This window comes from Enoplosus armatus, chromosome 17 (assembly GCF_043641665.1).
Source record: "Enoplosus armatus isolate fEnoArm2 chromosome 17, fEnoArm2.hap1, whole genome shotgun sequence".
In the NCBI taxonomy this organism is placed as follows: Eukaryota; Metazoa; Chordata; class Actinopteri; order Centrarchiformes; family Enoplosidae; genus Enoplosus; species Enoplosus armatus.
Window position 1 is genome coordinate 19,602,205 of NC_092196.1, and position 69,570 is coordinate 19,671,774.

At 41.7% G+C, this 69,570-nt stretch overlaps 5 protein-coding genes across 9 annotated transcripts; 2 read left to right on the forward strand and 3 right to left on the reverse strand.

The window, feature by feature from the left end:
- Window positions 1-3,923: 3,923 nt before the first annotated feature.
- LOC139300293 (myosin-1B-like) lies at window positions 3,924-16,526 on the reverse strand. 2 transcript variants are annotated; one of them, XM_070923333.1, is made up of 38 exons: window positions 16,323-16,526; window positions 16,094-16,237; window positions 15,845-16,001; window positions 15,575-15,602; window positions 15,374-15,488; window positions 15,180-15,272; window positions 14,941-15,004; window positions 14,754-14,852; window positions 14,564-14,667; window positions 14,299-14,437; window positions 14,062-14,180; window positions 13,833-13,982; window positions 13,578-13,748; window positions 13,186-13,492; window positions 13,023-13,096; window positions 12,480-12,567; window positions 12,046-12,163; window positions 11,789-11,912; window positions 11,352-11,488; window positions 10,764-11,019; window positions 9,694-9,936; window positions 9,423-9,599; window positions 9,144-9,289; window positions 8,182-8,272; window positions 7,698-8,087; window positions 7,486-7,612; window positions 7,270-7,388; window positions 6,651-6,847; window positions 6,389-6,572; window positions 6,150-6,315; window positions 5,946-6,070; window positions 5,555-5,863; window positions 5,267-5,470; window positions 4,840-4,965; window positions 4,553-4,723; window positions 4,375-4,479; window positions 4,162-4,257; window positions 3,924-4,067 (listed from the first exon to the last, which is right to left on the reverse strand). In XM_070923333.1, exons 1-38 carry the CDS (start codon window positions 16,521-16,523, stop codon window positions 3,924-3,926), a joined length of 5,808 nt encoding a protein of 1,935 aa, XP_070779434.1. In that variant the 5' UTR covers window positions 16,524-16,526. The 2 variants fall into 2 exon arrangements, with proteins under 2 accessions (XP_070779434.1, XP_070779435.1); XM_070923334.1 differs by having other exon boundaries at window positions 16,317-16,514.
- A 4,843-nt stretch (window positions 16,527-21,369) lies between these two features.
- Window positions 21,370-24,691, reverse strand: sco1 (synthesis of cytochrome C oxidase 1). The gene is made up of 7 exons (XM_070923454.1): window positions 24,505-24,691; window positions 23,852-23,971; window positions 23,179-23,269; window positions 22,865-23,062; window positions 22,683-22,775; window positions 21,744-21,859; window positions 21,370-21,639 (listed from the first exon to the last, which is right to left on the reverse strand). The coding sequence occupies exons 1-7, from the start codon at window positions 24,670-24,672 to the stop codon at window positions 21,499-21,501; spliced, it is 927 nt and encodes a 308-aa protein (XP_070779555.1). The 5' UTR covers window positions 24,673-24,691; the 3' UTR covers window positions 21,370-21,498.
- A 381-nt stretch (window positions 24,692-25,072) lies between these two features.
- tmem220 (transmembrane protein 220) lies at window positions 25,073-26,581 on the reverse strand. The gene is made up of 6 exons (XM_070923904.1): window positions 26,473-26,581; window positions 26,356-26,385; window positions 26,222-26,282; window positions 25,845-25,968; window positions 25,395-25,454; window positions 25,073-25,276 (listed from the first exon to the last, which is right to left on the reverse strand). Exons 1-6 carry the CDS (start codon window positions 26,569-26,571, stop codon window positions 25,144-25,146), a joined length of 507 nt encoding a protein of 168 aa, XP_070780005.1. The 5' UTR covers window positions 26,572-26,581; the 3' UTR covers window positions 25,073-25,143.
- A 1,411-nt stretch (window positions 26,582-27,992) lies between these two features.
- map2k4a (mitogen-activated protein kinase kinase 4a) lies at window positions 27,993-38,752 on the forward strand. Of its 4 annotated transcripts, XM_070924009.1 has the most exons (13): window positions 27,993-28,406; window positions 29,247-29,282; window positions 30,273-30,305; window positions 32,358-32,460; window positions 32,551-32,725; window positions 32,825-32,944; window positions 33,039-33,158; window positions 33,250-33,301; window positions 33,387-33,514; window positions 37,012-37,089; window positions 37,451-37,599; window positions 37,808-37,853; window positions 37,968-38,752. In XM_070924009.1, the coding sequence occupies exons 1-13, from the start codon at window positions 28,256-28,258 to the stop codon at window positions 38,079-38,081; spliced, it is 1,305 nt and encodes a 434-aa protein (XP_070780110.1). In that variant the 5' UTR covers window positions 27,993-28,255; the 3' UTR covers window positions 38,082-38,752. The 4 variants fall into 4 exon arrangements, with proteins under 4 accessions (XP_070780110.1, XP_070780111.1, XP_070780112.1 ...); XM_070924010.1 differs by lacking the exon at window positions 30,273-30,305; XM_070924011.1 differs by lacking the exon at window positions 29,247-29,282.
- Window positions 38,753-39,707: 955 nt separating this feature from the next.
- elac2 (elaC ribonuclease Z 2) lies at window positions 39,708-49,257 on the forward strand. Its single transcript, XM_070923302.1, has 24 exons — window positions 39,708-40,048; window positions 40,396-40,446; window positions 40,537-40,607; window positions 40,990-41,054; window positions 41,142-41,199; window positions 41,276-41,344; window positions 41,432-41,560; window positions 42,244-42,299; window positions 42,384-42,442; window positions 42,719-42,791; window positions 42,871-42,983; window positions 43,070-43,168; window positions 43,261-43,399; window positions 44,137-44,222; window positions 44,515-44,636; window positions 44,824-44,920; window positions 45,638-45,776; window positions 45,897-45,935; window positions 46,037-46,146; window positions 46,891-46,990; window positions 47,093-47,213; window positions 47,675-47,753; window positions 48,077-48,221; window positions 48,844-49,257. Exons 1-24 carry the CDS (start codon window positions 39,708-39,710, stop codon window positions 49,093-49,095), a joined length of 2,613 nt encoding a protein of 870 aa, XP_070779403.1. The 3' UTR covers window positions 49,096-49,257.
- The last annotated feature ends 20,313 nt before the right edge of the window (window positions 49,258-69,570 follow it).

Below are 69,570 nucleotides of genomic sequence, written 5' to 3' on the forward strand. Positions count from 1 at the left end.
AATGGTCCTTTTTTAGGTTTTTACTCTACAACACATGCACATTTTCAATGTGTCCAACTTTTTACTGTCTAATTAGGGATAATAATGAAACATTTATTTCTTATAGGTTCTCAAGGTTTAGCACAATTCATGTATGTATAGAACCATGACGTTATAAATTGGACATTTTACATTACATTTACACTAGTTCTGCTTCCAGCATCATTGTCTAAACTCTCTCTGACTCAACATGTCATTCTTAATCTGAATCATAATTTAAAAACAGATTATCTTCCTCTTCCTCAAATAAAGTCAATAACTTAAAATCACTGCTGGTGCTGCTGTGAAAGTGTAACGGTTGCAATTGGGAAGTTAGGCTGCTGAAGTGGCAGATACCAATACATTACATCAAAAGAAGAGTCAATCCCTTAATCAACATGATCCCTGTTATCCAGTGATATCACCCAATAAGGTGTACAATACTATAAAATATAACAAATAAGGTAATACATATACACAACCTGCCTATTTAATATCTTAATTTTCTTTACCAAAAACATGTACCATAAAGAAAACACAGATAAGGCTCAGAATTGTCCCAGAGCAGTTGCATTTATTCTATTCTTCAAATCTTTTTAGTCTTCAAATCTTTTCAGTATTCAACAATCACTTTTAATCTTGAATCGTGGCCAGTAAAAACGTTCAGTCTTGTCCTACAAACACAATTCAAATAGTATCAGAAAACTTGAACCTGTTCTGCAAATGAATCCACTTCTATCTATTGTTTTACTGCTCAAACAATAATTGCTTCTAGCTTCATAGAGTCATGGGAATTAAATTAGAGAAATCGTGGCGCATCATCAGCATAACAATTAGATAACAAAAATGTGCAGGTTAGTTGAGACTTTTACGCAGAGAACACAAATGTGCCCAGAATCGAGCCCTGTGGCACACCACCAATTAAAGAGGCAGATGAAGAAACAGTTACGTAAAGAGACACTGAACTTAACATTAATGAGAATATATTTTAATGTTTTTGGACAAAGACTAAATCGTGGTGGCATTAATTTACTACAAATACATATCTGCTGCTTTTGAATTCAAATGGTGTTATTGTTATTCATTCGTCTGCAACATATCTCATGCCAAGGTTAGCGATAGCCGGCCACCTTGAGGGAAGTTGTCTGCTTTGTCTGCCTTGTTTACAAGTTAACACATAACGGCGTCCGGTGTGTGCTGTACTGTGTGAACATCGCAAGCGGGTAGCAACACATGACGACCACTTTGTACCACATTTAGAATAAGCATGGGAGAGTTGTCTGTAACTTGAGCTCTCATCATATTAGGGGGAGTAGTGTGTGGAAGCAAGTGTGAACAGCAGCTTGTCGTCTTGAAAATGCTTCACATCATCTCTTAATGTCAACCAGTGAGGCAGAAAGTGTATGTTTATAGGCTCTGAGCAATGAAACCAAAGCTTAAAATCCTTAATGGTTAATGGTTTACTTAACGTAAGAAGTGGGACCATTTTCTCAGCCAATAAATCGACATTTAATCCTTTACACACGGATATGTAGAAGAACAGATATAAGTTGTAAAACCTCAATTTTATGCCTTTTTAGCTGATTATTAATAATTTCACAGACCATACATAAAACATAAAAAAACATTTAGATAATACTAAATCTAAAGGGCACAGGGAAAACACATCTACACACAACATATGTTCTTGTTTCTTCTTCAGCTCTCTTGTCCATTTGAACTAATGAGCTAGTTTAATAAATTTATCTTATAAATAGATATATAGGTATCTTAACTACATGAATTCCATCAGAGTCAGAGGCTGCAGAGATATTAAGATGTCGGAGCATCATTCTACCTTCTGAGCGTCCTCTGTTTGTGTACTTATACTTGTTCTGTGTGTAACACCACAGACTGAGTGAAAGTATTGACGAGGCGGTGGACTGTTGGTCCCGGCCTGTCACCCGTCCTCCTCTTTGTACTTTCTCGTCACTTGGAGGTTACCTCCAGCACTTGTGCGTAACCCTCCTCTGCTGAAAGTCACACATGCACCACAGTAACTCTAACCCTGCTTCACAGGGATTTCTACAAATGTCATGAACATACCAGCTGCTGCTGATCACTGCACCGCTGACAGGAGTGAAAAAGGTGGATTTTGAAGTGGTCTATTTTAACTCACAGGCTTTTCTACAATGCCCATATGTCAGGTCTGTTATTCAGGGTTTTATCTGATCTCTTGGTGTTCAGCTGTAGCTGTGAGCCGATGCTAATGTGATTTTTCCAGTTGAATGGGTGTGTTACTGCAGTGTTAATGAGCTGATTTTCATTGTTATTTTTAGTTAAAATCAACAGTGTGGGAGGTGCATCTGGGTGTAACGATGCTGGTTTAATACATTTATTTTTCCTCATTTGATCGATTTTGACTGGTTGTGTCTGTATTCGTATTACTAACTAATATAACTTAACCCTTCTGGTAAGCAACTCTATATTTTGTTGTCAATCTTATCAGATTTCAGTTTCTGAAACAGCTGCGCAAACTCAAACATCTGCTTTTCGTTTTTTGTCGTGGGAAACAAACTTCAGATTCTTTGGATTTTATTGGTTCAAGAGACTAAACAAAGCGTAAGGAATAAAGTTGAACAGGGCAAAGTGTCTCCATCTTTTGGTGATATATTTTTATTGCATGCAACAAGACAAGACAATTAGGGAGTTATTTTTGTAACGGACTAATGAGGAAGAAATACTGCAAATTAAAGATTATTTTAAGCCTTTTACAATAAAAACTGTGATCGTTTTTTTAACAATGTCACTGTCTGTATTTCCTTTCTTTTATTGATTAAATAATTAACTTATTTTACTAAATAAATGGAGATCTGGTGAGTTTTGGGATTATTTATTATTTTATCACTGACTGACTTAAAGATGCTTTTGATTATGTGACGGTGTTAATTCATTACAGATTTATTAATATTATTTATTTACCATAAAGCTTAGATACATTTAAAAGACTTTCCTAAATGCATTTTTCTGTGCTAAGAATGAGGTTTTAGTTCGGGTCAGTGCATAAATAACTGCTGTGTAGACACTATTCCTGGAACATGTTTACTTAGCTCTGTGTCGACTGATCCCAGGCTTAACAACACAGAATGGGGACCAGATGCCGTTTATACAGTGAGCAAGAACCTTTTGAACATTTAAACATTTTTTCAAACAGTCTATCTTTACATATAGATGGTGGCAAAGCTTAATAATTGTTAGCCACGCTAGCGGAATGGCTCTATGGACGGCAATGTGTCTACTGGTCCACCATTTTGGTCCAGACTGAAATATCTCAACAACTATTGGATGGACTGTAATGACATTTTGTACAATCATTCATGATCCCCAGAGGATGAATCCTAATGACTTTGGTGATCCTCTGACTTTTATTCTGGCGCCACCAGAGTTTTAATTTGTCCAATATTTTGGTTTATGACTACACACGCGAATGCTAGCACGCTAACATGCTAAACTAAGATGGTGAACACCACCGTGTCATATCATGACCTCTGTGAGTAACACCGGTGGAGTGCCCCTTTAAGGTGATCACATGACTTCATTGAGCATCACATCAGCTGCTTAGATGACATTTTAGTTTACTGGAAGGTCAGTTCATTACATTTTTACTGTCATCCAACGATCAAATAATGTTGAAACTCACAGATCTGATCCAAAGAAAACCATGTATCTGGTCTATTATTTGGTTATTTCACTTTTGTTTTTACATACAAGGACTAAGTGTTGATAATATTCTACTTCTTGAGCTAAATAAACAATTTAAAACACATCGGATTAGCCACAAAATGCATTTCCACAAAGCTGAAGAAACTTTTTGGAGATACAAGCTTTTCACAGCAACAATTGGTATCTTGAACCAGTGTAGATTTCTATTCTCCTTTACCAGCAACATCACGGCTCTTTGCTCGTAATTTATTCAACTGGGATTCTGCGATATCGGCGCGTTCTTCGGCCTCCTCCAGTTCATGCTGCACCTTCCGAGATTTAGCCAAATGGATGCTGGTTTGTTCCTCCTGAGTGTCACAGAAAACAATATAGTAAAGGAGACGTTTTTTAAGGTACACATCAAGCTAACATTTCACACAGTATGCATGTATTTTTACTCACCGCCTCCTCACACTGACGCTTGAATGATTTCACTTTCAGTTGCAGTTTGTTGACCAAATCCTGGAGTCTTGCCGCATTCTTCTTCTCCTCCTCACCCTGAAACATTTGAGGGATTACTCTCACATCTCATTTTTGCATATTTCCTATTCAGACTCAAGCAGTCAAATCTCAACTAGTGAAATTCACAGTTATATAATGGGATATACCTTTTACCTGATAAGTGAGCTCTTTAATTTTCCTCTCATATTTCCGCACACCTTTCATGGCCTCGCCGCTGCGTTTCTGCTCTGCATCCAATTCATTTTCCAGCTCACGGACCTTAAAAAGACAGTTACTTTAAATCACTTTTCGTTCTCTTTTCCTCCACACAAGTGTTTTGTTTGATTCATACCCTGGTTTCCAGTTTCTGCAGCTCTTTCTTTCCTCCTTTCAGAGCCATCTGTTCGGCTTCATCCAGGCGCTGCTGCAGGTCTTTCACTGTGACCTCCAGGTTCTTCTTCATCCTCTCCAGGTGAGCGCTGGTGTCCTGCTCTTTCTTCAGCTCCTCAGCCATCATGGCAGCCTGTATGCAAATGTGAACTCACTGTGAAATTGACTCTGCACGACCAAACTCAAAAGTGCAGCGGTTCCCCCGTTGAAATGACTCTCTGCAGTAAATTGGATAAAGGCGAGACTCACATCCATGATGGCTTTTTTGGCTTTCTCATCCGCATTCGTCGCCTCCTGGACAGTGTCCTCCATCTCCGACTGCAGCTGAGCTAAATCACACTCCATCTTCTTTTTAGTGTTTAAGAGGCTGGTGTTCTGCACGCATAAAATCCATATTAAAGCCAGTCAAGACATTTTTTGATGGACATTATTGTCTTTATAAACCCAGAACATCGTGAGCAAGTGAACCACTTGGTCCGTTACAGTTATTTACCTATTTATTCTTCTTTTAACTACTTAATTGCAGAACTTTGGAAAATTAATGGTCTAAATTAGCCATTATTTCACCTTTGACACCTTTTCCTGTCCTGTCCTGTCCTTTACTATTGTGTCCTGCCCTGTCCGGCTCATACTGTCCAGTCCAGTTCAGTTTTGTGTGTCCATGTCGTCTCCTGACCTGAGAGTGCAGCAGCTGAATCCTCTCACTGACGTCGATCAGTTCCTGCTCGGCCAGCTTGCGACTTCTCTCAGATTGCTCCAGCGCCACCGTCATCTCCTCATTCTCAGCCACCATCAGATTGTTGCGGCGTTCTGCAATAGCTAGTTGTTCTTTTAAGTCCTCCTGACTGTGGAGCGCTTCGTCCAGATGGACCTGGGTGTCCTGGGACAGAAGGCAAAGGCTGTGAGCCCAGTATATTGGTCTAATACTTGTGTAAACATTTGTATGACCAGTGCGTTAACAAACCTTCAACTGAGTCTGCAGGTTCCTCAGCTGTTTGGTGGCCTCGGATGCCTGGCGGTTGGCGTGACCCAGCTGGATCTCCATCTCGTTCAGATCTCCCTCCATCTTTTTTTTTGTGCGGATAGCGTCGTTTCTGCTGCGCATCTCTGCGTCCAGCGTGTTCTGCAGAGTGTCCACGGTTCTCTGATGGTTCCTCTTTAGTTGGTCGATTTCTTCATCTTTCTCCACCAACTTTCTGTCCACTTCGGACTTGATCTGGTTCAGCTCCAGTTGAAGGTGCAGGATTTTGGTCTCCTCGTGTTCCAGGGAAGACTACAGAAGTACAGATCACTTGAGGTTGTAGCTATTTTCACAAAAATTGCAGTATGATGTCATTCAAGGATGTAATACGAACCTCAACTTCCTCAAGAGCTGCCTGGGTGTCTCTCTTCTCCTGTTCGGTTTGCTTTGCAGCTTTCTCCAGCTCATGGATAGTTTTAGCAGATTGTCCGACTTGCTCTGAGATATCTGTGATCTCCTCTGAAAATGTAAAGAACATGTAAAAAACAAACTCCTTTTCACAACCAAATGGATGATTTGTTTCTAGCAGAACACTTACGCTGAAGATTTTTATTCTCTCTTTTCATGTTCTCCAGATGATCCAGAGCCTCTTCGTATGAATTCTTCAGCTTGAAGAGTTCTGTACTTAGCACTCTAGACTCTCTCTGCGAAACCTCCAGATCTGATTGACTCTCCTCATATTTCTGTTTCCATTCAGCCAGAACCTAACAGGGGAGGAAACAGCATGTGTCATTAATGAGGACTTGAGGACATGCTTCTGAAGAAAGAACGACATACCTTGTCAAAGTTCCTCTGTTTTTTGTCCAAGGTGGCATTGGCTGCATTTGACCTTTCCAGCTCAACCATGAGGTCCTCGACCTCGGCCTGCAGCCTCTGCTTGGTTTTCTCCAGAGATGCACATTTGACGTTTGCTGTCTCGGTCATTTCCTCAGAGTCCTGCAGCCGCTGGGCCAGCTTCTTCCTTTGAACCAAAGATAAATTGTGTGTCAGATTAAAGTGTCAGAAACCCAACAGCACTGACCTGAAAACTCGTACTTACTTTGCCTCCTCGAGCTCTTCAGTGCGTTGGATGGCGTCTGTCTCATACTTGGTTCTCCACTGAGCCACGTCGCTGTTGGCCTTGGACAGGCAGCGTTGCAGCTCAGCTTTGGTCTCCTGTTCCTCCTCGTACTGCTCTCTAAGCAGCTCGCAGTCGTGACGAGATGACTGCAAACCGTGAGCCAGGGCGCTCTTTGTCTGAAAAACCAAGAACATATACAACAGTGGTTTGTTGCCTGAATTAAAACTGCTCTATCAGGATGTAAAAATGCAGTTAAAAGGTAGCCAGTGGAGCTATTAACCACTAGTGTGGGTCCCCATTTAGTTTGCAAGCATATGAGCATGCGATCCTGCCACCAGTTAGACGCATATATGTTAGGCCTTTTCTTTTATTAATTGATTAATCATTTGGTCTATCAAATCCTCACTTTGGAGAAGCTGAAATCAAGGAATGAAAAAATTATGCAGATTCATTTTTACCCACTAACATGACCTCACAGGATTTCTATTAACTGTAACTGGCTGCGATTTCAATCTGCTACTCTGCAAAGTTCCCTGGTGCAGGTTTGATCGTCGCTGTGCCTGTAATAGACTGTATATCTTAATTATGTCTTTCAGACCTTTATTTCCTCATCCAGAAGTCTCTTCAACTCTTCGATTTGTTGACTCCCCACAGATTTCACTCTGTTCAACTGGGACAAGGTGGTCTCTTTCTCGTCCAGAAGACGTGTAAGCTCACCTATTTAGGGCCAAAAGGACACAAACGAACTTATCTGTCCACCTTTATCACTTTTTTGTATCTTTTTGATAGCCTAATCTGACATCTAGAAACGTACCATTTTCTGTTTGTAGACGAGCACTGAGCGCACTATAATCACTCACAGACCTCTGGGCTTCATCTGCTTTGGTCTTGTATTCATTCATTTGGTCTTCAGAGCTCCTGCACAGTTTCTCCAGATTAGCCTGAAACATTGAGCATCGGTTATCGCGAGGAAGGTCGTTCAAAACATCATTCAACGCGCATGCTTCTCTGCAGACCGTCTCTTACTTTGCTTCTCAGAACACTCTCCATGTTGCTCGCCATGTCGTCGATCTCCATCTTCAGCTCACCCTTCTCTTTCTCCAGCTTCTGCTTGACTCTTTGGATGTTGTCTATCTGATCACTGAGTTCGGCAACACTGTCGGCCTGCTTCTTGCGTAAAGTTGCAGCGATGGATTCGTGCTGCAGGGTGGACTCTTCCAGGTCCCTACGCAGCCTCTGAAACTCGGCCTCGCGCTTCTTGTTCAGCTCAGCCTGAGCGACGGTGGCTCCTCCGGCCTCCTCCAGCCTCTCGCTGATCTCCTCCAGCTCCCTGGACAGATCGGACCTCTGCTTCTCCACTTTGGCTCGAGCCGAGCGTTCAGCCTCGATTTCCTCCTCTAGCTCTTCAATGCGAGCCTACAGTGAAATTGTATTAACTTGTAAAAATGTGGGTCCTTAGGATATTAAAGAAAATGCTTTGAATTATGTCGACTGTGGTTCTAAATCATACCTGAAGCTCTTTAATCATCTTCTGTAGTTGAGTGCTGAGCGCTTGCTCGTCTTCAATTTTGCACTGCAGGTGGTTGATTTCAAAGTCCTTTCTGAAAAGAGTTTTGAAAAGAGAGAGGATTTCTTTTCTTATCAGCACAGAAAACATTCACTCTGGTGAGTAATGTGTCTCTGCAATAAATGACTTAAAATGCTCGTTTTTAGTGATAGGATTACACTTTACGCTTATTCACTTTCTTGCTGAGAGTTAGATGAGACGATTGATATCACTCTCATGTCTGTTCGTTCAATATGTAGATCGTGTCAGCAGCCAGTTAGCTTAGCACAAAGACTGGAAACAGGGGGAAACAGTTAGCCAGTCCAAAGGTAACAAAATCCGCCTACCAACACCTCTACAGCTCACTAACATGTTAATGGTTTGTTTAATCCTCACGAAAACTGAAGAGTAAAAACAACAACTATGTGCCGGACTATCTTCTTGTCATGTCCGTGAGGTTGCCAGGCAACCATCAGAGACTCCAGGAAGTTCCTGGCCAAGAAATAGGAGGTTCTGGTAGGCACATTTTGTTGCTGTTGGATTGTGCAGGCTAGCTGTTTCCCCCCGCTTCCAGGCTTTACCTAAGCTAAGCTAAGCTAAGCTAACTGGCTGCTGGCTGTGGATTCATATCTTTATATACATTAGAGTGATATCAATCGTCTCCAGAAACCGAAGAAGTGTATTTCTAAAATATCAAACTACTCCTTTAAGTGGGTTTATGTAAATGTATCTTATCATCATCATCATCATCATATAATATATGATAATCTGTATAATTTCCCCCCGGGGATCAATAAAGTATTTCTGATGATCATTATTGTTGATATATTTCAGTATTATGAGTACAGCCCTCACATACGAAGCCCTAACTGTACCGTCTCTGTGTTTCAGGAGATAAGTCGCCGAATAATCTAACAACAACTCACTTTTTCAGCCTCTCTTCCATTTGCTGTCTCTCATTCTCCAGGTCCATGATGGTTTCCTGGGACAGCTTCAGATCCCCCTCCAGTTTTCTTCTGGATCTCTCCAAGTCTGCACGCACCTTCTTTTCCTGCTCCAGTGAGCCCTCCAGCTGCAAGAGACGTTCATCCGAGATCAAGCCAGGAACCAGACCAGGACAATGATGCATATCAAGATAGATACTTCTGATTAAATTACCTTGACGATCCGATTAAAAGAGAACGATTTTGTGGTTCCGCACTTACGTCATCAACCTGTTGCTCCAACTTGATTTTGGTCTTCATCAGAGAGTTTCCTTTATCCTCCTCAGCCTGGAGGTCATCTAACGTCTGCTGGTGAACCTCCTGCAAAGCTTTGATCTCCCTCGAGGACTTCATCAGATTTTCCTCAAGAGTACTAAGCTCCTCTACCAAATTCTTAACCTAAAGAGAGAAGCATTTCTTAAGTTAGTGTGTTCATATACTCAAACCAAAACCTGTTTAAAAGGCATGATGTGATGAAAATCCTCAGAGGCACCTTATTTTCTGTGGCATATTTCTCCTTCTCCACTTTGGCGATGGTCAGTTCCAGGTCGTCGATGTCTCTTTTGAGCTCCGAACATTCGTCCTCCAGCTTCCTCTTCTTAGCGGTGATTTCGGCGTTGATCTCCTCCTCTTCCTCCATCCTCTCGGAGAACTCTTTGACTTTGGCCTCCAGGTGGATCTTGCTCTTTATCAAGCCTTCACACCTCTCCTCGGCATCGCACAGGTTCTCCCTCTCCTGAAGAGCAGGGACAGCAGTTATTTTTAATAGACATCTGCACATTTTGGCTTATTGTGTACTGCTGATAGTTTTCTCCATGAGGTTAACGTTTTTTAGGGAAATACCTCAACAACTATGGGACGTCTTGGTAAAATGGTAAACGTTTATTAGCATGTTAGAATCGTCTTTGTGAGCATGTTAGCATGCTGATGTTAGCAACCACTATCCCTACAGCCTCACAGAACCGTTAGCATGGCTGTGGACTATTTTAATAGACATTTACTCATTTGACGTTTTGTTTATTGTGAATACTTTCAATAAGTATGAGAATACGTTTTTTCTTCTTCGTCTTCGTATATTTCTCCTACTTTTGAACTCCATGGTGCTGCAGGGAATTTAGTTTGCAGCGTGTTGAAAACTTGCCAACTGCTATACATTGCATGTATCTGGATATATTTTAGAAAGTTATTTATTTTTTACATCTTTTTATGATTGTTTGGTGTGTATTGCGAATATTTTTTACTTTGGGCATAATTATTAATACCTATTATATTTGTCTCTGAATATGTTCTAGTGTTAACATCAACATTTGCGTTTGGTTTAATACCTCCGCCTTCTCTGCTCCTATCCCTATTATATTTTTACTGTGTTGAATTTTGCTCCTGCCATGTCTAATTCCCCTGCAGGGATCAATGACACTCCCTCTTATCTTACATTACTATTGATTACGCAGTAGTGAATTTTGAAAAAAAGAAAGTGTTTTCTCTCCTAATCTCTTCATCGGCAGAATGAAATCAATACAAACACACCACTTTGTTCTACTCGGGGGTTCAGTGTTTACATACTGCTTGGATTTGAAGGTAAAGGTCGTTTTTCTCCTGGACGAGCATGACCATTTTCTCCTCCAGCTCTTTCCTCCTGGCCTCCGACTTTGCAAGCTCCTCTTTGAGTCGCGAGAACTCCTCTTTCATGGTCTGCATCTCCTTCTCGGCCTCCGCACTTCGTAACAGAGGCTTTATCTTGAAGAAGAGCCTCATCCAAGGCCAGTTCTTCACGTTCATGAATGAACGGATGTTGTACTGGATGATGAAAATGGACTCTCTGTAGGGTGAAAAAGACTTTGTATAACAACCTGTTAATCGGTTAATGATGTCAGCAGCGTTCATCCTCTGGAGAACATGACTGTAAAGTGGTGGACCGACAGACCAAGTGCTGAATATTTTCCACTTCTGTTAACCATCAAATTAAATGAATATGAGATAAAAATTCTGCTATATTACTGTGACGTGACCCAGTTGTAAAATACCTATTGTAATAATTCCTAAATTCTCCTGATATTTCTCATGTTATTCCCCCAATTTCCCAGAACTGTCTTGTGTAGTCATTAAACTAAAGTGGCTAAAGTATATGAAAGAAATTGATTTGTCAGAGACCTTTTCTTCGACATCTCCTTCAGCCTCAGTCTGGTGACGTAACCTCTGGCCACGGCCTGGATACGAGTCATCAGCACAGCCAGCCGTTCATCCCTCATCTCCTCCAGGAGACCCAGGAGGCCGGCTTTGAAGAACACCTGCGTGTTGGGAAGATTAAACATGTCGATGGAAGTTAGTTTAGTATCATTTGGGATAGATTAAACACTAGTTCCTGATTCTCTTGGAGTGAAATAGATACTGTAGCAGCTGATATACGGAGGACAATTTCTGGATCCATCGGACCTTTAAATGAATGAAATGTGATGAATCTACGTGTCAGTTTATGGAAGAATTCAATTTGTAATGTCATGGTGTATGATTTGACTGTTTTAGCTGGACTGTCTAACATTTAAGAAACTGTAGCCCTAATAATGAGTTCACATATAGAAAATAAATACCTTTGTGTATCCAAATCTATACTGGGCATGGTCCACATCAATGGAGGAGAGCAGTTTCTCTGACGCCTTCTTGCTGTCAATAAACTGCCCCTCAGGGATCGCACTGGCGTTCAGGATCCGGTATCTGCCGCAGAGTCAGAGGAGGTTCAGACTTACAGTAGGTGACTTTCAGTGTTTTCTCGTGTGTGTGTGTGTGTGTGTGTGTGTGTGTGTGTGTGTAATCCTCCCAGACAACAGAAGCAGGTGTGGCGTATCACCTCTGCCTGAAATCTCCATAGAGGATCCTGCTGGGGAATCCCTTTCTGCAAATCCTGATACCTTCCAGCACGCCGTTACAGCGCAGCTGGTGAAGGACCAGATGGTGGTCCATGGACCCTACGTGGACAACACATCTTGTGTTAAAGGAATAGTTCAACATTTTGGGGAAACACAAGTATTCACTTTCTTTACAAGAGTTAGATGAGAAGATAGACATTACTCTCAAGCCTGAACGGTGAATATTTAGCTGAAGCAGCAGCTGGTTAGATTAGCTTAGCATAAAGACAGGGGGAAACAGCTAGCCTGGCTCTGTACCTGAATCTCTAAAGCTCACAAATTAACACACTATATCTCCTTTGTTTAATTAAAAACAGACGTGAGAGCGGAGATCTTCTCTTCCTCTCTCTTAAACTTCAGAAAGATTTCTTCGTACCTGGCGTCTTGGTTTCATTGGGGATGATGCATCTTACAAAGTGTGGATGTGTGGATCTGAGGTTGGCCATCAGTTTATTCAGGTTTTCCTGCAGGAGATAAACACATTATGGTCTCTTAATATTAACAATTAGTCTTGGTCTTAACTTACAGGCATATATGTGTGTTTATATGTTTATATGTTTGGTAGTGGGCTGATGCATGACAGTAGCTGAGGTTAGGAGTGAAATATACAGTTGTTCGGGAGTGAAGGTACTATGGATACAGAGGTCATGTCCTCTATTTCTTTCTTTAAACTGAAGTGCAGTTTCTATTTACAGTTTATAAGATAAAGTTACAGATGGCGGGATTTTAAAAGACTTTTATCAATATGAAAAGAAACAGTTTTTTACACAACTAAACATTTTTACAAAACATATAAACATATGAGTAAATTAAAAATGGAAAAATATCTAAATTAACAGTAAATTTTACAACATTTTCTGGTCTCTTCAGAACTGTTTATTAGTAGGGAGGTGCTTGATCAGTGCATCAGTGCCAGTACCCTGAAAAGTGCAGAAACTGTCTGGAAAGAAGAGCCTTTTTTCTTGAAACTTTTCTTACTTCCATCAGCAGCAGCTACAGAAACATAAGAGAAGCAACATGACCGATGTAGTAAACTATGCAGCCGACATAATCTCACTGTAATCTGTCGTCTGTGAACTGACCGTCAGCGGTGGCGTATGTGGCGAAGAGCTGGCAGAGCAGCTTCAGGGAAGCTTTTCGATAAAGCTGCACCACAGTGTCATTCAGCGGGTCTTTGTTCTTCTCCAGCCAGCCGCTGATGTTGTAGTCTACAGTGCCGGCATAATGCATCAGTGAGAAATGGGCTTCTGCCTTTCCTTTGCAGGGCTTGGGCTTCTGAAAGATGCTGTTCTTCCCCAGGTGTTGGTCGTACAGCTTGTTCTTGAAGGAGCCGTCTGTCGCCTTTGGAAACATGCACTCCTCTTCCAGAATAGATAAAATACCCATCGGCTGTGGGAAAGAGAAGCTGGACAGTGTTGGAACGTGTGCATGTACAGTTGATATAAATATTTGTGTTTATAAAAAGGCTATGTACCTTTTCAATGAGCTCAATGCAAGCTGCCAAGTCCATGCCGAAGTCAATGAACTCCCACGCAATTCCTTCCTTCTTGTACTCCTCTTGCTCCAACACAAACATGTGGTGGTTGAAAAACTGTTGCAGCTTCTCATTCGTAAAGTTGATGCACAGCTGCTCCAAGCTGTTCATCTGAATGAATCAACAACGATTCAATAAACGTGGAGACTTCTAGAAAGGTTTGTTTTATTTCATCTAGGTGTGAATCCCGTTTACCTCAAAGATCTCAAACCCTGCAATATCCAGGACGCCAATGAAATGCTGTCGTGGAAGTTTGGTGTCGAGCTGCTGGTTGATCCTGGTGACCATCCACAGGAACAGCTTCTCGTACACAGCCTTGGACAGGGCACCCATGGCGTTGTTCACCTATAATCAAACATAATCTTTGAATTGAATTCAAACTGAACGTGGTTAACACTCGTTCTCAGATGCAGAGAAACTGTACCTGCTGCGGAGTCTGACCTTTGGTGACATACTCATTCCCAACCTTCACTCGGGGATAACACAGCGCTTTCAGCAAATCAGCAGAGTTTAGACCCATGAGGTAGGCAACTTTGTCGGCCACTATGGGATATAAATCACACATGGACGTGTGAAGCGCATACAGAAGGAAGATTATGATAACAGTAAGAGTGAAGCTGCCGCACTGAAGCCTAGTTTGGTCCCAGCTCAGACGTCTCACCCTCAGTGCCATCGGGCTCCGCCTGCTCCTCCCGCTGCTTCTGCTTGAACTTCATGTTCCCGTTGTGCATCACAGCTCCCGTCAGCTTGTAGATGCCCACCTTCTCCTCCGTGTTAAAGCCCAGGATGTCGATGGCACTCTGAGGAACAGACACAGACGTTAAAGCACTGGGATTAATACTGTAATTTAGCGATAATGCGATGTTGTTGTTCTGTCCAAAGTAAAGATGCCAGTCAAACTATTTTAGACGTGATTTTGCACTCACATCTGTGGCCATCAGCTCCTCAGTATCATTGATGCTCAGCACAGTGATTTCACCCTGGCTGATGAACGGGTAGTCGTATGGGTTGGTGGTTATCAGCAGCATCTCTGGAATGAAACACAAACAGTATTGATTCCTCCATGCAGGGTCAGCAGCATCGAGAAGACAGATTCATAGCTAAAAGTATGTTTACCTATTAAATCAGGCTTCTTGTTTGACATGATCTGATAGAAGATGTGGTAGCTCCTCTCTGCCGGCAGCTGAAATGTCACTCTGGATTTTTCCAGAAGGTCTAATCACAAACAAACAGAGATAAAATATATACTGCAAAACTTAGAATAGCAGTAGATTATAAACAACACTGATATAAATAAACTTACACGTTTCAATATCAGCTGATGCCAACTTCCCCTTTGTTCCAAAGTGGATGCGGATGAATTTTCCCTGGAAAAGTTATTAGATTATTATTTAACTTTGACTTATTAGTCACAATATGTTACAGCTGAGAACTGCCATCATTAAAAACGTTTTTATCTCATGATCACAAGTTAATTATCTTATTGTTAAGAGGATTAAAAAGTGCATTAATGGCTGTTCTCAACTTCTGTACTAAACTTACAAATCGAGATGAGTTGTCGTTCCTCACGGTCTTGGCGTTCCCGAAGGCTTCCAGCAGAGGGTTGGCCTGGATGATTTGATCCTCCAGAGTCCCCTGTAAGCTCAAAATCAAGAATAGAAACTCAACATCTGCGTTTAGCTGCTGCAGCACATGGCTTCATATCTAATCCATCAATGTTAATAAGCGGACTGGACCTGCATTTTGCCGGCAGGTTGCTCTTTCTTGCTCGAGTCTCCGAATGATGCAATTGTTGCAAAATACTGGATGACTCTCTTCGTGTTGACGGTCTTTCCGGCACCAGATTCTCCACTGACAAACAGACGGCATGACATGAGAGATGGGAAATGATGTCTGTCGACTACCTTTTGGTAAACAGCACATGAGGTCGCACTTACGTGATCAGGATAGACTGGTTCTCTCGATCTGATACAGGGAGAGAAAGTGAACACTGGTACATTTCACATCAGATTCAGATTGATAATACATGATATCATCAACAAATAAAACATGATGTATCATCATATGTTAAGATGAGACTTCTGGGTAAATTCACAAGCTAGCTGTATATAAAGTAACTCAAATTAGCTCCACCTTCACCAGCTGCAACATCCTGCAGAATGACTGCGTTTGGTACTTTAAGTGTATTTGCTATAATGAGACTGGACCTGTGAGCATGAACTGGTAAGCGTTGTCAGAGATGGAGAAGATGTGCGGGGGGGCCTCCTGGCGTTTCTTCCCACGGTACCCGGCCACCACCTCTGGGTTGTAGACTGGGAGCCACTTATAGGGGTTCACAGTCACACAGAAGAGCCCAGAGTAGGTCTGCGAGCACACGAGCAGAGGAAAACCATCATGATTGGTTTAGACTAAGGAATATAATCTATTTTCATTTTGTGCTCATCATTTGTAGTTACATAGATCATCCAGGCGGCGTAGCGCTCCTTGAGGTTGAAGAGCACGGCCGGCTCGTGGAGGTGCGTCAGCAGGGCCATGTCCTCCAGCTTGTCGAACTTAGGAGGGTTCATGGGGCGGACGTCATCCAGGTGCACCGTGACAACCTGAGGAGTGAATCCAACAGATAAAATAAAATATCTGCTGCTCAGATAAGATCTGATTCTCTGCTTCACTACAGAAGACACCCACCTTCCCATCCTCAGTCTCCACAGCGACCTTGGAGCCGTCTTGGCTTCTGATTTTTCCCTTCACATACTCCTGCTTGGGGTCAGGCACAAAGACGGCTGTTTTGGCATCAAACAGCGTGTTTTGCGCTGCGATTCTCTCCCGCTCTGATTTGCGGAGGTACGGGGCCGCAACCCCAAACATTTCCATCTCGGCGTCACTCATTTTATCGAGCTGCATGAGCGGGACAAACAAATGTGCTCAAAGATAATAAAAAACTAAACAGACGTTGGTCAGAATTGAAAAGCTGGATCATACTCACCAGAGTGCTGCGGACCAAAAAGAAAGATCACAAGAGGACCAATTGTTTCAGAGCCTTTGAATAAGACTCCCCGCTCTGGTTTCAGAAGAACACCACAGACATCACTCACCCTAACACGACTTTAACAGCTTTTATAAGCGACGGTCGGGCCCGTTTCATGGTGCCTTCTTCTCCTATATTTGGAGATCTGGCTTCTACGCCACCTTGGAAAAGTCAAGTATGTCCATTTTGTATTTCCAACTGTCTATGTATAGCTGTATTGTGTCACTTTTAAACGGTTTCAATTGTAATCCTTGAGACTGTCCATTAAAAAGCAATGAATGCTAAGGACGACAGCTTAGAGGGCTTACGGCCCTGACACGGCGGGCCTCATTTTCTGGGATCAGGGAAGATTAGGTCTGTTAGGGCGTCGCTGAAATTCTGGCATTGGCTGTCTGGAGAGCAGAGCTGATCGCACACGACTGTTTGGGTTTTGTGTTGGGAGCGGCCGGCTTGACGGGCGACATTTAGCACATTCCAGACAGAGGCCTGTCTCTATTGACCCACATTTATTAAAAATGTTTCTTATGCTAATTGTCATTGAAGATGTATCTGAAGCATATTTAACATTATGTTCACCATTGTCTGTAAAGTCATCTTGAAATCTGATATTTCTGATGTGTCATGTTGGTTCTTTTGTGTTGGCTTGTATTTCTATATGTGGTTGTCCCGGCTCGTCTGCGTTTTGGCTCGTGCCTTTTCTCGTTTTTGTTTTCTTTTGTTTGCCTTCAGATGGAAATGATCCATTTCACTAAATCCGGCATATTTGTTGTTCGGTCCACCACTTTGGTCCGGACTGAAATATCTCTTTTGGATGGATTTCCATTAAATTTTGTAGACAATCGCGGTCTCTATAGAACATATTAATCATATGGTTAGACATGTATCCTAATTACTTTTCCTCTTGCGCCACTGTGAGGTTCACATTCGTGGTTCTGAGTAAAATGTCTCAACAACTTTTGGCCAAATTTCACACAAAAATAAAATGCTGACTTGCTCCAGAACAAGACGCTCCAAAGTATAGCCATGTCCCAATTATCAAGGATAACAATGATAACTCCACAGATCCACTCAGAATCCTTTGAGTGAGTTTCTATTAATGTGTCTCAGTCACCAAACTCAATATAGCTCATGTATGTGTTTTAAGTTCACTGTGTGTCTCTGCAGAGTGAGTTTACTGGAAGCTTAGGAATCAAATAGTGTCAGTAAATGATCACAAACTGGATCAAGGAATGTGACAAGAAGTGACGCAAAGTTTACATTTAAAACAAGAGTCATTTATTAAAACTCAGGTTAACACAAATGGACAATGGAAAATGGAAAGCAGCAATGCATGAAGACCACAAGAAGAGGGCCCTTCAAAAGGTGGAAGAGGTAGATCCAGTAAACTATTCAACACTTCTTGAAGGAACAAGCCATGGGCTTGAGGACGACACACTTTTATCTCTGCTATAGACGGACAGCGTCACGTTTTAAAGAGTGTGTGTGCTTCATTATCAAAAGACAGGCATTATGGGAAATGTAGGATCCATTGTTTGTGGTACTTAAGACCTAAAGATCACTCCATCTCACTTAGAAATACTGCAAGAATGTACTCTATCATGTCTACTCATGACCTGGAAAAACTTGTCCTGTCTTCACTTCTACAATACCTCATTCTCAATCAAACCACATCCTCCACCATCCATCCACACATTTTTATTCACTGAAACAAACCAAAAGAAATCAAGTATTATTTACTTTACACACAAAAAAGCTACCTTGCCTTCCTTTTCTGGACGTTTCAGTCTGCTGGTTTGAACCTCAACATTTTTCACAATTCCTCCTCAGTGCAGAGGAAACGATGAAATGATGAAATGATCATGTGTTCTAGAGGGAAAAGAGCTGTATGATATGGGCATTTTGTCTGGCAGTGCACCACAGACAGTCTAATTGGTGCTGATTTAATAGCCTCTTAATGTCACTTGAAGGTCTGGCAACAGCTGCGATTATAATTGGCTCTGGGTAGACAAGCTCGGCCCGGGCAGGCAGACCACCACGGGGACTTACAGTACGCCGACCCCTCTGTCACGACAGCAAATATGTGTGCGTGGACGTTTGACTGCGAGGAGGCCACGAGATGTGAATTCAAGGGTCACTGCACAAGAAAGAGAAGAAGCAGAGGGAAAATCCCCATCAGCTGGTTGTGTGGGAGAGAGGCCGATGCCTCACCCCGGGGGAAAATAGATCTGACGACGGGTGCATCTGCACAGGATTAGGGGGTCAACGGGAGAGACAAGGACCGGCCCGAGAGTAAAGCTACTGCAAACCACACACAGTATTAATCTCAAAAAGATGGAGAACATCTAATCATCTAAGGCAAGATTCACGTTACTCAAAGGCCAGAGATTAAATCCGGCATCTTCACCGATCTGTGTCACTTGTGAACCCAAACTGCAACAACCATGAAAGCAAGCGCGACGCTACGTTTGGACTGACAGCACCATTGATCGGCCCACAAGCGGGCTGATTGTGGGAGGTGTCGGGGGAGCCGCCCGGAGGCCTCGCAGATCAATCGTTCTGTCAATCCAGACGCAGTTCAGATGCTTTCACTGTTGTTGCAGAAGTAAAAGCGAAGCAGAAGCTGTGTTTTATATGAGAAGTAAAATATGAGTGTGTCTTTATCGGCGTTACATGTAAGTCTCTGTTGAAAATGAGTTGCATCTGGACACAACAGAAGCGAGCGTCGGCTGATCACTTTAAGGTTTCTGGTAATGTTGTGTCTACTGCTGTATAATTTTCATTACTATCTTTGTACAAGAAATTACGTACTTCGCCATTTTATACCCCAGCAAGTGATATAAAACATGCGGCGCAGTAAATCAAACTGCGATGTTGTGAATCTAAACTTCACGACGAGAAAGCTAAATGTTTTTCAAAGGATTAATGGAAGACTGCAGATTTTTAAGGTAAAATTAAGAAATTCTTCCTACAAATGAAAAAACGTAATTCATAAGCAATAAGACTACTGAACACACATTTTGCTGCTTAGCCAGTAGCTTATGTTGGCTAATCTTAGCTAACGTTAACAAACTTCAGATACCGAACATTTATCATTCAGATTTATGACTCTTCTCTACTTTTGTTATCATTATCCAATGTTTTAGCGTTTACCATTATCCCGATTGTGACCAGAGTAAAAGTTACTTCTTCAGCTCACCAGTTAATTAATCTGATGTGTAAAAAGGTTCAGTCGCTTGTGTTTTTAATCCAAACGAGAAATAACGTGTTAACTAGTGAGCTTTAAAGTTGATAAAGGATAACAGTTTCTCATTTAATTCTTGGCGAGAAAGCGATTGAGAATTCCCCAGAAATTTCTTTTAATTTTGTCACTTTAGTTTTTATTATGGAATTAGGAAACAGCTTTTTGAGATTTGTCCCTATGTTTTAATGAGCAGCCTCAATCACATTCAGGACAACAAGTCCAAAAGTAACTAATCTGAATTTCCATGTGTTTCAGAAAGCTTCTTATTTCTGGTTTAATGTTTCCATCTTGTCTGAAAACAAAGTCACAATCAGGAACACAAAGGTCTTTGTGTTTCAAGTGAAACGGTCGAAAGCAAACAGCAGAAAGTCTGAGGAGAGACACTGAAGAGTTTTTAAAAATAATTCATCAATCCAGAAATCAATCTGTTCCATTTTGAGAGCTCCATGCGCCGGCGGTCGGAGCAGAAAGGCCTCCGTCCTCCAGGAATGAGTGTGATGTCTGGCTGCTGAACAACTGCTGTGTTTGCTTTCCTAATCTGATTTCTAAAAGGAGGAACACGACAGGTGTGCAGGCAGAAAAGATATTAATAAATCAATACTGGCTGGAGGCGAGTTCGGGTTAGAATGAATGTATTGTTTCTCTGAACGTACTGGAGCTCCTCCTAAATATTAATATGTCAGGGACGTTAAATTAAACTATTGCTGGAAGTCATCAGCCGCCTCCAGCAAACAGTTTAACGATATTGTCAATCTGTCTGAAAGCGATTCCTCATTACAGGCGCTAAATCTTAAATCTTCTCCAGCTGCTGATCAGCTGACGATCAGCTGATCCAACAGAAAGTGAATTATTTCATCGACTATAACTGATTAAAGCCCAGTTCAAGTGCAGAAGGAACCCAGAAAAGTAGTTCCAGGCAGATATTAATAAAGATATTACACAAATCTTAATTTCAGATTGGGATTAATAAAGTAATCTATCAACCTGGATACCTAGAACAGCCGCTTTTCAACCAAACGGTCTACAGGGGTCAAACTCTGTGTTTCACTAACAATCTCTTTCATGCATTCAAAGTTACTCTTCTTTTTACAGTTTATTAAGCAACAATTAATCTATCAGCAATCACACACATTTTCTTGAGAGCTTGCACTCTCATTCGTCTACATCTCTCAAATGATTTGGTTGGCACGCGTTTTTGGAAAAATAACACAATCCTGGTGAAACTTGGTGCGCTCTGCTGTCGTGTCTTTTATACTACGACCACTGGGAGTCTCCAGAGTTCAGACAACGCACAGTTGTATTTTGGATTTCATCAAAAAATCAAGTTGATTTACAACAATTTGCTTCAGAAATCAGAGATATTGAGCTCATTGGAGCGTTTTTTTCAAGCAGGAAGCAGCTTTATCAAATTGATGTCCATTCAGCAGCAGCGTGAAGTGTATTATGGGTAATAATGGAGAACAACATCAGGCATCAGACCAGTTTACTTCTGCACACCACTCATCACAAGGAATGTTACTGGAGACACAATCAAAATAAATACATGGTGCCAATAGAAGATGGCGGTCGTGATTTAAGCAGACAGTCCACAGCTTTTAATGGGCTGCTGCCTTCTTGTACTTTCTTATATGTGCCGCTATTGAGTTGATGATCTCCACACTTCTTTTGTTTTGTCCAAAATACTCCACAAACTCTCCGTCGGGTCCAACAAGGTACATGATGATCGTGTGATCAACCTAAAGACAACGAGAGGTGGAATTCAGACAGCGATACTTTATTTATTATCTTATGTATTATCCTCATGTTGTTATGAGAAACAATAGAGCCGGTTTTAACTCACAATGTAGTCGTTGTCTTCATCCTTTGGTCCCTGACTGTAATAGACTCTGTAGGATCTGGAAACCTGCTCAACCTGAGCTGCTGTTCCCGTCAGGCCAATCAGCTTCGGGGAAAACTCTGAACAAGAAATGATGCATCTATTAGATTCAATGCAAGTTATCTATTCATTTGTTAATCTGTGGCTAAATAATTGAAATTCATTAGACAACATAGACATGTTTGAGAATAATTAGACATATTGGTGTTTTCGCCCAGTCTTTTACAGTTCTACTTCCTGATTCTCAGTTTCTGGAAAATCTGGGATCTCTCACCATAATCTTGACAAATAAATGCAAATAATGAATCATAAAATGGCATTTAATCTACTTTTCTGTTGTTATTCTTTCATCAGACTGTGTGCAGTTCTTTTAGTGGGACAACAATTCCTCTTGAAAGTGCATCTTTGAGGTGGAAAAATACAACGTAAACGTAAAGCTTCTTAAAAACGTCTTTCCTCTTATCGTCTGGTCACTTTTATAGTGCTGACCTGATGTCATTAATGCGTGCAGTGACAAAGAGAAAAAACCCATCACATGCAGTGATTTCAGTATGCTGTTTTGACTGGATGTTATTGAACATTTAGTTTTAACTTCCAGGCGATCTTCTGCACCTGCTGAATGCTACTCTACGACTGAGGCCTGAAATAATAATCATTTGACAGATTTTGCCCTTTGCTTTCACACTTCCAACAGTTGCATAATAGTGTTCGTGAGGTTTGGAGAAGGTGTCTTTGTTTCAGCACATGATAGTCTTCAGTACACAAACACGGACAGGTATGTTTCTGAGGGAAAGAAAGTCGATTTTGGCAAGAATTCCCAGAAGATCTGAATTCTCCTCATTCAACCCTAGAACTGAACTACAATGTGCTCCACATACATAAAGCAGAAGATGTATTTTGTACCTTTCACATATGCAGCCATGGCCTCCGGTGTGTCCCTGTCAGGATCAATGGTGATGAGGATCGGCGTCAGGTTTGGAAGAGACTTTATTTTATCTGTGGAAAAAACAAATGAGAACATGATGTTTTGAGAATATGAGGATACAAGATGTTACATTTCTCCACATGAAAACAGATTTTATTACCTATTTCATCGACCACTTCAATCATTTTCTCTATTTCATCCGGGCAGATGTCCGGGCAGTGAGTGAACCCAAAATAGATGAGGACCCACTGGCCGAGGAAGTCCTCACTCTTGGAGGGCTTGTTGTTGTGATCGACGAGCGAGAACGGACCGCCCAGCGCTGGTCGACCGATTGATTTGTTCCGCTCTTTTTCAATCACTGCAAAGTTCAACAGTTAACAATTAAACACTTGATTTAATATAAAAAGGAGCTTTATTTACTAAATTCACTTGTTTTACATATTGACTCTGTATACTGAGAGGTAACATACTTACATTCTTCTTTTTCTTTCTTGAAATATTTCATCACTCCAAGCAGAGAGCCTCCAATAGCACATGTTATTGCTAAAGATTTCCATGTCACAGGCTTTTAATAGGAGACAAGGAGAAAACTAAATCATAGAGGAGTCTTAACATTTCTCGGGTATATTTACGCTAAACCCTGGTAATCAATCTGGTTGCTCTTTTCTTCCCAGACTGCCTGAAGCAGACGGTCAGCTTATAAAGAGTTAAGTTCAGAGAGTCTCATAATGATCTTATTTAAAATGTTAGAATAAACTGTAAATATTCTCTCTGTGGTCAGAAAGAAACCTGACTACTATTCATGTAGTTGCAAGAGAGATCAAACCTTCCCCCCTTTGAATAATGGCTGACCATTTCTAACTGGTCGATCAATGACATATTTATTACCAACAACATGAAACACCTTCAAAACCGCTTCTCTAGATACACATAAAAGGCAGTTACTGTTGAACGACAAATAATACCTCGACTTACTGCAGCCTTTAAATATGACAATGCCTTAAAACGGTTCCAAACTTTACAAGGACATGTGAATACTCTCTATTTGAACCTTAAAACTGAACTCACAGTTTAATTAAGATTTAATTTGAGTGAAGTCATGTCAAACTGAGGGGCTGCAACTTTAACTAAAACGTTTGCCACTCACCCCATACGTCTTCTTCTTCTGTCTGGATGAAGGCGGTGGAGGTATTGAAGAAAATGCTCTTGAGAAGTGTTGATGCGGCCATTGAGTTGTTCTGCAGGTGTGCCACTGACTCACCTTCACCTGTTAATGAGTAAACACAGATGTGGTTAGAGCTAAAGCCTTACATTACAATAACTAGACTTTAGTGGCTATAAAACTTAAAAACATCTAGGCATTATGCCAGACTCCATTCAAATATTTCCGTTTTAAGGTGATGTTGCATGATTGAACGACAGTTGGCGTAATAGGAGATGCTTTTTAAACTACATTGTTTTTTTCAAATCAGACAGCTATTTCGGGTAGTATTTCAATAAGTTGTAAGCTGTAAGAAATGTTTCGTCTTATATTTCGACAGTTATCTGCCATAAAAATAGACTGTGATGCAGGAAAGAGAAAAGTATGGTTTTAAGATTAAATTCAACTGAAAGTAATGGTACTTGTAGTACATGGTGGGCTGTACGTTCGCGAAGTTGACAAGTGATTATTAAAGTTTAAAGTCGTACTTTACTTAAGAAGCGTGGCTACGAACTTACCAGCAATACGTACGCTAATTTGCCAAATTTCTAAATGGAGTTTGGTGTTAGATCTGATGTCGATAGCTAGCTTTGACCTACCAGGCAGCAGTGGACTGTACGCGGTGACAGTGTGTGTTTCAGTCCAGTTTCTCTCCGTAAAACGTTGTGTGCGAGTCTGACAGCCTGGGTCTGAGTACACTTTTGTAAGACTTTAACGTTACTGTGAAACAGCCGGCAGCCCAGGCTGTGATATAAACTCAGGGCCATGTTTGGACCTTGACTACTGCAAATGCTGCTCTCAGATCAGCGCCTAGGCAGCCGTTACTAAACACAGGAAATGACGTTTATTAGATCTTCTTCTATTACCCTTTCGGTCCCTGTGCTCTCTGCTGCCCCCTGGAGGGCGAACAATCTTGTTATAAAGACAAAAATAAACGTGAAACTTTTATGATTCACTTTGTTTGTTTTTAAATATTTTATTATAATATTATTTATACATTGTACTTCATTTGACAGAAGATTAAGGTCTAGACTTCAAGATGAAGAAAAATCATGGATATAATAGACTTTAATATAAAAAAGAATAACTGATATCTCTTGTAAATGACTCCAAAATTACACATCAAATTTAACTTTAAAGGGAAAGAAATAGTTTGTAATTGGTTTACTTAAGCAGCATTGTTGGTCCAGGATTTTCAGTCAAAGAACAAAACAAAAGGAATATTTAATAATTAGTGTCTAAATAGCAGTTTTACAATGTGAAGGCCAGTTCGAGCTCAGCTCCTTATTGATATAGTAGTAAAACCAGGCCACAAAGGGGAAGACTGTGATGGCAACAGCTGTTGAGACTCTGAGCATCCCGACTGGAGCCCTGACAGAAAAGAGTGCAATAAAGTTTACTAGGAAAAACACATAGTGGATAAATCATTCAGACAGAGTGTGAAGAAATGAAGGTTGTGAGAATAAAGATTTGAAATACGTTGTTTTACCTTCCAGAGTGGCGACACAGAAGAAGCCAAACAACCGTCAACATGAGACCAGAACATTCTCTGAAAGGGGAAAATCATATATTTTTGTTTTTACCTGAATCAGTTTTCCTCACATTTACATGAGCTATTTTTTCTACTTAATACAGTGAAGCATCGTAAGCATTTATATGTATATATACATACTTATGCTCACATACAAATCTGTATAAACATGTATATCCAAACATAAATTATTACACATATTAATTTAATTTGTTAATTTGTGCTTTTAATTTGCTGAACTAGTCCTTTCCTATCATAAATAGATTTTAATGAGTAAATACAAGAAAGGAAATCAGAGATGTCTCTAAAGATTTTGATGTGCAAAAATGCACATACAAGTCTGGCATGCTTGTTAGATCAGACTTCACACCTTCTTTAAGGAAAGAGTCCAACATTAAGACGGTCTACCTGCCCTCCTCCTGCTGGAAGATCTCTGTGATTCGCTCTTTATAAAGTCTCCATCCCAACATGGCAACAACAGCGCTGCAAATCATCACATGGAGATCAGCAACACGCCTCCAGGGCAAAGTCTCTGCGCAGAAGACAAGAAAAAGCATGTACATGTCAGTACTGTGGTTAAGGTTGAGCTTTACTGAGCTGTACAGTCATGATAAAGTCGCTTGGTGGCGCTATCAGCACTGCAAATATGCAATATGCAAGTGTGGAAACTCTCAGAAAGTAACTGGATTGTCATTTTGGTTTAGGTTTTCTTCTTAACATGTGCAATTAATCGAGTAAGGTGACATTAAAAAACTACGACTACAAATCCAAACCTATTTGCCTACCTGTCACGTGGGGTTTGAAGCCAACAAATAGACACAGGACTGCAGGAACACCATAACCCACCTGGAAGAGAGAGGCGGTGTAAATAACAAATCACAAGAGAGGCAAATAAAATGCGAAATGTTTGTAATCTTACCATCCACAACCCCGCGTCTGGATCATTAATCTAAAGTCAAGACACAACGTTTTCTGGTGAATGATCCGGATTGATGAGCATGCAGAGAAATGTGTAGACAAGAAATCAAACGCTCACCTGAACATATGTCGCAAGAGCGAAGAATAAAGACATAAAGGCGTTGCAGACTTTCCAAATCACAGAAAGCCAAGACTTCTCTTTACAAACTTCCCCCATTGTTGTTTCTAACCTTTCACTTCCCCGCCCGGGCGTGCGGGACGTGAAGTTATCAGTAAACACACGCACTGACCCCCTAGTCCTGCTTATCAGAAAACACAGCGGGGGTTCGTTTGATAATAACTACGACTTCTGCATGTTGCGCTGAAATGTTCGGACATAAACCACAATTGTCACATTATTGAATGCCACACGCCCCTTTTGGACTTCATTCAGGCGCACAGGCCCTCGTTGTAGACGGATGTTCAATGATCTCTGCTGTTTAGCCGTCAGCGCTCAGACACAGTCCTGTGATTATCACACTGTTATTTAAATTCAGCTCTCTGCGGATGCGGAAAATAGACCCCATACGCGTCAACTTCCCTGAACTACATTGGTTTATATCTTGGACATGTTTTGCGCTGGCTGCTCCGTGTAACAAAACGAGCGCATATTCTCCACGACCGCAGTGACGTCAAGGTTGCCTCACTGATGAGATATCACTTCCGATATCTCTTTACAAAATAAAATCATTATTGACTGTATATTCTACGTTTTCTTTATGGCTTGTAATAAAATGGTAATCAATCAATCCGGTATTTGTTCATATTTTTTTTATTACAGAATGGCCCATTTTAGAATAAGACATATCATATTATATATGTATATAGATTATATATAAATATATATATATATTTTACCTTTATATTTTTTACGTTTGTTGTCAGCACCATCAGACCACGGCAAATTCCTTGTAATGTATGTTATTTGGTAATAAACAGTTTCTGATTTCTGATTACAGGATTATTATAGTATTTGTATTTGTATTTCACACATTTTCTTGTTGCACAAGGTCAAAAGGATAAACACACACACATAAAGGAATGAAAAACAATAACCCTACCCTCAGAATAGTAGAGAAGCACTGATTGCTTGAGGCAAAATATTACAACACGTGCATGTGTATTAGGAAATATGCAAAGATGTGTGCAATTACAGGCAGTTAGAGAGTTCAAATCAAAGGTTTGATTGCATGTATTTAGTTGTCACTTTTAAATTCTGTTTTAAATATATTATATATTGTTTATGTGTATATACTATATGTGAATCACATTTATAGTATACATATATACAGTAATACACACCCATATTAAAGATATTGATCTCTTGTATTTTTATCCATTTATTTATTTATTGTTATTTCATTATGGTGTATTTATGGTCAGTTAGCATGACATTTTTTCAGGTAATTATTGATCTTTTTGATCATGTGGAGGTCTGGCGTGTTAGGGTTTCAATTCCAGTACCTAGACTTTCTTACATTTTGAAATAAACACTACATAACATCCGGTGTGGTCTTGGCTAACTGTCGCTGGCTGCGGGACGCTGTGGGTGTTGACATGTCAGTGTCAGTTGGTCAGCTGATTGCGGGTCGTAAAGCTTCTTGGCTAGTACTGCTAGCCAGCTTAGTTAGCTTAGCCTAGCTGGATGTTTGTGTTTGTTAACGTTACCATATAGGTATCTTTTAACGTAGCCCAAAACTTCTAAAACATCTTAATAATTTGACGCATTTTAAACTGTTCGACAGTCGCCACCCGCTTGTTTTGCGGCCTGGATTTGCCGTTAGCGAGGCGGTAATTATTGTGGCAGAGAGGGAAGGGTGAAGTTGCTCTCCGTGTATCTGCATTGCAGCCCGGTGCTGCTGATGGAATTCAAACACACAACAATGGCGACTCCCAGTCCTAACAACTCAACAACACCTAGCAGCCACAACAGCAGCAATAACGCAGGATCTGCAGCTAACCACCATCACCAGTCCCAGTCTCAACACATCACTACAATGAGCAGCATGCAGGGTAAGTGTGGGTGATGTTAAAAGATCTGCTTGTAGCTGGGAGCTCACATTCTGCTGCAGTGAAGGTTAATGTTAGCAGGGCTAGCCGTGGGAGGCTCAGGCTACTCCCAGGACCGAAAAATGATCCCCACAGGACCGGACCTGTGTCTTTCCCGAGAGGAACGTAGCCTCTGATTTTTAATTGGCATTGATCATTTGGTAAATAAAATGTTTTCTTGATATGTTACTAAATGCATTTAATGTCCTTGGTACCATTTTGACATTTTGTTGCCCCGTTACATTCTGTATTCTCTTGTCTGGGGAAAATCTCGCCAAACCCCGTTCCAAAAAATGTCAATTATAATGTCGCAGCTACGGCGACATATGTCATAGAAGCCAATTAAAACACTTTCTTTTTTAAATCTTACAAACCGTAAAGATACACTATTCCGCATAGATTTAACCAGTGTGTCATCGTGTATTTGCGTTTGAGCTCCCTTGACATTCATGACGTCTGTTATACCTAAATTAAGCTTCATTCTTCTTCCACACAGATACAGCGGGCTGCACTTCTTTGAAATGAGAGATATGTTAGTGTTAAATACGCCGAATTTATCAAAACACCTTCACAATACAGCAAGACATCGTGTGAAGTCATGTTACAGTGGGTGTATGTTTGTTTGGTGGGTTTCCTGCCATTCTTTACAACGTTATCATGCGTGACTGCATGTATGTATCTGCTTGTGTGGCTGAGCTCAGTGAAGCCTGCAGCTGCTCTCTTCTTCACTTCAAGCACAACTAAACCAAATGTTCATTTCAATGCTGTATTTTTGTACAAACAACGTCTCATTTTGACTTTCAGAGTCCAACACCTGCTGGAGATGTCAGAGTGAAACAGGTAGCTACACACTTCATTGACTTAGTAGAGCAGCTTAATTAGAAATCCAGTTCCAGCTTTCAGTCTGTATACAAGATGACGAGTTCTGAGAAGAGTTAACATAACTCACAGATCAAGTATAATGCGCCATTAGATTTGGTGCTTGATTTAAAAGTCCTGAATGATGATGTTAAATATAGTTTGTATAGTTAGCCCTTTGGTTGATTTGTTTCTTGATTTAATGTTCACATGATGGTTCAATCAATATAATTGGATTTATATGTGAGATGCATGTTGAGTTTATATCCCCGGTCCCCCTTTTTATAAAGGTAATTCATTCTAATAATCTTTTGATTTATTTGATTTTATAATCGTAACTTATCAGGTGTCTGACATTTAGCCCTGTTGTGTAATCCTGTGCTATTAATCACGTTTCCCTGACCATATTTCACCTTTTACCTTAATGCTGCTAACTAATGATTCCTAACTCCTGACATGGTGCTGAATGATGGTGAGCTGTCCCAAGAAAATGTTTATTAAACTGTAATATCTTTTCCTTCCAAAACCAATTTATGATGCTGATTCATTCTCACTTGTAGATCCCCCCTTTTTTGTTTTATCTTCAGGTCATTTTTCCTCCTTCTTTTGTCCCACTGACTGACACATGACATACTTCACCCCACTCAAGTGCTTGTAGTTGTTTCCTAAATGTGTGTGCATGCTGATGCATTACCCTCCAGATGATGCATTGAACCTGCGATTTAATACCCCAGTATGTCGACACGTTAGCAAAGCAAGGCCAATTTCTGTGATCATTTGTCAACCCTAAACCTGCAGGACTCCTGTTAGTCCTGGTGTGTTGGGGTGAAGTGGACACCCTTTTGTAGCAGGAAGATCTTAGAGAGGGGAGGTTACATTAAGTCTCCGCAGTCTAACTAACAAGAAGACATAACAAGCTGGCAAACTGAAGGTGAAATATGAAGAAAATAAAAGCTGTCTTCTCACCTCTAGGGTTTCAGATAAACCTGTCTGGAGCTCCCCCAAGTAAGCCAAACCTCTTTTGCTTCAGCACCAACAGTTCTCATCCCTTTGTTTCCGCCTGACAGTCTGGTATGGGGGAGTCTGTCCTGCTGCTCTCAACTAATCCAAGTCAAGACTTCTGATGGGTTCAAGTAGGCTTGTGCCGGTAGCTTACAGGTCCATGCTTAATGTGACTTTACAAAGAGGTTTAAGAAATCACTGCATTTTGCACATCAATTATTGACTCTGTGCTGCCCTGAAAGTGCAGTTTACTGTCCGACTGACTAAACAACTGTCTAGTTACAGATGTATTTGTCCTCATCGGCACAAGCCTAACAATCAGAGCTTCCATTGATATTTTGGCACAAGATCGTCCGATTTCTACCCCTCTGTCCTCCCTCAGTGTGATAGAAGAGAACCTACTAAAGAAACACTGTCTTTTCATTAATTAAACTCCAATTAAATACTGTAATGGAAGCTCTACGTCTCTGGTTTTCAGTGTGTGACTAACAAGCAGAAGTAGTGCCTGTAGTGTTGTCACATTACCTTTTTTGTTTTCAACCGGTTTGTCTCTTTTTTTTTCTTTTTGGCATGGGTGCACTTCAGCATAGCACTTGCTTGTCGAGACAAGATCCACACAATCGAGAAGTTGTCATTTCAATTTAAGCCTATTGGAATTCAAGTGCACACATTCTTGTGGTATTTTGGGTGGAGCGAGCGTGGAGCGCTTTTCTACGATTTGAAGGTGAAATCAAAGCAGTTGGCCTTGAGAAGCATGTCATGTATTAGTGTTTTCTTTCTCCCCTGTTTTATGTTTACGTGTGGGTTGGTGTGTCTGCACTGTGAATGTAGGTGTTTGGGATTTTAGCAGCATGCTACACTTCTGTTTCTGCATCAAATATAGGATTTAGATATTTCTGTATATGACTGTGAGAAAGTGGTGAGCACATTCAGTTCTACTGAAAGCCTTAAAGCAGCACGCTGATACATGTGCCGATAAATAGTGGAGGTGTTCAAACAGTTTCTCAATTTGTTTTCCATATTATATTATATTATATATTCAATATGCTAATATAAAAAGCACAATAAAGATATAGAAATATATTGTGATAGAGGATCACCCACTCTTAATATAAAGACTATATGATATACCAACCTACTTGACGGTGTTGTTTTGCAAATGAAGCTTCTCTTGAAGGGTGAATAGCACCCATTGATTCTTGAAATGATGAGTAATGTGATGCGTAAGAGCTATAATTGTTAAAAGTCTTATTCTTGTTTAGAAATCCCATGAAAAGATCAAAACTAATGATGTGTTCGTTCGTCTGTGGCTCTCAGCTCACAGCCCATTGGTTCCGACTGAAGACATCTGAAAAAAACAGCCTACAAATATATAGTTTCATTAAAAAAAGTAATTTCCTAAAACAGCTGCTCACTGTAACAGGATGTCACTCAAACAGGAGGAAATAGTGCATTTGTTGGGGACTACTTTCAGTGGCGGATGAATCCACATTTGGTGCTCTAGTGAGTATTTGGGGCAGCAGGAGGGTGTGTGTGGGACTGAGTCAAGATAAACTACAGTGTGTGTGTGTGTTCATGGTGATGAAGGAAACAACAGTGAGGCTCACTGATGAGGTTTTAATAGTTTTAACAACAATGGAGCGCTATGCCTCAGAGGATACGCACACAACACTTGTTAGCAGAATCAGTTGTTGGTCTTTTCATGGGATTTGTTGACAGAGTTATCCAAGCCTCGTAGGTGAGTATATTTTTGGAAATATGACAGCAAATCTGGAATGTATTTAGTAAAACATCCATATATGGTGATGCAGAAGTTGCCAGTTTGTATCCCCTTGTTCTATGGAAAGCATGACATCCATGGATTTGAGTAAATTTGGTTAAATTTACTTGTCTCCTCGTTCCCTCTGTTATCTCGTTTTATGGTTTGTGTCGTTTTCATTCACTCATCGTTCGGACCTTTCATGTGGGATGAGTTTACTTTTGGTCTTTCTCAGTCCTCGACATTTGTGGCTTCACGTGAGATCTGATCACATCACCGTTTCTTTTCCCGCTCAGGTAAACGCAAAGCCCTGAAGCTGAACTTTGCCAACCCTCCGATCAAACCCACGACTAGATTCACACTGAACACGGCGGGGCCGCCCTTTCAAAACCCGCACATGTGAGTAAACCTCCATCTGTTTGGGGGAAAAAATGAATAAATCCAGGGTTACTGTTTCTCTTAACACACACACACTCTGGTTTGTGGCAGAGAGAGGCTGAGAACACACAGCATCGAGTCGTCAGGAAAGTTGAAGATCTCCGCGGAGCAGCACTGGGACTTCACGGCCGAGGATCTCAAAGATTTGGGCGAGATCGGCCGCGGGGCTTACGGCTCCGTCAATAAGATGGTGCACAAGCCGAGTAACCAGATCATGGCGGTCAAGGTGATTCACCTTGGACGTGTGGATGTCCGGAGGCAGGTTAAAGACTTCACGTGGACTCCCATGTCTGTGATTATACTGTGTGTTGTGTTTGTTTCACAGAGAATTCGGTCAACGGTTGATGAGAAGGAGCAGAAGCAGCTGCTGATGGACTTGGACGTGGTCGTGAGAAGTAGTGATTGTCCTTACATCGTGCAGTTTTATGGTGCTCTGTTCAGAGAGGTGAAACAAACTCAGCTTCTCCTTAATAAAGCCATATATTTTACTTCACTCAGGATTATTTCTCAGACTCATGACTGGATCTCTTGTGTTTCAGGGTGACTGTTGGATTTGTATGGAACTTATGGCTACCTCGTTAGACAAATTTTACAAATTTGTATATTGCTCATTAGACGACGTGATTCCAGAGGAAATATTAGGAAAAATAACATTAGCTGTAAGTTTTTGCGACCGTCATGTCCCACTTTTCAAAAATAAAGAAGCCCAATCTTTGACTCCTGCTGCTAAACCCTTTCTGTGTTTCACAGACTGTGAAGGCACTTAACCACTTAAAAGAAAACTTGAAAATAATACACAGAGGTAAGACGATAGCAGACGCTCTCTGAGTCTTATTCTGCACCTGCAGGTGTCTTTTCATCTCCTGTCTCTCTTCACTTCCCCTCAGACATTAAGCCGTCAAACATCCTCCTGGACAGGAACGGCAACATAAAGCTGTGTGACTTTGGCATCAGTGGTCAGCTGGTGGACTCGATCGCCAAAACCAGAGATGCAGGCTGCAGACCCTACATGGCAGTAAGTAGCGCTGAGCTTGTGAACGCTCACAGCAGGTAGAGATGAGAGCTGGGATGCTGAAAGATCGTAACATTTTGTGCTCTGTTCTCACACTTCTTGGCTAGTTGACCAGCAGGACAAAAAACACCTTAAATAGTGGATCTGAAAGGATATGAATCAGAGCAGGTGTCTGACTCGTCTGCTGACACAAGACCGTGTGTGTATAAGACCATCCCTGATGAATCAGTATAGCTGGTTGAAATGGTGCTGACGAACAACACTGAATGATCAAACCTTGACGCAGAGTTGTGTTAACCTGTTTACCTTAAAAGGTCCAGTAGTGTAATGCACCAATACGTTTTTTAGCTTCACAGTTAAACTGTCCTCTGAGGTCAGTCGCTGGTAATACTCTCTCCTCTGTCTGTTCGCTTTGAAAATGCAGAAAGAGTCTTGAAATGCCAGCAGCAGTTTTTGATGTTTGAGCCAGAAAGTGAGTTTTGAACGACCTGCAGATGCTGGACGGTGTGTGGAGCAGGAATATCTTTATTCCATTAACTGACCTGGTGTGTTTGCAAAAGGAAACTGTTCTCATGACAGTGATGGTTTGAGTGTAAATGACGTGATTTCATTTACATTTAGTCATTGATTTGAAGGAGGACTCCAGCGTTATATATATATATATATATATATGAGAGTTTTGGGGCTGGTGAACGGCAGCTCAGTGATCTGTATTGTTGTAGTAAAATAATGATTATTAGCTGCTTGTTAATGAGACCATGTTTTTGCTGAGCAGCCACTGTGTGTGTTGTGTATTCGTGCTCACACAACATAACTGAAGAGCAGCAAATCTTTGGCAGTTCAAAGAGGTGATCTCACCGCGGCGGCGTCATCATCACTCCAGGTTATTTTCTGTTGTGGGGTTACGTCAGCTGGGGGCACCTCCTCCTCTCAGCCCCTCTGGTCTCTCCACAGCAGTTTCCATTCTAAATTTGGTGAGGCACTATCACGACCCAGCGGCACACCTCCACCACACACACACACACACACACACACACACACACACTCTGCCCTCTGAAAGGCCTAGGAGCTTCATTCATGAGGTGGTTTGAACCAAGTCACCCAGGAGCTTCCCACGACTCTGAGCTCAGACGGCAGGAATCTCAGCTCCAGTTTCTTGTTTCCAGCTGGCAGACTCTCCAGGTGTTTGATCACTGCGCTGCTGCTTACAGCAGCTTTAATGACGTAGAAAAACTGACCTCAGTACAGCTGGGGAGCCTGACTTATTGTTTGGATATGTGGTTACAATAGAGTAAAGACGACATGCTCTTTACCTCAGGCAACATCCAGGTGTCGGTGTGTGTGGAATTTAGATTTTACAGAAGCAGCAGCTCTTATTCACAACTTTTTATGATCGTGGTGACAAAAGCTGCTGCACTCGATATTCGTACACATCTGTTTTACAGCTGGTTACACACAGTTTTCTATACTTCACTTCTTCAAAGCTCTTCACACAGTTGTGTTCGACAGCATTTGTCTCCCAGCAAGAACAACGTTGTCACTCAGAACACGGTGGCACCTCTTTACTGCGTGGGTCACAGTGTTTGTTACAGAAATGAGTGCTGCAATATGCTTCAGTAATGCTAAACGAAACGAACTACACATACATGTACTGTACATAGGATAGCTACTCTTCTTCACCTTCTGTCCTCACCTGCACCAATCACACGAGGCGCTCAGTGTTGTATTTTTACTTTCCCATTATTTTAGATGTAGATGCAGCAGAATGAAGCAAATATATTGATTATGTTGTTTTGATTGTGGGAAGACATTTGTCAGTACAAAGAACTGATGCTGTTTAGGGTTTAAACTAATGATTATTTTCATTATTTTGATTAAACGATTAATCATTTAGTCTATAAAATGAGGACAAATGCCCAGCGCCCTAAGCGTCCCCTTCTAGTTGCTTATTTACTTTTAACAACAATTAAAAAACCTGAAGAGATCAGTTGATAATGATGAAAATCCAGCTTGCAAATGTTTGACATTTTTATTCAATAGATTACTTTACAATTAAGTGATTATAAAAATAGTTGTCTAATCGTTTCCCCGCTCATGCTGTTTATATGTTAAGCCATTGATCTGATTGTAGAGACTAAACACTTGCAGTCCTGGCAGATGTGAGTTTGCTCTCTGCAGCAGTCGGCTGCAGTTCCATAAAGACATCAGTGCTGCAGCACAGACTGACCCACTCTGCCGGTGACATCAGCATCTAAATCAGGCCTGTAAATGGGCCAGCGAGGAGCTTCCTTCTCTCTGCACGGCAGCAGGAGGTTTCTGCAGCCTTCGACACACCTCATTACCGCGTCTGCTCTGTGGCCTGTGATGAACCTGAGGGGAGGTTGTGATTGACAGAGTTGGCGGTGGTGGTTTTGTAAGGCATGCAGAACAATGCCGCAGTCCTGAGAGGCAGGAATGAGGGAACGTGCTCCTCGCGTCTGAGCAGCTGATGGCATCTTGTTGTGTAGGTGAAAACATGCCCAGAGGGGACGAGCTGGTTGGGTATTCTCAGGAGTGAGTTTGTGTAGCGGTGGATTTTGCCTGAACACCTGTTTCTTTCTTATAATGTACTCTGAAACTCTCACACACACTTTTTACATCATAAACATCTCACTCATGGTAAGTTGTTTACATCCTTTGTACTTTCCAGGTGTATGGGTTTCCTAGCTTTGAGGCTTTCTTTCTCTTCATGCTGAGAAAAGATTTGAAGCCTCGGGGCTTTAAATCAAAGGCGCCCAGTGACATCTGGTGCTGTGCAAAACTTAGAGCAGGTCTACAAGACTGCGCCCAAAGCCCTGCAACACCTCTCTGAAGGTTCAGTCTCATACGCAATAAAAGTGCAGGAAGCTTTAATTATTAAATCTATAATACTCTTGTTTAGAAGTGCTGCAGTAAATACACACATTATTGTGCAATATACAGTTGTTAGTAAATGCATTGTCCAAGAAGCCTGTTTTTATTCATATTAATGTACTTTCTTTGTGTGGCGTTGTCACTGTGTAACTTCAAGGTCAATATTTATGTGACATTTTCAGTCACAATATAATGTGATTGGAGATAGATATATATTAGAATATAACTTTTATTACTTGGCATCAGTGGGAAATCTTCCCACGTAGTACTAATGATTACATCTTTTTACTCTACATTTCCATATTTTTTGTCATCAGCTTCGTCACAACGTACTTAAATAGACTCACAGGAGTGAAACAAGCTTTGGATCTTCTGCCGAGTTAATAAGTAACCGAGTTACTTCAGTAATAATGAGCCAAAACGTGTTTAAAGTCTCTTTTTGCCACAAGAACTCATCTGTGGTCATATTTCCTTCCTGCTCAAACTGTATTCTGGTCACTAAAAAGCACACGTGGTTTTTCAGGATACGTGAAACACTTTGATTTTTTTTAGCTGTTTATTATTGTTTCTAAACCCAAACTTTAATCTGTTTCCTGTTTAATTTTCAGCCAGAGCGAATAGACCCCAGTGCGTCCAGGCAAGGCTACGATGTCCGCTCAGACGTCTGGAGTTTGGGAATCACACTGGTGAGTCTTAATATTCATAGATCCTCATATAAGATCAGATCCTAATATAAAGTATTAATATATGAATAAACACAGCTGGACGTCACATACTATGAAAGTGTTGGCAGAGGTGGTCCTGACGTATCTTGATCAACTTAGTTAGTAGATTCATTTAAAATGTATTCATTAATGGATGAATAATTTATGGAATTAACTGTGAGAAATAGCACCTCTGCTCTTTTTGCCAGAAGCTTAATGGTTTTCTTAATGAAAGTGTGTTAATGTTTAATGATGTTAGTGGAGGTGGTCTTTATTTCAGGCTCTAATGTTATTTCACACCTGATTTGTCCTGATCATGTTTTATGTACATCATGTGTTTCAGTATGAGCTGGCCACGGGGCGGTTTCCCTACCCAAAGTGGAACAGTGTGTTTGACCAGCTGACCCAGGTGGTGAGGGGAGACCCGCCACAACTCAGCAACTCGGAGGAGAGGCGCTTCTCTCCCAAATTCATCTCCTTTGTCAACGTGTGGTGAGGAAACACTGCTGTGAATTCAGCAGCAATAAGCTACCGTTGTAAAAATGGAAAAAAAAGAGACTGTTTTGAATTAAAAGATGTTCTCAGTCGTTTCATGGAGGACAAACTCCAGCTGCTGCTTGCTCTTGTGTCCCCCTGGTGGACAAATGGCTGAACTGCAACCCTCCTCCTTTTAACACTTTATTTTTCCTCTTTTCTCAAGCCTTACAAAGGACGAATCAAAAAGGCCAAAGTACAAGGAGCTACTGGTGAGTTATCATGAACTCTTTAAAATGTGTTAAACGGACTTAAATCCATTCTGTAGAGGTTTTATTTTGTTGTACATTTTGCTGATGCGTACATTTCCTCTTTTCCACTCACAGAAAGACCCGTTCATCCAGATGTACGAGGAGCGCTCGGTCGACGTAGCTGGTTACGTCTGCAGGCTCCTGGATCAGATGCCAGCGTCTCCCAGCTCACCTATGTATATGGACTGATAGCAGGACAAGATAGAAACACATCAATAAATATACACTAGTCTGCAACAATAAAGACATAAAAAAAAAAGACAACAAAGTAAAGAAAACAAATCCTTGTGTAAATTTGCTTGGTCCCCTTATTGCAGTGTTAAAAGAGAATTGTAAAGCCTAAAAAACACCATTTGCAATAAACGTGGTGTTCATTTCAGTCATGTCTGTATAATATATCAACGTTAAACACTTCTGTTTCTCTCTTGTTCACAAAAACACACATGAACGCACAGTCATGTAAGTATAATAGCAGCTGAATCAATCAATCATGGTCTTGACTCATCTTGATGAGGATGCATCTCAGTGGTTAGTACAGTGATTTAAAAAATAAATAAAAAGAAAATAACCTGGAACTTGTATTTATAGAACCAAAATCTTGTGGAGTATTTGATTTGGAGCTTCTTCAACATACTGGAATCATGCTCTTTGTGAATTGTCCCACCTCTTCCATGTATGTAAATGAAAGCATTGTGTTTGGTATCTTAATGGAACTTTGCTTCTCTGGGTATAAAGCAGTTTAAAAGTGTTGGTGGTCAGAATCATGTTAGACCTGCAGTCCAGTCAGTGCTGAGAGGCTGCTGTCCTCAATGTGCAGTGGACTATATGCTGATATATGAATAAAGGAAGAGAAAGGAAAAGTGTGTCGTCTCTTTTCTTAACGTAGTTAATACGGGGATTTGTATCTGTGTATTCTGAAACCAAATATTGCTTTAAGATAAGATAATGGTGTATTGATCCCTGAGGGGATATTCAGGTTACACGGACAGAAATAAGTACAGTAGAGAAAGTCAAAAAAATACATAATTAGAAGTAGATAATAAACAAGTTAAGCAGTATACATGCAATGTTGTACTTTAATCAATAGTGCTGTGATAAGTTATTAAGATAAGTAAGTATACCTAGTGTTTGTCTATTAATATAGAAATATGATGTAGTACAACATAGTATAATATGGTACAGTATAATATCACATAGGATATAACATTAAATATAAGGTGGAATGTAGTAATATAGTATAATGTAATGCACGGTATAGTACAGCTATGCAATATAACAAAATATAAAATACACAGTATGGTATGAGCATAGTAAAATAGAATTAGAGTAGAATTAATAATAGTTTTATATTTTTGTATGTATACTATCTTATTGTTTATACCCTCTTTTTAATCTAATAAACATAATGTTTGGGATTATTTGATGGTTAAGAAATTGTATAAGAGCTGAATATGTGTAATATTACTTCAGGTGTTTTATTTTGTAGTAGTTTGTTGTTGTTAAAGCCCCCTTCAAGAAATATTTCTATCCCCGCCTCCCTTTCTCAAAACGCTGCTGTGATTGGTCCACAGGCCCTGCTAAATAATTCTACACACCAATGAGCGCTAAGACCGGTAAACGTCATCATTAGATGCCGGAAGAAGAGTCACATGTGTCAACCAACCTCCAAAGTCCTGCTGAATGAGCACCTAGCTACTATTAGGTAATGCAGTCTTTAAAAAAGCGCGTGGAAATGCGTGAGCAAGCATTATCTGGGTGCTTTTAGATGTAATTAACAGGTGCTGGTTATTTTAATTATTGGGTGACGTATTTATTATGAATACGGTCCATCTGAAGCTCAGGTCCTTCACATTCCTGTTTGTCAAAGGCAGAGCTCTCTCTGCTGGTCCTCCGGCTGTCGCACGCTGTGATTTTCGTTTCCACCGGACTGTTTTCCAGTTTTTCCGAACAATGGCTACTAACAACGACCCGGAGGCGAGACCGCCGCTGGGTTTGAAGAAAGCCAAGCAGAAGGAGCCGCTGCGGCGAGTGAAAATCAAAGAGAGCCGGAGCAAGCGAGGGGACGTTCACGGACCATCCACGGTGTACCTGCAGGTGGTCGGTGCTGGAAGCAGAGATAATGCTGCGTCACTGTATGTCTTCTCCGAGTACAACCGGTAAGTTATACAGAAATATGTCATGAGTGTCAGGAGCTTTTACTTTGAAACCAGGGCTGTGTAAGCCCCTTTCACGTGTCGCGTATATATTTGAGCTACAAAGTGTTGTAAGTTAAATTAAAGTGCTGTCTTTTTTAAAGAAAACGTGGCATGACTACATTAGCTGTGTAGTAACATGTAGTTTCTCAAAGAGCAGCTTATCAGCAGCTAAAAGACTTGTTTGTTTTTTTTGTTTAACTTCTCACTTTGCTGCAGTGATGTTCAAGTGTACTGTAGGGTGTGTCAGTACACTGTGACACGACTATTAGGCGTGGCCATATTTGCAACTTCCCGCCTCTCTGCTGCAGGTACCTGTTCAACTGTGGTGAAGGAACACAGAGACTCATGCAGGAACACAAGTAAGCTGGTTTAAACACACATTGTCATCATCTCATTCAGTCTGATGGACAAAGACAGAGAGAGCTCATATTCTTGTTTCCCTCTGACAGACTGAAAGCTGCTCGATTGGACAACATCTTCCTGACCAGACTGAGCTGGCAGAATGTGGGAGGTTTATCAGGTCGGTAACATCTGTCTGATGAATTAAACTCCCAAATCATCCATGTCAAAGCAGCTAGAATCAATACAAAGGCGTCGCTCGTAGTGACGAACCCACAGAGAATTATCAGCTGAATCTACAGCTTTAGAGTGAATTTCACCTCGTTTATCCATCAGGCCCACAACTTTACTGTTTTGGTTGACTGTCACTGCTCTCATAGCGTCGTTTATGGCAGGAAAAAGCTCTAAAAACTGAACTGTACACCACCCACAGACAAAGTTAGAGTCAGAAAGAAATTGGAGTTAAGTTATCAATTTAGACCGACATATATCACATAAATCATTTGCAGGTTTATAGAAAAACACAACAAATGTCTCTGATTTTCCGCATGTGTCCTCTGCAGGGATGATATTAACCCTGAAGGACACTGGTGTTCCAGAGTGTGTTCTCTCCGGACCTCCACAGCTGGTGAGAGACTCAGTCACACAGTATGAACACGTCTGCAGCAGGTTTTTAATGTCACATGTCTTCACTTCTCTTCTCTTTTCATTAAAGGAGAACTACCTGAGTGCCATCAAGTCCTTTTCTGGACCGCTGGAAGACATCAAGCTGTGTATGTTGAATTAACGAATTAGATAACTGCATTATTCCTTCAGTTCTGTGACGTTTACTGTATCTCACACCTCCAGCGGTTCGGCCGTACACTGAAGAGACTTACACGGACGATACAATGACAGTTTATCAAGTGCCAATATTTGGTGAGCTCATCTTTTAAAGTCTTCCCTGCTTTTTGATGCAAACACAGACTTCTTAAAGTGACTCTCTTTTCTGTCTTCACTCTCTAGCCAAGTTGAGGGGTGACGGCAGAAAGCTCTCCCCCAAGTCAGGCAGGAGCAGCCCCTCTCCAAGGCCTCCCTCTCCCAGGATGGACGACATCCACACCAACAGCCGCGCAGACAACCCCGGCAGTCCAGGTGAGTCCAGAAGCCGACTAGTCCTCTAAGTCGGGGAGCCGCTGGAGGAAATCCTGAACCTTGATCGCAATCCCTGTTTGTCAAAATGATCTGGTACTTTGAGGAGTTAACAGATTAGTTCTCCACCAACTGGGTCAACATTTATTTTCAACCTGGCAGCTGCACGATTGTGTCTCGGCCAACTAGAGCCAATGAAGTTTACATATTTGTGCTTCCTTCACCTGCAAGAAATCTCATACTTTATACTGCTTTCGTGTTTTAATACGCAGGTCATTCACACAAAAACAAGAGTAAGAGTCTTCAGTCATGTTAGCTGCTCTGCGGGTCTGTTGTTTGGCACAGCAATGCTTTAAGCTAAATGCTAACGTCGGCATGCTAACATGCTCACAGGGACAATGCTAACATGCTGATGTTTAGCAGGTATAATGTTTATCACGTTCATCTTAGTTTGGCGTGTTAGCATGCTAACATTTGCTGAGTAATACTAAACACAAAGCATGTCATTAGTTCTGCAGGTATTTGGTGTTAAACACATTTTAAAGTTTGAGCTAACTGAAGTGAAGCAGCTACATTCAGCCGGATTTAAGGCGTTGGTGTGTTTTCAGTGTCAGAATGAGGGACGCTGCCTTGTCCACGTACGTTACAGAAGTGTTGATCAGTTGTTTGCTTCTAATATCTTGCAGGTGAAAACCGAAAAGCAACTAATGATACGTCTTTGGTGGTTTCCTTCATATGTAAGGTAGGAAACGCGTCATCCTGTGATTGATGCACACGTGAAAGGAACTTTATCTGACATTCTTCTTCTTCTTCTGTGCTTTTACAGCTTCACCCCAAGAAAGGAAATTTCTTAGTTGCTCAGGCCAGAGACCTCGGTCTGCCTGTGTAAGTTATTGATCTTTTAATGAGGATAAGATGCATCTGGTATGGTGCGTTTTCTGAATTCACTGATTTCATTGCGTCATATTATATTATGTATAAACCAGTAATGTAACTGTAACTAACATTTATATGTTGATTATTTTTCTTTTGAATAATCAATTAATTGTTTTTTTCTCCAACCGATCATTTCAGCACTACATTAGTTTATTTTAGCATTTTAAATGTTTTGCAGCTGCAGTTCAGAAACTTTAACTGTTATGAAACCTTTTCTCTCCACAGGGGCACGGCAGCGATCGGTCCGCTCATAGCGGCTCTGAAGGACGGGAAAATCGTCACGTATGAAGGAAAAGAGGTGAAAGTCTGATATGACGTCCCTTGTTAGGCAGCAGCTCTGATCTGTATTTGCTGACAGTTTTTCTGTCGTCTTGTAGATCCGGCCGGAGCAGGTTTGTACTCCCACTGACCCAGGACCAGTCTTTATTATCGTCGAGTGTCCGTCTGAGGAGTTTGTGGAAGCTGTTTGCACCAATCGGCAGCTGAGAAGGTAGTAACTCATTCATGTTTGTTTCTTAATCTGAACTAAAATGAATAAAAAAAATGTATTAAAATTTAGTCTGTCACACTCTGTAGATACCAAACAGGAGGGACCGAGGACCCTATTGCATTGGTAGTCCACATGAGTCCAGAGTCTGTTTTGAAAACCGATGAATACAAAAAGTGGATGGAGAGGTTCGTGTTCTCCCACTTTGAGACCAGACTCCATAGAGAATCCTGCTTGTTTTAATGTACCGAGGCTGAGAGTTTCCTCTGTGTTTCTGTAGGTTTCCATCCACAACAGAACACCTGATCCTTAATGAACACGTCTGTACGGTCCACAACATCAGAAGTCACAAGATTCAAGCCCAGCTGAACATGATTCACCCAGAGATCTTTCCAGAACTGAAGTCTTACAAAACAAAGGTAAGGCTGATGTTAAGACGTGATCCTTCCAGTGAGCGCTGATATGAACCCTAAGACTATTCTCAGCATGCTTTTGTATAACTATTCACATCGCATCACATCACATTACTTTATTTCTGTAAATTGTGCTGCAGATTCGGGGTTTGGTTTTTCTAATTTTATGAAACTTTTTGTCAATTACTTGATTCGTCAATTGACAGAAATTAATGTACAAAAATTCTAAAAATCAATGAATTGTTTAAACATTCACTGGTTCCAGCGTCTCCAACATTGTCATTTACTGCTTTTCTCTGTTTTTTACTGTTGTAAACAAAATATTTTTGGGTTTTGGCGGTTGTATGTTTGTATGTTTGTAATCGACAGCGTGGACGTTTTTTTTACAATTTTCTGATATTTTATCGTGACATTAATTGGAAAATAATCGGTAGATTCCACATTATTAGTATGTTTCTAATCTGTCACTTTACACATATTATATATTATACAATACTTTTTCTCTGCTTAGTAAACTTGTGAGAGTTTACCACTTTAAATAATCTATAAGCATTTCCATTTGCTGTATTATGTTTCATATACAGTTTTTTTTTTTTACTCCAGTATTGACTGCAGTGTCTCTCTGTAACTATATTTCTACTTTGCAGAGTTCACAAAGTGATAAATGAAGTATGGTGCATGAAAAGTGTTTATAAGAAAACATCAAAACGCTGTCTTTTTTTTGTGCGTATGTTGTTGCCCAGGAGCCTCAGGCTGCCCTTCACGTCCCCAACGTCAGAGCCGAGTGTCTGCTCAAGTTCCAGCTCAGACCCGTAATGGAGTGGCAAAGGTTAGTTTGTCCTTCAATCCCCCCAATTTAGCCAACGTTACTCTGCTGCTCCGAGCGCTGCCTTGTCACGGAAAACAATCTGGAATGGACCGTTGCACTCAGCCGCTTTCTTCTTCTTGCTTCTTTTTTAACCTCGTCTTACAAGTGTCAGTGTTTTTTCTTCGCTGTTTCTGTCAAGTACTCTGGAGGCGCATCAAGGTCAGATGTGTGCAGAATCCCAGTTTCCCCCCGCCAGTGTTTTTGCAGGCAGTGGTGTGTGTCTTCTTGACTCTTCTTGTGTTTCGTTCGTTAGAGATGCGATCCCCTCCTGCAACGCTGAGGAGTTTGTGAAAGAGGCTTCTGAGGTCTCAAACTTTCTGGAAGAAGTGGACAAGTGCAGGAAGATTTGCTCCACTGACGCTGCAGAGCTTTCTGGTGAGTTCTCAACCCAGAGGGATGTTTTTTAGTTTTTAAGACAAAACAAATAAAACGTACTTTTAAGTGGATGGTCCTTCAGTGACATTCAGTGTGAAAAAGGGATATTATCGGGTCCAATTTTAATTCAATTCTCTTATTTGCATTACTTCAGTGATTGTAGAAATATTGTTGTTTTCTGCTGCAGGACGAGGAGAAAAATACCCAGAGGTGGTTTTCATGGGAACAGGATCAGCTCTTCCAATGAAGATCAGAAACGTCAGTGGCACTTTAGTTAACATCAGGTATGGATCTCCGCTTTCCACACAAACCTGCAGGCAGGTAGATTGTAAAGAGATCATTTTTTAAAATTCTGTTAATTTGTTTTGAGTTAATTGTTATTTAGTTAAAACTTAAAACTTATTTCTTATAACAATGTTACCGTAACCGTTTTAGAGAGGCATAGATCCACTTTGGAGGATGTAGTTTGTGCTGCTGTTGAACTGTTACACTGACAGGTGTTTCTTATTTCGCCTTCCTTCCTTGATGACAGAAACACCTGTCAGTATAACAATTCAACTCATACAGTTGAATCACCAACAAACATTATAACCTTCATGAAGGAGGACTTCTAGCAGGGCTGCATTGGTTTTAGCCAGGTGTACCTAATAAACTGGCAACTGAATGTATCCTAAATGTCTTGTACATTATATCCCTAAAATTCATCCTGACTGTTTTGTATTACTTGAAACTTCTGGATCTTCACTGTCATTTAAAATAAGGTTGCTTCACCAGAAAACAGGAGCTTGTAAAGATGGACTCCTGGTGCAGATCTGTAGAAACTGAAACAGTGACCCTTAATAAATAATGGCGTGTAAGTCCTTTTCTGTCCAAATGTGGCTGTTTTTGTGTATGCACTCGTTCAGTGTGTTTGCACTCGATCAGTGTGTTTGCACTCGTTCAGCGTGTGTCCTGTGTTGATTCCCTCCTCAAGTCCATTTCCTGTTTGTACCTGTATGCAGCCCGAGTCAGTCAGTCCTGCTGGACTGTGGAGAGGGGACCTTCGGGCAGCTCTGCAGACACTACGGGGACGATGTGGACGATGCTCTGTCCAAGATCTCAACCGTCTTCATCTCCCACATGCATGCTGACCACCACACAGTGAGCAGCTACACACGATGATGTCCATGTTGTGGTTTAACGTGTGAAATACCAGATTATCTCAGTATATAAAGTGAGCTGCTTCAAACCAGGACGCTGATATCCGTGTCTTTGTCTCAGGGGCTGCTGATGTTGCTGTATCAGAGGGAGAGAGCGCTGGTATGTAAAAGAAAAGTAAATCTTATTATACATTTAATGTTGCATGAACACAAATAATTATTCATTAAACAGAAAACTGAACTTAAGTGTTTGTCTCGTAGACAACGTTGGGGAAGCCGTTCAGCCCCGTCTACCTGGTGGCTCCGGTCCAAATCATGACGTGGCTCAAACAGTATCATTATTACTGTGAGGAGATCCTCAGTCACATCAAGTACGTGAACACAAAGACATCTTCGGATAACAGAAACTCCACCTTTATGCTGCTAGACTGTGTGTGTGTGTTCAGTTTGAAAATGATAGAAATCTAATGTAAAGTTTAGTTTGGTCTCTTGATTTTGACATCAGTGTAATAAAGTACTGTGATTTTTCTACTCACTGGATCAACCAAAGACAGACTTCTGTATCACGGTACATATTTAGGTTTAGTGCATAAGTAAAAGATTTATCCACATCATCAGTCCTCTACTTCACATCCCGAAATACGTTATATGTTATGACTATAGTGATGTTACAATGCTAGCATAATAACATTCGCATATTTAGCATTTTTTGCACTCTTTTAGTTCAAAACACAGCTTAGTCTAAGTAAAACCAAGTCTGACAAAATCCAGCTTAGACTGATGATAAACTCTGAGCTGATCTTTACAAAGTCTGACATGTCTTAAACTGCCACGGTGTACAGTCGTGGAAGTACTCAGTACTAGTACAACTATACAAAAAATACAAGTAAAAGTACAGACTCATTATTAGCAAAATGTAAAATATAACTTTTGATATTTAATTTGACCTGTTTGGGCCTCAAACAGGTATTTAAATAAAACCGTTTGAGAAGATTAACCAGTTTAATCTTTAACACTGCAGTGTGTTTCATAATCTTATAGTTAGTAACTACAGCTGTCAGATGAATGAAGGGAAGGCGTCATCGTCTTTTAATGTCGCCTGTTTCGTGTTTCAGTTTCGTCCCCAACAGATTTCTGAGCGACGGTGCCGAGGCGCCCGAGCCGAGGACGAAGTCGCTCATCCAGGCGCTGCTGAAGAGGAATGATCTGGAAAAGGTCTGCAGCTGTTTCAACATCTCATCCTTCAATGTGAAAGACGTCACAGTTTTTTTTAAAGTTACTTATCATGTTGTTTCGGTGTGTGTGTGTGTGTGTCAGTTTCAGACGTGCATAGTGCGTCACTGTAAGAACGCCTTCGCCTGCAGCTTCACCCACCAGTCAGGCTGGAAACTGGCCTTTTCTGGCGACACCATGCCCTGCGATGCCTTCGTACACATCGGTTAGTCCCACTCGGAATGATGAAAGTCCACATTTCACCGAAGCGTATCTACACTGACGTACTGTACATAACAGCAAATTGAGCGTACGCTTTCAATATTGCAGAGATTCATATAAGGTCATCTAAGTGTAGCTTGACTACACGGTTTGTTCTGAATAATTTATCCGATATTTCTTAATGCTTTCGATCACTCTCGTAGCTGGCAGGCTCTTCTAATGGTTCCTGCGGGATCCCACTTCATTGACTCTTCTTAAATTGCTTGACTGGATTCAGTCCAAGCAAAGCCTCCCACAGACAGCGAGTATATCCCATGACTGTTCATTATAGATGGCTCGGCTCACCAGACGAACGGGGCGTGCCGATTCTTGATTACGCCGACTACCTGATTGATTTCCTGTGGGACAGGAAGAGGCTGTAAGTGCTTCTCTGTGAGTTTGGCCTCTGATTTGGCTTTTTTGCAGGAAGGAGTGCAACCTTACTAATCCACGAGGCCACGCTGGAAGATGGGATGGAGGAGGAAGCTGTCGAGAAAAGACACAGGTGAGTAAAAATAAACGGTGTCACAACCCAGCTCGGCAGGGCTTTAATGTCCTTTATGCTAATTAGTGAAATGCAGCAGTTAAAGTTCCTTCAGCCAACAAAAGAAATGCACTTTATCGGCTGCTTGACGTTGCAGTTATTTCTGAGTGCATTGTTAAATTTCTTTACTCTCCACAGATATTGACATTGATTTTTGCACCTCTTTTATGGCGTCAGAGTGAGCGTCTGTCTTCACAAAAACATCCTTTATGTCAAAAAAGCAGCTTTTGTGAGGAAGAAGTGCAACGTAAATCTCCGACTTTATGCTTCGTGTTTTCTGACAGCACAACCTCCCAGGCCATCGGCATCGGCATGAGGATGAACGCCGAGTTCATCATGCTGAACCACTTCAGCCAGCGTTACGCCAAGATCCCTCTTTTCAGCGAAGACTCCACCGACAGAGTGGGGATATCGTTCGACCACATGAGGGTGAGTCTAACTTCAGTCGCGTGTAATATCTTAATCACCGCTGAGTGGATGTATTCAATAACTCCTGACAGCTGTCTTACGCTGCAGAAATCTTGTTCTTGTCTGTATGATTGCACCTGAATGCATCATTTGAAGTTTTCTAAACTAGTGTTAGGTTTATACAGTATCTAGGGCTTTTAATAGAGAACATGTTATTATGTCCGTGGCTGGTATCAAATGATAAGATTCTTTATCTTGTTTTAATTCATCTTTAATCAAATAATTCCTAATTCTTTTAGACATTACATTGCAATTGTTTAGCTGACGCTTTTATCCAAAGTGACTTACTTTAGGTGTCTGTAACACATATTGTATGGACGGCTGTGCTTGACGGAGCGGCCGGTCTCTGCTTCCTCCTCAGTCACATCCGGACGTCACGTCATTCCACTCGTTCAACTGTATTTTGATGTTTGAAAGGAATAAATAATAAATACAGTGTCCAAACTCAGCTCAGAAATAAACAGGCTGCTTTATTTGTTTAGCTCCTTTCAAAAACAAAGTAATTCAAAGTTCACATAAGATATAAAATGGCCTTAAAACAACACAAACACAAGGAAATATATATTTTCTCCTCTTTGCTCAGATTCACTTCGGGGACTTTAAAATCCTCCCCAGGCTCATTCCCGCACTTAAAACCCTCTTCGCTGAGGAGATCGGTGAGATGGAGGAGAGAAGAGAGAGGAGGGAGCTGAGACATCCAAGAGGAGGCGGCTCTGAGGCGAACATGGAGGCGAACACGACGAGCGGAGCCGCCGACGTGGCCCGAGGTGCCAAAAGAGACCAGGAGGAGGCAGCGAAGCGCAGCGTCGAGACCAAGAGGCTGAAGACCAGCTGAAGCCCGGAGCTCAGAGAAAAGGACTTTAACTGAGAGCATCCTGACTTCTTTTATTTAATGAACTCGAGATTTTTATTTGGCTTGTTTGGTTTAATTGAAGAAAACACTTGTATAGTTCTTGCATTGCAGTGTACAAAGCTAAGCTGTGAATATAGGTTTTGTTTTTCATTAAACAGGATAAAAGAATACCACACAAGTAGTAGTTCTTTCATACAGTTATCATTCATACAGACTGTGTTCGCAGTATTTCACTGTGAATCAGCGGTTCAGACCTTCTGCAACCTCATCGGATGAACTCATCCGACACCAGACACATTTTCAGTCTATTTCAAATAAGATTTTATTTAACGCTATTAATTACAATACATGTATTTGTTTTATACAAGACATGGTGATCCCCTCTCTTTCCATATAGTGTCATTATCAGGTAAAATCTGTAATTTGTCCAATTATTTCTTTGTTAGTTCTATTATTTAACAGGGACAATATAGTACATTAATGATGCAACAGATGTGTTCACTGCAGGGCGTCGTACGTGGCGCCTCTGTCTCCAGTTAGGCTTTTAAACTCGGGTTAAAACAGCTCAACGATAATCCAATAAAACGGATTCAGGATATCGAACAATACTCCCATCATCCTCAGGTGTACTTTGAGTTTAGAGTTAATAAGCAAATGTTAGTATGCTAACAGGTTAACCTAATATGTTGAACATGGTAAATATACCTGCATGTTAGCATTATCACTGTTAGCATGCTGACATTAGCATCTAGCTCAATAAACGCTAACTTGCAGCCTCACAGGGCCTCCAGCATGATGTTTCAGTAGGTTTATCTTCTACTGTTAACAAGCTGTTTTGACGCCTCTGCTCACTCGCTAACTAGTTTCCACAGCAGGGGGTGTTCAGGTGTGACCCCTGAGTCAGGTTGGTGGGAGGTGTGTCCTGTGCAGGTTTCAGAGCTGCTACATCCTGGTTCAGAAACACTCAAAATCTAAACTGCTGGTGTTGCAGCAGTGAAACGTGGTTTTTACTGGGCTTCTCCGGCTCCACTTCCTCTTCAAAAATGTGTGTGCATTGATGTGATGGAACATTTTATCTCTGAGCTGCAGAAGAGGCCTAAGACGACCACAGTAACCGTACCATTGATGTTCCACTTCAGTCCACGTGGGGGCTTCAGTGAGCCATCAGAGTTTACATCAGCCAGTTACTGGGGCATTCAGGAAAAAGGAAATCAGCCAACATGGTAATCATGCTATGAAAAGTGACTTATTATCGTTCGCCACTTGAGGGAGCGGTGGCTGCAGGAATCCCTTCAGTTCACAGCGAGGAGGAGGAGGAGGAGGAGGAGGAGGACTGAGGATTTCAGCCATTAGAGGGGTCAGGTGTTTTGTAATTGTTAAAACCATTAGGAGACGCTGAAGATAACGGCTCAGTCTCTCAGTATGGGGGTTGCTGTGGTGTGGCTCGTTACTGTAGCCTTTTGATTGGACATATGCCGTCCACATACAGTGTCTGTAGGCACGGATGAACTTTGATTTCAGAGGCTGACCTTTCAATTATAGAGAAGAAGAAGAAGAAGAAGGAGCCCTCAGGGACAACATTCACCAGTGCCTTGTTTTCCACTTTTCTTGCATTACGATTTGAACTCCCTGTTTATATTAAAATGGTCAAATTGACTATGAGCTATGGTTCCACTCTAAATTCAACACCAAAGGTTAAACTGCCTTCAACACTGAGAGGATCCCCCTCTCCCTTCAGATAAGACAGGTGCCAGAACTCTGCAGTAAATGTGAGTTTTCAGAGATTAGTGGGTTGAGCGGTGGGCCGGCCATTAGCCTATTTTCTGGAGTGTGAAGCAGTGAGATGAAGATGCATAGCTCCAGAGCCTGGAGCCATTTAGGGGCCTTTGCTGCCACCGAGGCTGCCTCTGTCAGAGGAGGCATGAACGATAAGCAGGAAGGGGGCAGAAGTAGTTTCTCACACCAGCAAAATGGTGGATTGATAAATGTAATCATCACTTCGCCAGCAATGCACCACCGCAAATGAATATTGAAGGCACAATTCAAATGTAGATGTCATGGTTCCTTTAAGAAAACCACTTCAGGGGTCAAGCATACCAGGACTTACCTCTGGTTTCTTACAATTTAGGACTGTATTTTTATAGTTTGGGCCATCGTGTGTTGGTTAGGCTGACAATGTACTCGTCAAAGTAATTGCTGAGTTCTGGGAACACGGCGACATTGATAAAACAAAGTCTGTCGTGACAAGAAACACAAGCAGTCAGACATCAGTTTATACAGATTATTACTTTATTTGGAGGTAAAACTGAAATTGTCGAGTCAAAGCTGAACCAAGAAGTGGGTCTCTAAACTGTGAACAGACAGTTTAGGTCATGATTTTACCGTTTCTTGACGTTAAGTTTGGCTAACCTGGGCGTCTTGTCGCCGTGCTCACCAGTGAACTGTGCTGTTTCTTCTATCTGGAGTCTTTGTCGATGATGCTTCGCCGTGCCGCTCAATCTGAAGCTTTCTGGCTTTTCTCATGTATCAACAGCAATTCCCATAAAATGTTTTAAGCTGTCTTTAAACCGCAGCTTTGGACAAACGACTTGGTTCAACCCAATACACCCGATACCCAATACACCCCCCCCACAAAACAGCGTGGCTCCAGGGAGAGCAGTGTCGGTCGGTCCAGACTGAAACGTCTCAACAACTATTGGATGGATTTCCATGAAATGATGTTTATGGTCCCCAGAGGATGAAATCTACTGACTTTGGTCTTTAATCTGTTCTTTTAGTGCCACCAGCAGGTCAAAGTTTTCACTTATTCAGAGAAATATTCACTGAGAATAAATATTCAACATGCAAAACAGAGCAGGAAATTACAAATCCCTTTACTGATTTGAATAATTTATTTGACTTCAGTTCAAAGATTTGTTGATTTTCTTCTAAGTTAAATGATCACATCATGTTAGTGGCTGATCATAACAGCGTTAATAACGCCGTGATGTTTGGTTCTGTGGATCTCAAGGCCTTGAAATAAGACGCTTTGGACAGTGAGCGGAGTGACAATGATGATTCAGTATACTGTAGTCTCAAGATTGGTTTATATGTAGCCTACTGAACACCTCAGGGGCAGTTTAAATGCTGTTATCCCCACAAATGAAATGTCATTGTATTGGTTGGAGGCAGATATCATAAAATCTGGAAATATCACCTGAGTTGAGTGAGAAAATATGACTTTTTGTAATATGGGTGAATAGGCCTTTTAGCATCAGCAGGCTGCCACCTCTGGAAAAACCAGCATTTACTTTGGATGGTGTATTGTTTCTTCTATTGCAGATATTTGTGAATATGGGTTAGCTCCTCAAGGGATTCTTTTTTTAAATTAAGGCTAATAGGAAAAAATCTCTGCCATCTCTGGAAGTCATTAAAATATAACATCATCAAACTAACTGGCACCTGCGTTATTCACGTTTGTCATTGTTTATTTGGTGTGGAACGAAGGGAGACAGATCCGAGCAGAGCAGGACGGCACCAATCAGATACACCTCCTCCACCTGAATCGTCCGCTTCAATCCAAAGTCAATTATGCAGCCGGCTCACCTCTCTTCACATTTTCTGCCTGGCTGCTGATTCAGAGAGCAGGCCCGTTCTGCTCCGGCGGGAATCAAACTGTGAGGTAATCTGAGGGGACTTGTGTGGGGGGAAAAGAAAGGAGGCACCGGGGCCCCCGGAGCCTCTCAGATTGGAGGTCACAGTCCTGGCCGGCACAGCGCTGTCACGCGGACAGGTCGGTAATTGTGGGCAGAGCTCTATCCTTGCTGATCTGACCAGGATTCCTGCATTACTGTCCGTCAGCTGTCACCTCACATCTAGATCTTCATCCAGGCCTCTCCGACACCTTTATCCACCTGTAAAGCACCAAAAACACTACAAAATTGAGATCAAAGATCCAAGTCAGACCTTTGATAACTTTTTAGAATACTGTGAAAATGGCTTTTTTTCCACGTGGTGAAGCAGCTTTTGTGTAAGGAAAGGAGAGGTGGTGCGACACGGGGCATTAATATTTGAGTAGTTCTGCCCGGGTTAGCCTCGCCGCCCCCCCCCCCCCCAGCATGGCTGCTTCTGCATTAACAGACTGTCTGAGAGAGAAACCTCAGGAGGCTCGGAGGCACTGGCACTCTCTGCATGGGAATAAAGTAAAGATCTTCCCCCACCCGAGAAAACAATCAGCTGTTCTGATATTCACAAGCGGTCGTCGCACAAATCACACCTGCTTGCTGGAGACAGACAGAAGAGAGGAGGCAGCACTGAAAATCTTTGTTTTTACACGGTGAGCTGGATAAACTAACATTGATTCTTCTTTTTTTTCTTGTTTGTTTGTTATTTTGACATTCAGATAAAGACTCACAGAGGATTAAGGAGCCCGTAGTGAAACAGTAAAAGATGCTTGACATGCATTATTCTTTAACTTCTGAAATAAAGTTCCCATGAGAGTTTGCATGCAATGTGTGGATCTGGGAAATTCTCCTCAAAATATCACTCAAACTGAGGATTATAAGGCGGCTTTTTTGGGTCAAGCTTCTCATTTCTTGATGCTTTGTTCACGAAGGAAAACATCGCAGCTGCTTCGCAATCTCCCAGTTTAGTGTTTGAGATCTGGTGACTGACACAGATTTAGTTTGTGGTTTAATCTGTAGGGAATACTGTTGAATTCCAGTAATTATAAAACTCCTATACACCTCAAGACAACATGTAGAACTGGAAGAAAATGACAAAGATGTGAGGAGCTCATGCTGTGCGTCTCCACAGAGGTGACAGGAAGGTGAGGTGCTGCTTTATGTTTCTAGTGTTAGGAGATAACTGCTGATTGTCCTATATGATCCAAAAACAACATGTGAGCTTTTAATTTGAATGACACACTTGAACTCCTTTAACATAATTACAAAACTATCAGCGAGCGCTCGTGCCCTGCAGGTGGAGGAGAAGAGGCCTCTCCTGTCAGGACAGGAATGATCTAACAGGATGTAAGTGATCGTTATATTATCAGCATTGAGCTGCTGAAACCTTGTTTTCAACATATTTTACATCCTTCATCTAGTCAGACTTTTATTTTAGTGGTTCCTGATATTATCCACTGCCTGCTGGCACACATCACACAGTTTCATCCTGTTTAAAGCACACTAACTGTCATATCAAGACAAAATGCATCAGCATCATATCATATATAATCTCTCTGCTGATCCATTTATTGTATTTATTGAACCATTGGTACAATGATAAGCATTGTGCACAGATGTGTGTTTAAAAAAAAAAAGAAGAGGTAATTGACTTCCTGCTGCAGCCAATCAGTTAGTCATGTACTAATTAAAAAAAGTCTTGTGAAATGTCATTGAAGTCTGAATCAGGCCACAGTGACTCATTCCTGTAACATGTCTCTGTGGTTGCAGGAAACATTTTAAATTACTTTAAATGATGCCTCTGTATCGGTTAATGAGAATCTATAATGCTCCTCATAAAGACTCATAAAATCATTTTTAATACCACTGAATAAACTTTCAGGTATTTCTAGTTATTTGTCAGTATATTATGTATTTGTGTACATGTATTAGGGGTTTTTGAATAAAGAAAAGAATAGCTTGGAGGTCCTGGTAGCTGGTGGTTAAGACCCATGTTTCAGGTCTGTCCCCACTGTCTCTATTAAGGACGGCAAGAATGCCACAAAGGTTGTTACACAGGAGAAGGCTCACTATATTTAGCAGGTATAATGTTTACCATGTTCACCATCTTAGTTTTGTGTGCTAGCATGCTAACATTTGCTAATTAGCACTAAATACAAAGCACAGCTGAGGCTGATGGGAATGTTTTTCAGGTATTTAATCACAAACCAAAATGTTAGACACGTCGAAGTTGTGACCTGATGATAAATGAAACGTTCAGGTTACCACAGTGATTACAGTTCATCCTGCAGGGACCAGTAAAGTCATCGGGATTCATCCTCTGAGCACCATGAATGTCTTCACTTAATTTCATGGCAATCCATCAAATGGTTGCTGAGACATTTCAGTCTGGATCAAAGTGGTGGACCAGCTGAAGTTCATTGTTATCACGGCTAAAAGCTCAGGTGGCCTCAGGAAATCTCTCATCACTACAATATCTTTAATTGGCATTTTAACCCTCTTTTGGTCTCTGCAGGCAAGATTAAAAGGAGACCAAGTTCTTGTGGACAGAAGACATGCACATGTGAGTTTACATGTTTTTCTTTTTTTGTTAAAACTGCACAGAACCAAAATAATCACCGTTTTCTTTACATTATATGTATATAAGTTATGGTCATCTTCCAGCCCTGCCACCCACCTGCACCAAACAAGGGGTCAGACCTCAAACATTATACATGCAGCCGACCACACATACAATAACACACTGTACATGCATGTTATACAACGCTGGTAAAGACGCTCAGTAACTGGCTGTCAGAGTTGTCAGAGGACGTAGAAGACAGAGAAAGGAGAATAAAATGTGCAGTGAGGCCACACAGAAACCGTCCAGCAGGAGAATCAGTGAGCAATCAGGGGGTCTGAGTGTGCGTGAAGGTCGTAGCATCATGTGTGACAACTTCTTCACACCCCGTTGGCTTTGAGACGAACTGTAGAAGACAAAAGTTCACCACTGTGGTGGAAGAAACACAACTTCCTTAAAATCAGCCTATAGGAACTACAGGCGTGTGTAATACAAACAATGTACAAAGAAAACCTTCCTGTGGTTTACGATTCCATGAAAGTGGGCTTTGAAAACCTGGATGAAGACGCGGCTGCATGCGGCTGCATGCGGCTGCCAGCGCCCGACTGCCTGCTGGCTTGTAGCAATTAACTGGAGCATTGTGGACGTGAGTCTGTGAACTGGAATCAGACAGGAGCAGAGAAATGGCAAATTGCACATCAAAACATTCAGTCCACCTGAACGGGGAAGAAGTCAGTCTGTGGGAACACATCTGCAGAACCAAAACAAATGACGTGGGAACAGACATTTTTGACTCGTCACAGGAGGAAAAGCACAGGTGTAATTAATTACAGTCACAATGGCTGCATTCAGTTTAGAGTTTACCGGTTCAAAGGTCCTGCTTTTGTGCATGCTAGCTTCCTGGCACACCTAAATGGAACGGAGCCCTCACTGTTTTGAATTATGGCAAAACAAGATGTCTGTGGTGAAGAAGAGGAAATGACTTTAGCCGTGTGGCTGAATCACTTGTTTACAGGATCAAGAAAAACAGCAAAATCAAGATGTTTGAGGGGACGGAGAACCGGAGGGAAGCTAGAGGAAGCTATTGTTGCACCAACACCCCCCCCACCTGTTTCGCATGGACGAGTCACTTTGTGGTGTAAAGCCTATAAAGCTAAAGTTTTTGCCCAAAATGTTTGCCAAGCTGCATTTGTCCCAAATGCATCAGAGTGTTCATAATAGCGTCTGCTCTTTCATCGAGCGTTGTTAGCTTGACAAATAGCTGAATCGGGTTTCTGTTGTACTCATTAGGAAACACCTGAGTTTTCTGTTCTCTCAGGCAACAATGAGTCACACGGGAGGTATTTTCTGGTTCTTTGCTATTGCTTAAAAAAATAAACTAAATCCAGAATTCAGTGTTCTGCTGTCGGCGAGGTTCATCTGAGGAGTTAAACCGACCAACAGGGAACGCCGAGACGAGACTCAGCAGAACGAGACCACCGTACAAATGTTGTCGGGGCTATTTTTACCAAAGAAACTGCATTTCCTTTATTACGTATGATATAATGAAAACGTCCATTATGTTCAACAGTGAGTGAACACGTAGAGTAGCTTGCTATGAGCTCGGCATCTCGACACAAACGACACAAAGCTTCAGCCGTTGTGATGAAATCAGTTTGTAAGACAAATTAAATGAGCTCATTTGAGTCCTTCTTACCGTCTGCTTTCACTCCTTTTATTTTATTTATTTAACAAAATACAGACTGCGTTCTGTTTCAGTTCCTCACTCTTCACACAACAGAAGAACAGAAAAGTTGACATTTAACCAAATTCATCAATTAGGATTGAAAATAAGAAAATTCAGCCGTGACAAGTTGAGTCACGTGTTGGAAAAGCTTCCTTGCTTTAGTCGGATGACACTGCATTTCTGGCATCATCAAGGGTCTTTTATGAGTCTATAAGGGGTTACACATTTGTCTTTAATTAATTTAATTTCTAGGCTTTAATCTCAGCCTCAAAATGTTGACTTTTTGGGAACTAAGACCACCTTATTAGTTTTAATAGTATGACACTGTTTTTTGACATTCGTACGAGCATTGGCAGCCTTTCACGAACCTGTCGGGGGTTCAGATTGTGTCTGTGGTTATTGAGTCTCCAACATGGGAGATCAAATATTAGAACAAGTTTAAAAATTATAAGAAAAACGTCAGCGTTTTGGTTTGATGACACACATTATTAAGGGTTTTACGAGCCTGTCAGGGTATAAATAACTTGTCTTAGGCGGAGAATATAATCCCTCAAATGATTTCAAAATATGAACTTCACCGAAATTAGTGAGACAATATTTTCACCCAATACAATGAAATGTGACTTCTTGTGTCTATTTATTAAAAAGATATTCCTCATTAAACTGAATGACACTGCAGGTTTGACATTATTAAGGGTGTTGTGTCAGTCCATGGAGGAGTGTATATATATTTATATGGCGGTTAAATTAAACTACTTCCCTCAAATGTGACATGATTGAGTGAAAGATCTGGTCGAAACATGCAAACAGCTCTAACTGTCGGTAGGTTTCTTTGGACCCGTGTGAATGAGGAGCTCTGTGTTACTGGTGCCATCAGCCTCATGTAACATCCTTCCTTCAGCACATCGTTAAGGAGCTCCAATTACTCCGGGTATTCCAACGCTACACATCCCTTTGTGTCAAATCTCAGCATTTTCGAGCCCACCAGCCTTCAGCTTCCACGTCCACCTCCGCAGCTTTGATTTCCCTGCAGGCCGGCGTGCAGTCCTGCTGCGTTCCTGCTTCAGAGACAGGCTTCCCTCGCTTCTTGATGTCGCCTCACACCTGTAACAAGGAGAGGGAAAGCCCGTGCTTCATCACACTGTGTCCATGTTGTGCTAAGTTAGAGGAACGTCCCCTCCCTTCTGAAATAAGAGGACTGTGATCTTGGATTCTTCAAGATGAAATGCTGTCCTTCAGTAATAAGCTCTCCAGAAGGAGGAAAATGTCTCCTTTTTCTTTCACAAATGCTAATCAGCAGCGAAGTGAGCAGCTCAAACTCTCCTCGTCTGGGAGAGCGACGACATTTCTTTACCGCTGAGCAGGAAAGAAAAGGATAATCACGCTCTGCAGTGGCTTCTGTGTGGAGATGCAGGAGGAGATAAACACAGCTCCCTCGGGGGAAGGTGTGCAGACAAAGATGGATTCGCCTTATCTTCTTTAACAGCGACATACGTGAGAGGTTGATTTAAGAAGTCCGGAGATAATTAAGACCTCAGCCTGATGTCAGCCCCTCTCCTCTGAGGGGACACTGAGAAGCAGATACCTGAAATCCTGAATGTATTTCATCATTGTGGAGCAGCATGTCAGGGTTCTGGATCATTCTCAGCTGGAGTTGTTTAGAGTGTGTTTGCAAATCTGATCTGACACACTATTTCAGAATAAACACTGTGACTCGGTGCTGTTGTCAGACAGAATGAGATTACTACGGGGATTTAGTGTTTTCACATGACAAGAGTGAAAACAGACGCATGAAAAAGGTTTAAAACACTGCTGACGTGCAGCCAGAGAGTGTAACGATGACGACTGTCGCTATTTCATCCAATGACCAAGAAGTTGATCTTTACTTCTAACTGGCCCGTGATTCATACATCAAATGTAATATCAGTAATAGACACTGAGCAGTGCGACAGAAGCTGTTCGTTTAGACATATTTTGAAGACTGGGACATGCTGAGTCTGAAGAAGTGGTTTCAGAAGGTTCTTTTACTCTTTTTTTATAGGTTTTTTATTTTTTAAATAAAAATTGGTCACTTTGGGAATTCAATTTAATGAATTCAAGATGACCACAACAAACTACAAACATTTTAAAGACTATGAGTCGTAACGGTATACTCCCTTTCAGATTATATTGAAGTAGATATGGAGAAGGCTACGACATGAATCGAAGGTATTCCTGGAATAACACCTGGCCCCAGGTTTGATATAAATATAAATTTTTACATTTGTACACATTATGTCGGTTGATATTATGCTTTACTGCTGCAGATTCTCATTTTGCTTTTAAACAAAGTTACAATCCAGTTCATCCTCTCTTTTGTCAAATACACATTAATGTGTGCCTCCTCCTTTGTCCCTCGGCTGAGCTGCGATGTCACAACACATTATCTTGTTTCAATTTTGTTCTGCAAGAAAATGCTCAGTCATTGTAAAATTGAGAGATGGTCCATTTTTTCAGCCTTCACCTTTCGCTGGTGTCTGAACAGAACAAGCTGAGCTGTGTGCTCTCAGCACCAAACTCAATATGAACCGAGGGAAAGAGGACAAATCCCTGATAACGGCATTCAGATCACAATTTTTTAAGTGAATACAAACAGCCTGGCTTGCTGTTTGTGTCTGCTGAATGAGAGATGTCAGCTTACAGTATAAATGAATGAACCCAGTCAAATGAGTCTGGAAAGACACACAAATCCACAGGGAGGCCAACTGTTTCTGAGCCGGGGAAGTTTTCATTTATCAGGGCGAAGAATCAGAGATGAAGAAAAGAAAACGGGACGTGAGGCCGTTTCCATTGAGCAGAAATGAATGGAGACTTTAGCTGAGGTAAGGGTTCCTAGCTGCGGTGATGAATTGGAGGAGGCTTATTATCATCGTTCAGTGTGGTGATATAATCTCAGCCTTTCCATAAATCCCCGGCTGTGTCCTTGGTTTAAATTTACTACATGCTACAAAAACTTTGGCTGCTGCAGAGTGACACAGGGTGGGTTTTACTCAGAGGGGATTCTGCATGTTCGCGTCAGGTGTAGAAGCTCTTTGACAGGTGCACACATTCATCAGAGCCTCTGAGCTGTTTCATTATGAATTCGTTCATTTGGCTCTAACCTGCCCGGTGGCGCAGGATGGCCTGGAGGTCCAGCCAGCCAAAATCTGAAGGGCTTTTTGGTCCCCAGCACTGACTGGCAGGTGTATTTCAGCTGCAGGCTTGTAGCTGGAGGGAGGCTGGTTGTTACACCTGCAGTGTCCAAGATCTCTTAAGTTCCCTTGGGCAAAATGATAAAGTCCGAAGTTGCTCCCTGTGCTCCGACTCTGTCGAAGAATCCAAGTATGAAAGTTTATGTGCAGTTAGGGAACAGGAAAAACATGTTACTGCCTTGTGCAGGTCGACGATAACATTAATAAATAAGTCAGCGATGTTGGTCACACACAATTAGCATACTGTGGTAACTCTTCATTATGTCTGACCTCTTTGTAGAGAGTTTTATTACTTATTACAAGTGAAATAATCATTAGTAGTTTTATTGACAATAAAGCCCCTCTTGCATGAGTTTCACGAGAGGTAAATCTGGGACATATTTAGTCTACAGCAGTTAATGCTCACAACCCCACGCTATTTCCTGCTTTTTGCCACTTCATGCATGTAAGTAAAGTCTGCATTATGACAAGACACACAAGTGTGTGTGTGTGTGTGTGTGTGTGTGTGTGTGTGTGTGTGTGTGTGTGGGGTCACAACTCAGTCAAATCTTGTCCATCGCCAATAAATAAAAATACATTTATGAAATCATAGACAAAGACAGTGCAGAACTTGCCTGAGAATCATCACATTCTTAAGTTTTCTTCAGTATCAAAGTACTCCAGTTGTAGTTTTCTGTACATCCATGTGTACACTGCAAACAGCTGATTCAGCATACTTCAATGGTGCTAATTTGCCAAAAAAAGTGAACAATTATAGGCTGAGAAGAGAATATGCCTACATGTAGATAGGAGCGCAAGTCATCTTGATTTGCATATAAAATAGTCATAAACGTGTGAAGATGCGCCTTTTCAATGTGCTTTTTGTTTTTAAAGCGTTTTTATATCCCGATTGACGAGAGCTTCCTTTCCACCATCACGTTGTTAGTTAATTGGAAGTTCATGCTTTAGTGTAAACACAGCAATAACAACGCTGCCACGACTGGTTTGCGTGACTGACAGGATCCGACTCCACCAGATCAAACGTGACAAACCTGCTAAATGGAAGAAACCTCCAGGTTTCAGCTTCTTTACAGATCAGAAGTTGCGCTTGTTTAAATGCAGCACAAGAACCGCAACCGCAAGATTATGTAGAGCTCAGAAACTGTGGTTGTTAGAGACTCTGAGCTTTAAAGGATTTAGACAAATGGAAACTATCCCAATTTTCTGAATGCAGACAGACGGAGGAGTACATTTAATCTCATGTCATATTATTGAAAAAATGTTTGCTGAAACAGCTATTTCATGACTCAAGTTCTTACTAGAAGGAACCTGTAACTTGGGAAGTTATATTGAACATTTTCTGCTCAAAATATGCTCAGGAATATAACGAGATTCTGCATCAGGCTGCAAATACTGAAAACTCGGAGGAGGTGAGCTGTTCGCGTGGCGACCTGTGGCCTGCAGGAGCTGTTTTAGGTTGTTTTCTGCAACTTCTTCACGTCTACTTTTTGTGATATTGTGAGAGCGACTATATGTTTATTTCTGTGTGCACAACTGCAACAAAGACTTTGAGCTGAGTAGTTTTGTTTTGGACGGAAGACATCGATTGTTTGCTCTCGTCTTCAGTCACTGTTTGGATGGAAAATGGGAAAGGCTACTGATATTAAACCGGGATTTTATTCTCAGTTTGCAAAACAGCAGAAGAGGAGACATCAACACAGACTGGAATATATACCGTCAGAGATACTCCGAGGAAATATGCTGAGCACAGTAAACAAAAACAGACAAACTAAGAGGAAAGGTGGTCTGGGACCGCTGCTGAAAAACACCACAAGAAGACAAGGAAACCTTGTAAATGTGAAACTACAGGTGAATATCTACCACCTGCAGGAGCTCAGACGTGGTTAAGAAGATGGAACAGATGTCTACAGATGTTTCTGTTAAGTGACGTCATACACTGTCTGCTGGATGACGTTTCACCTGCATATCACCTGTTACGGTTCTGTTCCCAGAGCACACAGGTCTTTCCCCCTGCTGGGCCTCGGCACCACTGACCCCCCCCCCCCTTTAGGGACAAATAAAGTTATTCAGCATTGAATCTAGTTCTGTATGGGTCGTTGTTGTATATATGAGGTCAAATAAAACCCAAACATGGGAAGGAGGTTCAGTTTCACACTTCCATTAACTTCCCCTCATCTCAAACACATTAAAGGTCTGTTTGTCTTCCTGACATGTAGCCTGAAGTTTGAGGTTGGACATTGTCTAAATAAGCCTAAATCAAAATTTGACTTATTTCTTAAAGTCTATTTTCATGTACGGAGATCAGCTTCATACTTCTCAGTGTGTGTGTGTGTGTGTGTGTGTGTGTTGAAGGAGCAGTTTCATGCGGCATACAGAGACATTACACTCTGTAAGTTGGTTGTTTTTTCACTTCTCTAAATATTTGTTCTTCACTGACCAGAGGCTATAAAAAACAGTTTCATTGCATTTGATTAAAATCCTCCGTTTCCTGCCTGCGCAGCCCGCAGGGTAAATACGATCGTTCCGCCTCATCTGCCTCATCTGCCTCACAATCCAAATCTAATCGCAGACCCTTAATATTTCTGCTCTCCAACTTGCTGTTGTTTTTGTTGTTGTTGTTGTTGTTGCTGTCCCTGAAGGGATGAATCACACATTCACCACACGGCAGAAACGGAACAAAAACAGGGAGATGAGATGGACGTTAGACGGAGAAGAGAGAGAAATGATCAGGACTGGCAGTTGGTCGTCTCTCTGCTGCAACAAGCTCCGACTCCTGCTGTTAAAACTGAGGAAGGAAGGCAGATTCAGCTGTGCAACCCCCCATCCCCCATCCTGTTCACTCATCTGGACTCTGTGAGTGTGAAACTCTAACTGTACATCTGATTGTTTCTTTTATTATGAATTATTTCTGGTCTTTCCCACTGTGGCGGGAGACCTGGGGGAGCTTGTCCGAGCAGATATATTAATTTCCCTCCTACCTCCTGCGGGCCTACATAGCTTGCAGTTGTTCTATTTATACAACTGTGCGAGTAACCCTGGATACGATCTTTAGATTTGACTGAACTGGGGGTAGTCTGAATCCTCCACCTTCAGTTTGCATCACGAGGTGACAGCTTGGAGACACAACAGTCGTGATGCAGTTTCATGCTGCTTTGAGTTTGAAGCGTTGGCGTCCGGGGATCTGAACTCCTTTTGTCTCGTTAGCTCCTCTGCTGCCCTGCTTAGGTTTGGTAAAGACTTGAAATGAGCTGAAATAGACACGTTTTGCATCTCTGAACGCTTGAAGCTCTCCCACAGACATAAAACTGATTCCGCGATTCATTTCGACAGTCCTCGTCTTTCGTATGAGCTTTAACCGTCTCTAAAACTTGAGTCATTTCTCATTGATTTTCACGCTTTCTCTCAACAAGTTTGCATAAAATTACAGCCAAATCAGGGAACTGTTTGTAGCCAAACCAGCAGTGTCTTTTAGGGGTGGAATAAATTATCATTTTATCATCAATCAATGTCTTGATTATGTTTTTTATTGATCATTCAGTAAGTAACAAAAACGAGTATCACAAATTAGCAGAGCCCAAGGTGACATACTGGACCATATTATATTATTATATTTGATATATCATCATACACTCTACTGTTGCCTTGGTCCTGTGTGTGTGTTTTGTGTGTCTTGCAGTTTCCTTGGCTGGGTGGGACTGAGGTGTCATTATGCTAACTGGGAGCACCTGGCCAGTGTCCCAGTGTCCCCAGGTTATGTAAGCCCGCCTGCCTAGATGCCTGGCTGTTTCTTTTTTCTTTTGTTGCCCTCTTTTGTTTTACACTGACAGCACCTCATTGCAGTTTTCATTGTAATGTACTTTATGAGTTTATCTCCCTTCTTGGTTGCGGCCGGCGGGTTAGAGTCAGGGGAGGAGTTAGTCTGACTCACCGGATGTAGGCTGCTGGGAGAAGTCTGCCGACTAGTTCAGTCTCCCTTCTCTACGTGAAACAGCTAGCAGCCTAAACACTGAAATTTGAGTTTTGACAAAGATTTGGATCATCTGTGGTCGTAACGGGTCCAGTGAGCTCACCTCTCGGACACAGATGATCAAGTTATGTTTGTCTCTGATAGGTTTGTGCTCTATAAATAAGTGCCTTATTTTGCCCCTCAGTGCTGAGATTATAAGAACAACAAGGTTGTCTCCATTTTTGCAGCAGTTTGCTGGTTTGTGTTAGTTCCCCAGATGATGCAGCAGGTGTAATGAGTGTGTATACCATATAATACCATATGTTTTGCTGTACAGAGCCCTTGATTAAAATGCCTGATTGGGCTCCTGCAGAGCTCATAGATCAGAGTGAGCCAGTGAAAGAACAACTTCCACAGAAATCCACAGAGACAGACAAGTGAAGTAAATCACCTCTGCTACAAATCTCTTCTTCTCGCCTCTCACAATCAGCAGCTCGGCACACGCAGAGTATTGCCTGTCCAGTGTAATCACAGCGCTGTCTCAAAGCACAGGAAGCCTGGATGTGCACTGGAGGCTGAATATGACAGACACATCGCAGATAAATTGCAACAGAAGAAGAGAAGGGGGGGGGGGGGGGGGGGATTTCAGCATCGTGCAGCCCCACATAGTTAGTTGTGTGGTGGTGGTGGTCTGGAGGTGAGGATGTTGAAAAATATTTAAACCCAACGCGCTAGACTGGCCTGGTTTCATGGCTGCACCATCACATCAAATATCATTTTATGCACATTTCTCCAAAAATGACAGATTTGGTATCTTTGGAGACTTTGGGATCTCCACTAGAATTCAATATAAAGTTCTGTGGGTTTGAACAAAGTTTGGCTGCACAGCAGGAGTTTGTACTGACTGCTAGTTATCTGTCTAGCTGTGATAGCACAGACTTGCGCCCGAACCAGGGACGGCTGAGGGTGCATCGACTGATACTGTATCATAACACAGCTCAGCCTTTCTGCCCGTCGATCCCTGATCAGTTTGACCACTGAATGATCAGAGGAAGCAGCGTGACAATAAAACTGTTGTCTCCCTCGTAGATATGACTATATATGATTCATCCTTGTGTTTATTCATTTGTGGATCGTTGCTAACTTGCTAGCTGCTATTGCTAACAGCTCAGTGTTGTAACTACACTGCTTCAGTTTTTGGAGTCACCAGAGTTTAAACCACAGACTGTATATGAAGATGGACGATATGACAGCTCCCCAAAAGTGAAGCCAAAACATTGGCTGCAGTATAGGTCATAAGCCCCGCCCCCCTCCATGTTAGCGGATGGGACAAACTAAAAAAATCAAAGTTCACCTCAAAGCCATTTTAATTTAGAGGTCCTGTTCTTGTGTGGCCTTGACAAGACAGACCACTGCTGCATGATGTGTGTGCTACATGTGTGTGTTTACATATTCTCACATCAGAGAGAACTCTGCACTTCGGCCTCAGAGCCAACCTCGCCTCTTACTGTAGAGTCACTCGCTTCGCATTATAGGGCAAGAAGCCGAGGAGAGCCGGGAAACCATGTTGTAAAAAGTCTATTTGAAAGCTATTACTGACACTGCATCCCGCTCAGGAATATCATTTCCCATCCTCAATACCTCCCCGTTTCTCTGGTGTCCTAATTTGTGGTGTGGGGATATTGCTTGTTTTCTCAGTATAATAGGCCATGCAGAGGAGTAATGGCCACACGGCTGTATAGCTGCATTCTTTCTCTTCTCATCCTTCACTCATTATTCCTCCGGTGTTGTGTGCGGCGAGGCCAGTTCTGCCTCCGTCGCGGATCAAACGGCTGCTCTCTCTTTCTCTCTGTCCCTTTCTCATCGTGGGAGTCGGGGATGGAGGGCGAATCTCCCGGGGAAACAGAATCTAGACCGAAGCCTTCCTTTGCGCCGGCCTCATAATTAAATTGGCAGATTAAATTCTCTCTTATTGTGGAGGATTTAATGAATATTCACCAGGCTTTGGATCGTCTGGGTGACGTGAGCTTCGCTTTAGTTATCGCGTTGACCCCATCAGACTCCAGACTTCCCTCTGCTCAAGACCTTTTGACTTAATTGATCTGCGCTGTAGTGACACTATTAGTTTGGACTAATATGGGTTTCTGAAGACCAATATCCACTAACTCTGGCCTGAAGGTGCCAGTGATTCTTTCAGACACTTAAAATGTTTACGTTTTCCTGACAAGTGGCCTCTCGCAGTCGTGAGTGTAACAGCCGCCCCCCTCTAGGAGGCGTGGGATGTTATACCATCACAAGACATCTCTAGGGAGGCGGTCGGGGTGGATGGTCGGGTCGCCAAAGGGTAGGACTTTGATGGAGGTCGCCTCGGCTCACATCCTGTCTCATGCAGTAAACATTGGTTTCTTGTAACCATGACAGCCACATTTTCCTAACTTTAAGCATCTTTACTTGCCTTGAAATAAAGAAAACGTAAAGATGATGCTCAGGTGAGGTGTTTGTGGAGCAGCTTGTCTTTTTTTGAAGGCACTGACAATGGCTTTGTTGCTTTAGATGCTTTCACATTAGCAGTTAAGTCCAAATCCAGGAGCCATTCACCAAAACTGTTGACAAAGAAACCGGAATGAGCTGGTCTGAGATCAGCTCCATGTGTATAGTTAGCATGCTTCACATGTGAGAGCAGATATTAAGGTCTGTCCGTCTGGATGTTTAAGGGTATTTTGTTTTTGTAGGATGGGGGCGCTCATTCTCTAGGTCTTTGTGGCCCGTACGGGAGGTGACAGTCCTTTAGAAACTCTGCCCACACATATATTATAGTATATTTGCTGGTAACACTTTACTTTAACTCCCCCATTTCGCATTTCATCATAGAAGTTAAAATTGCAGACAAATCAAGTTCATTGATAAATACTTAAAAATGACCTCATATCTGCTTAGAATTGCATCTTTGTGTGTTATAAATCATTTAACAACAAGTGTCAGAGCAGACCAGCAGGGTTAGATGTGTGCTGTGTCCCAAACTCATAGCATTACTACGTACAAACAGTATGTACTTCAATACTAATTGTCGTACTGTTTGTATTACCATGAAATTATACAATACATGCACAGACAAGAACCAAACAGACTGTGACCTTGAAATGCAAATGTTTCTTCCCAAAGATTTAATACCTTTTTGTTTTCTGAGATCTTTCTTGTCGGTCTCAGTCAGCGCCATCGGCAACGTAGCCCCCCCCCTCCCCCCCCGCTTCCTTTGTGCACTGAAACAATAAATCAAAACAAGCATTTTTAAAATGGATGTTTTAAAAGTATTTTTAGGGTGTGAATGAACTACATACTAAGAAACTTGCTTAAATTAGACTCAGTTGAGGCTCCGACTTCTCACAGTGAAGTTTGATCAAAGTGCAGCATTATATTCCCGTAGTGACAGTGTTGTGATCTTCCCTGACTGTGGATGTGGGACAGAGGTACCAGTGTGACAGATGAGTGTGTGTTACCTGCCGCCCAGAGGAGCAGGAGGAGCAGGAGGACGGGTGGAGGGGAGCTGGGGATATTTCGGGACACTCCTTTCATGCCATTATTACTGTCATTTTGACGGTTAGGCATTCATTAGGCTTGTCCAGCCGCTTGCCCTGAACCCTTCCACAGTGGCAGTTAATATGTAATGTGATTTCCACTGTGTGAATATGATTATGCCGTGTGACAGACAGCGGAGGGCAGGATGCAAGGGCAGGTGCAGACAAACAGGGAGGAGGTCACGCATAATGAGGAGGAGGACTGTCCTCTTGTCTCGCCCGAGAGAACATCAACGCTGACAGAAACAAGATCTGAACAGTTCGGGCAAAACACGAAAAAAAAAACCAAACCAAAAACAGAAATTGACTGCATCAGAGAGAATCTGTCTGTGTGAACTGGCGTCCCCGAGCAGGAAGATGAAACTTACAGCAGGATGTCCCGTCTGGTCGCCAGTGCTGCTGACATGTAGCAGGAGCACGCTGAGGTAACTGCTGCTTCGTCTCAGCTGCGCACCAGTTTAATAGACTGCAGGCAGGAAGACTGAATATATGCATCTCGCTGCTGCATGAAAAGTGCTTTCCAGCGCAATCGATCGACTCATTAGTACAAATTGGGTCAATAGAATGTGTTTGATTATTCATTCATCATGTTTAATATAAGTCTCCGCCTAATTTCATTCGTGACTAGAGTCGTAATAAAAGTTCTGCCAACAAAATTGGCACTGAAATGCGTCTAATTGCAGATTTAGATTAATTGCGTGAGCAAACTGGAGAGAATGTAACACAATATGGCAAAAAAAAACAACATATTCTCGCGTCTTTAGCGATTATTTCAGCCACATTCACAACTATAAAACCAGAAACTCCCGTCGGCTGCATGTTGGAGATTTTCCTGTTTTCACTGCTACTTTTACTGTTAGTTCAGAGGGAAGAGAGAGAAGTTCATGTTCACTTAGCATTAGCATTAGTGGCTTATTGATGCATAATGTTTTGCTACCAGCTGACTAGTAACATCCAATAAAAAGCCACGTGGCCTTGCATCATATGTGTGGGGGGATTGATTCGTTTTCCGGCATGATGTCAAGTCTTCGGTCTTTTCTGCGGAGCATTAACAGTATGCAAACATCTCAAATCTAATGTATTCTACTTTTCTAAGGTCCCTGATTCAGCTGACGTTGTTGGGGGGGTGTAGCAGCCGCCTCTAATCCTCTGTTGTAGATTAGTGGTGAGTAGTCACCTCGCTGTTCTGCCATTTTCAAAATTACACTAATCACCCCAAGTGAGGCGCTGCACCTTTTGCTTGTTCATTTGTTGATTTGTCATAACGACGCAGCCCCCTCCGCTGATCCAATTTTGCCGAAATGTCGTGGCAACCTAATACCTTCATAATCAGACTGATCGTCCTGAGGGATGCAGCGCAGCTCCACCTGAAATCAGAGGAGTGCTGCATTATACATGAGGAGCGATGCGTTCACTGTTGCCTTGCTCCGGTCCGCGCAGCAGAGCATTAAAGAAAGCCCAAAGTTAGAAGAATTGAATGTTCCCACATAAATCATACAGTGCGATGAGTGGAAACAGCGCGGGCAAAGTTGAGCAACTTTGGTGAACACTGAGGAAAATAAATCATTTATCACCTCTAACTGCACCACAGAACCGTGCAGCGGTGAAATAGAGGAAGTGGGCTCGGGAGTGCTTTGTCACCCAGCACAAAAACAACTCCAGTCTACCGGCGCCGGACTGATGCTTAAAGGCGCTCGGCTACGAGTCGAGTGCGATTCAAATGAAGGTTATGAGTCAGGCGAGGGGATGAAGGTATGT

Excerpts from the sequence above, each read along its gene's own strand:
- map2k4a (XM_070924009.1), top strand. The coding sequence starts at position 28,256 with ATGGAATTCAAACACACAACAATGGCGACTCCCAGTCCTAACAACTCA. Across the intron at positions 28,407-29,246 it reads TACAATGAGCAGCATGCAGG|AGTCCAACACCTGCTGGAGA; the intron begins GTAAGTGTGGGT and ends TTTGACTTTCAG. Across the intron at positions 37,854-37,967 it reads CAAAGTACAAGGAGCTACTG|AAAGACCCGTTCATCCAGAT; the intron begins GTGAGTTATCAT and ends TTCCACTCACAG.
- LOC139300293 (XM_070923333.1), bottom strand. The coding sequence starts at position 16,523 with ATGAGTGACGCCGAGATGGAAATGTTTGGGGTTGCGGCCCCGTACCTC. Across the intron at positions 14,438-14,563 it reads AGGAGCTGATGGCCACAGAT|AGTGCCATCGACATCCTGGG; the intron begins GTGAGTGCAAAA and ends TCTGTTCCTCAG. Across the intron at positions 7,389-7,485 it reads TCGTCTACAAACAGAAAATG|GTGAGCTTACACGTCTTCTG; the intron begins GTACGTTTCTAG and ends GGCCCTAAATAG.
- tmem220 (XM_070923904.1), bottom strand. The coding sequence starts at position 26,571 with ATGGGGGAAGTTTGTAAAGAGAAGTCTTGGCTTTCTGTGATTTGGAAA. Across the intron at positions 25,455-25,844 it reads TTCCAGCAGGAGGAGGGCAG|AGAATGTTCTGGTCTCATGT; the intron begins GTAGACCGTCTT and ends TTCCCCTTTCAG. Across the intron at positions 25,277-25,394 it reads CTGTGTCGCCACTCTGGAAG|GGCTCCAGTCGGGATGCTCA; the intron begins GTAAAACAACGT and ends CTTTTCTGTCAG.
- sco1 (XM_070923454.1), bottom strand. The coding sequence starts at position 24,672 with ATGGCCCTGAGTTTATATCACAGCCTGGGCTGCCGGCTGTTTCACAGT. Across the intron at positions 21,860-22,682 it reads CATGGCTGCATATGTGAAAG|AGTTTTCCCCGAAGCTGATT; the intron begins GTACAAAATACA and ends TTTCTTGTTCAG. Across the intron at positions 21,640-21,743 it reads ATGAAGACAACGACTACATT|GTTGATCACACGATCATCAT; the intron begins GTGAGTTAAAAC and ends CGTTGTCTTTAG.
- elac2 (XM_070923302.1), top strand. The coding sequence starts at position 39,708 with ATGAATACGGTCCATCTGAAGCTCAGGTCCTTCACATTCCTGTTTGTC. Across the intron at positions 42,300-42,383 it reads TGGTTTCCTTCATATGTAAG|CTTCACCCCAAGAAAGGAAA; the intron begins GTAGGAAACGCG and ends GTGCTTTTACAG. Across the intron at positions 47,754-48,076 it reads GCTGTCGAGAAAAGACACAG|CACAACCTCCCAGGCCATCG; the intron begins GTGAGTAAAAAT and ends GTTTTCTGACAG.